This window comes from Genypterus blacodes, unplaced genomic scaffold, assembly GCF_046128005.1.
Source record: "Genypterus blacodes isolate CSIRO-AG114 ecotype Tasmania unplaced genomic scaffold, CSIRO-AGI_Gbla_v1 ptg000021l_1, whole genome shotgun sequence".
Lineage (NCBI taxonomy): Eukaryota > Metazoa > Chordata > Actinopteri > Ophidiiformes > Ophidiidae > Genypterus > Genypterus blacodes.
This window is the reverse complement of record NW_027466834.1, coordinates 5,170,317-5,242,405: the sequence shown is the minus strand read 5'-3', so window position 1 is coordinate 5,242,405 and position 72,089 is coordinate 5,170,317. Positions and strand designations below refer to the sequence as shown.

Here is a 72,089-nt window from a genome sequence, read left to right as displayed (position 1 = left end):
TCTAACTTGTTGCAGGTGCAGTTTGAATGGAATCCAAATACAATTCACTGATTCTGACATGTTCTTTCTAATACTTACAGTATTTCATTTTGAATGTGAGGTTAATGGGATATAAATACATGATGCCTGACTGGCCATCAGGTCATATCTGTATCTTGATGGATTCATTGCACAACAGAATGATGACACGTATTTCTAATGCAGACCCTCCCACCCCAGCCCCCCAGGCCTTAGTTGTCTGACTGCGTACCCGTCAGATGTTGAAAGTGATCTAAGCTTTAAATTCATGATGGTATAACAGTGGCCCATGATATCAATACCTTTTAGATGTTTGATCTCATTTCTGAAAGATATTAGCTGTATAGCATGTGATGACCTGTGACAGGAAATAGTGCAAATCTTTCCCTGCTACACTGGTACAAAGGAGATACCACTTAATATAGCATTTTGATCCCAAAAATATTGATTATGATCTAAAGGGATACTTCTCTATCCCTTCATATCCCTTCATATATGTTCAATATTTTTCCAGAATTCATCCAACAACAGTTACTCTTAAATGGCAGCTATGTGACAAGGTGGACACAAAAAGAGCCTTCCCACTCAGAGAAAGGGAGCACTGCATGATATCGAAAGCATGCCAAAATAATATGTCATCCTTCATTCAATGCTTGCAGTGATCATTTGACACAGCGGTTTGGTATGGATAGAGTGAAACAGAGTCTACACTTTGCTTTCACCTATCCAGTCAGGACAGATCAGATATCTTCCTGCTTTGAACAGGGGGATGGTTGTGACTCTTTAATGCATATTAGAAACTGTATTTTTCACTTGTTGGCCGGATAAATCTCTGCCTCAATTAATCCTTTCCAAGGTTAAAGCAGAGGTTTATCAAGCTATCAAGGAACATGTGTGTTTATGTGTACAACTTTCTAACCATTACCTCCTTTTGCATAGCCTATCACCTGAGGAGGGAGGACACAGACTGGTTCGATAAGCCGAGGGAAGGGCATCCTCAGAGTGGCAGCATGTCAGACAGGAGACAGGTGAGGTCCAAATTAAATCATTCAAATTCACATCATATGCTGAAAAAAAGGAGTTGCATGCTTTATTTTTCTACATGCTGCTTTAAATCTTTATCTTTTTTAAGCTGGTGCCTTATGCCTTCCCTCACATCCGGATCAAACTTCAGAGAGACCAGAAGGACACCAGTGTGTCAGGTACAAATAGTAAAAACAGGGACAACAATAATTATACATTGGAGTGATGAACAAAGTGGCTTCTTACTTTGCTTCTCTTTAAAAGAATTTCTGTGTCACATGTGCGCTTTAGGAAACGGTCTTGGGATTCGCGTTGTAGGCGGGAAAGAGATTCCCGGGAGCCGAGGTGAGATCGGAGCGTACATCGCGAAGGTTATCCCTGGTGGCGTTGCAGAACAAACAGGAAAAGTTTTAGAGGGTAAGACCAGGATGAGGAAACGCTGCAGTACATCTGTCTTCATCTTCCCTGTGGGCTTGTAAACGTTTATCGGGGAAATCAAACTGCAACTGAAGAAAAGACTCCACATATCCTTGCTGTTCCCTCTGAAAACACTTCCTCAATTCACTGCTTAATGCACGTTATGTGAGGTGGGCTTTGCTTTTGAGACACAAAATTCTCAATGGGATTAATGGTGTTAGCACAAACCTTCAGACTGTAATTAATTTCATGGTATGTAAGCCTCATTTCAGGCAATGTAAGTCAGGCTTTAGTGAAAATCCCTGTCTGAATCACTGTATTCCAGATGGAGATGCGAGAGGCCCTGTAGCCTTCTGTCACTTCTCATTCCCATACATCCCGACCAAACAGAAAAGAATCCCGTCAGCTCACCCCAGCCCTTCACAGACTGAGCTGCATTAGTCATTTAGCTATATTTAGTATCATTGCAGACACACTCGCACCAAGAATAAGGCATGCACACACACACACACAGTTCTAAACCTTAACAATTCCGCAGCTATCTTTCCTTTTTGGTGTAATGTACCTGTATTTCCTTCACATTTTTTCTTCTCAAATGCTAATACAATGCACTAACAGAGATATGGGAAGGGCAGTCAGGTCGGCATTGTTTGATTTCTGAAGTATGTTGAATTATTACTGTAGAAATGTGAGGTGTTTATCTCAGCGAAAAGGAAAAGAAAAAGACAGCGAGCTGAGTGAATAATCTAAATGAATACTGGCTCTTGTAGGAGAAAATGTAGATATTAATTCATGCTTTGACTATCACAGCAGCTGCAGAGTTGCCTCATCAGCAAAAATCTAATCTGAAGACTACAAGCTGTAACATTATGTCTGCTGTGAGGGTATGAATACGACGCGCTATCCAACTGTAATAGTGTTTGATATGCGGAGGCGTTCGTTTGCCCACAAGTGACAACAGATTGTCTGGGAATTAATAAATCTCTTTTTGTCTGCTTGTCCTTATGTCGCCACCAGGAATGCAGGTGTTGGAATGGAATGGAATCCCTTTGACAGGAAAGACTTACGAAGAAGTGCAGTGTGTCATGAGCCAGCCATGTGGCGAGGCGGAGATCTGTGTGAGACTGTGAGTTCCAGCTGTCACCCACGTTTATCCCATATCACTGCACCTCCTACATGCAAAACCTGACTAATAGGTTTTCAGTCTATGGTAATGATGGTTGATATGTCATCTAATGTCACTTGAATGTTCTCTGTGGCTCTTCAGTGACCTTAACATGCTGTCTGACCCTGAGCATCCACAAGCCCTGGAGCACCATGCCCAGTTTAAGACTGGTACGTATGAAGATTTGTAAATATATATACATGTGTGTACATCCATGCAAGTATCTTAACACAGATTTGACATAAGTGTGATATAATATTGCGTGTTTCAGTTGGTGGGCAGCGATCCCCTGGTGTGGATCCTAAGCAATTGGCTGCAGAGCTGCAGAAGGTGTCCCAGCAGCAGGGTCCCGGTATGGCCGGGGTCGGCTCTGGGGGATTGGGGGTCCTATCTGCACTGGAGCGTTCCGCCCTCCTCCATTCAGGCACTGGATCTGCTGCCTCCAGCGGCGTGCCAAGCCCTGGCCAGCCTGCATCCCCGGCCATTAACAAAAAACAGCGACACGGCGTCAAGGTTGATCAACTTGTCAGCGTGCCATGTGCCAGTTCTCCATTTGTTAGTCACGTAAATATACTCTTTGCAATCTTAGTAGTGCATGGCTAGTTTGCAAAATAAAAACTAAGCCTTGATTTTTGATTTTTGATTGCATCTCATATTTATTTTATAGTCAGCAGAGATGTTGAAGACACAACCTCATCTCATCACCGGAGAAATTCAGGTATAAAACACAAACACACGCTTTGCAACTCACAAAAATCAGGGTGCAATCATTTTCTATCAGATCCAGCCTAGTATGTCTGTCTTCCTCACTCAGCCTCTTCTTCCCTATGCTTCCCTCAGCTCCAGATAAACTATGATCGGAACCTGGGGAACCTGATCGTCCACGTGCTGCAGGCTAGAAACTTGGCCCCGAGGGACAACGACAGCTACTCTGACCCTTTTGTCAAGGTCTACCTTTTACCTGGGAGAGGGTGAGTTCTGACTGTCTCTGATTGTCACCGGTCTGTCTGGCCTCTGTCTACCTTACTGCTTATGTGTCTGTCTCGTCAACCCACCCACTCCCTCCCTCCCTTTACTGTGCAGTGCGGTGAAAAGAGAACCGATATTTCGTGACAAGAGTCCATCAGAGTTTTGAGTCATGGGTGCCCTGAGTGTGCAAACATGCTATGCATGCCAAATTCCCAATCCTCTTTGTCGTAGTGCTAAACTGGAGCTCTGCACAGTTTTGAGTGACTGATTATTTTAGTGTCATCTCTTAATGTCATTGATGAGGCGTCTTTCTTTAATCCATATTTGCGCTGCTTCTCTCTAGAGCCTGTGAATGGCAAGAGACAGAATCGATTTAGCTGTTATCTCCCACGTAACCGTATCTGCTCCCAGATAATGAGCACATAAGGCCTGTTTATGAGGTCATAAGAGCTCTCCGCCTACATGCTCCAGAGGTTTCAGTAAGGAACCTCCAGCTCAGAGCACTTCAGTTCCTCTGCTGTACCATTTGAAGGCTTTGAAATGTATTTGTCTGACATAAGTACAGGGTGCAGAGTCGCAGTGTATCAACAACAGTTTATAATTGTGAATTATTCATTCAGCAATGAGCCCCTTGTGTTCAGATCTTTTGTCCTCTTTGCTCTTTGGATACAGTACTTGCCCACAGACACCAGTGGCACACCCTGCAGAGAATATTGATAACCCCATCTCTCTATCCTTTATTGCCTTTCTTTTGAGCTCTCTGGGCTTCTCTGACTGTTTTTGTGTTTTTGCTTTCTTGTTTGTGGTATCTGCCCTCCTCTCCCTCTTCTGGACTGCCTCAGCCAAGTCATGGTTGTCCAGAATGCAAGGTAGCGTGGTGCTGATCTTCGCTTTGTGCTTTGTGTGTTGATTTTAATTTCAATGAATTATATCTCCAATGTGGTTTTTCATCCTGTTATTGTGGCCTTTGTTGTCTGTCCAAATATCTGCTCCATTCCACGGTAATAAGAACACTCCTCACTCATTGGTTTTTATCGCCATGCCTCTCACTTTTGCCTCTTCAGTGCTTCGCTCTCTGAAATAATTTGTGATTCCACAAAAGCAATCGCATTCAAAGCAGACAATTAAAAACACACTTTAATTGGTTTGATTGGTTTGAGTTTCTTTTCCCTGTTCTCCAAAACAAGGGATTTATCACTTTTAAGGCATCGATTCATTCCACATTTACCACATATACCACATATATCACAGATTGCTGACTGTTTGCCATGAATTCAGGCAGGGGAGAGATGGGGATTTATTACTGATAAGCAACCATTCTTACTATCGTAACTGCAGCGCTGATAACAAGAGGAGGACCAAGTATGCGCAGAAGACCACAAACCCCGAGTGGAACCAGACTGTCATCTACAAGAACATTCACCTGGAGCAGGTACAGTGTGGAATGTTTGTGCATCCATTCTAATAAAGGGTTTCCTCAGGGCTTTAAGTGTGTGTGTATGCAGCACTCCCTGGTCTCTAGAGACACACATAATACACGCATCACAGACGTCTTTCTTGTCATTTGACCAAATTGTGTTTCCTTCTCTTTGCATATGTGTCTATAATGCATTGAAAACACAAGGTAATCTCAGTGAGTGTGTATTCTTTGGTGTATCCGCTCATGTGTGCTGTGTGTGACAGAGGCAGTAATTACACCTATGAGGGATGAGTGTCGATTTAGTAGCTTTAGCGGTCAAGGCACAGAGACAGCAAATTGATCCCGTCTGCTGGGAGGGCTTACGGTGGATCAGGTCTCTCTAATGGCCAGCTCGCCTTTAAAATGCTGCATACAGGCACAAACTGTCAAACACACACTCACCACAGACATATACGCACATTTGTGTCAATCAAAAATAACATGATTGAATGAGGTGTTTAGGTTTGTATCCATTTACCAATTGCATTGTCTCCTCTCCTTAACCTTTTCCTTGCAGCTGAAGAAAAAGACATTGGAGGTGACAGTGTGGGACTACGACAGATCCTCGTCCAACGACTTCCTTGGAGAAGTGAGTGCTTTGTCTGTCTCAATCAGACATCTCCAATTTAGTGTTTAGCTCGCACAAAAGCTTCCTGCGTTAAAAGTTTTCTGCGTTAGTATTTTCCATTCGACCACCTTCTCCTAAACCCTTCTAAGCCTGAAAATCGCAAAATGCTTAACACATCAATATGTTTTTGGTAATTTATTATGTGCACACTAATTTCAATTATCCATTTTCTGTTTCTTTTCAATTCTGCCTCTTGTACTTAGGCAGTTCGGTGTGTTTATTTTGATAGGTGTGTCTATTTTTGCCAAAAGCTTGTATCTCTTGTTTCCCCTTTTCACTCTGTGTGTGTTTTTGCGACAGGTGTTGATTGACTTGTCAAACACCGGCCAGCTGGACAACATGCCTCGCTGGCTGCCTCTGAGGGAGCAAAGCGAGTGCATTGAGCACAACAGAGGCCAAAATGTTGCTCAAGGCCCCTCAGGGTCTGGCCCGGGTCAGGGACAAGTACATGTCCAAGGTCAGGGTCACATGGGACCAGGGCTCGGCTTTGTACAACACCAAGGGCAAATGCAGGGACAGGGAGATGGGTGTCTCGATTCACCCAAAAACTCTGTTATCAAGAGCAGAAGCCACGGAATCTTTCCTGATCCAGCCAAAGGTGAGGGAATTCCTCACTTTTGATCAAATCTGTTTAAATGTGAATCATTTAAATCGATATGACTCTCATTTTAAATCACGATGATTCTTGCAGGCTTTGCTTTAGTCAGGAAGTCACAGTATAATTTAAACTATGATCACTTAGTTGTCATAGAGACAGAGCCTGCTGTCATGGAAACAAAACACGCTGGCGATGTCTAGACAACTTTTATTGCTTTCCAGATGCTTACCTGGCATGATTTTTAACCCTATGCTGGATCACTTTCCTCACCCCCCACCCCTTTACCACTCACATCCCTCCTCTTTCTCTTGCTCTGTAGATATGCAGATGACACCTTTGGAAAAGTCACACAGCAGCCCAGGCAGCTCCAAGTCTTCCTCTGACGGCCAACTGCGCTCGCACGGCCCCTCCCGAAGCCAAAGCAAGAGCAGCGTCACTCAGACACACCTGGAGGACGCTGGGATAGCCATTGCTGCCGCCGAGGCTGCCGTGCAACAGTCCCGCCTGCAACCAAGTAAACCCTGCCCCTACCCATGATCTACTTCCTGTGACATGCTTCCTCTCTCCTGTGCATGCAAGCTTTGTTGGAAACATTAAAGGAAACCTTGGGACTTTGCTCTCCTTGTTAGTGTTAAATAGATGTACCTCAATCAATAATTATAGCTTAATTTTTGCTTTTAGTAGGTAAGATTAATCTTCCTGAACGGTAACTAAACAAATCCGAGATAGGTCATGAAGCATAGCACAAAACTGGAAAAAATCGGAAATTAAATGTTAACCCTAGTGCCCCAAAGAGTTTTAACATGAATTATTTAATTTGGTTTGTAAGGATTTGCTGTATATTTGTATATCTTAAGTAGGATTTAAACTTATGAGACTAATTTATGGTCACAGCAGAAGAATGCACAAGTTGTTTCTCCACAGCAAAGTTATGAGAAGGATAAAACAAAATGAACTCCAAAACAGTATATCAGAGCTGTGGCTATGAGGACTATGCATGTGCCAATCCTACGCATATGGTTTCTACAAAACCCCAGTGTTGTCCTTTCCAACCCCAGTATAGAAACCAAGCAGGGATGGCAAGCCCTCACACACAGTCATGGATCTTACTAACATGATTTAAGCAACTATTTGTAGTGAGTGTTTTGTCTGAAGAATGAAAAAGTTTGTTGTTGCCCCTTCTCGAGATCAGTAAGCCTCACTGCCAGAACTACAGTATGTCAGCATGCAGTTTCACCTCCCCGAGCTAACACTCCCTGGCCACTGATGTTGTAGTCTGTGTGTGTGTGTGTGTATGTGCATGTGTGCACTATGGGCATTTAGAAAATTCACGAAACACACACACACACACAGGCTTCCCTCCCCCACCCAAACCTATACCAATCCCATACCCTAAAACAAAGGCGACACAAACGTGAGACTCCACAGTCAAACCCAGAGGTTCAAGGGGCGACACCGGCCAATGAGAGTAAAGCGGGCAGCTATCCTTGGGGAGAACAAACGTATCAAGGGAAGGTGAGACAACATAGGAGAAATGTATTGGCAAATAAAAGTAAGGCTATATTATTAAATAAAAAGCAAAAAGTAGAAATAAAAAGTAAAAAAAAAAGACCATAATACATAAATATATTGTGTTACAAACACAATTTCAAAATGTGTATCATATATCATTATTTCATAGCAAGTATAACCAGTTGACTCTGTGGCCACGAAGGCAAAGAATGTATCCGCCCTCAGTCTGCACAGAAACACTTTACTTGCCTGAACTAATCACAAAGTTATGGGTGTGAAGCGTTTCAGAAGACGTGTACGTGTGTATTGTCGAGGCCATGCCAATAAAAGCAATCTAGATGTGATGCTGTGGCCAAATGACATCCATTATAGCAGGCTGTGTTAACTGTTGATTAATATCCCAGAGTGAGATACACAGCTTCATAGTAATCAAGCAACCCACAAACCTTTGATCTTCCTCCTCGTCTGTTGTGGACTCACAGGACCAGGACATAGACTGGGTGACGTCTCAGGATCCGTGGTGTTATCTGCTCCGAGCCTGGTGGGAGACACGTATGGGGCTCTGGATGGAGAAGAGGGGGCTGACACTGGAGTGGACAGTGCCATTTTTCAAGTGCCACGCATGTAAGTGCACCTCGTGATTTTGTATAATGCACAGAATACACAGTGACATGTTAAAGTGATTCATTACGTCTTGTCTCTTCTGTGTGTTTTCATGTGAGTAAAGCAGTGTTCATTTGTTTGTGTTTTCACAGTGGTGGGACAATTTCTAACGGTACCGACAAGAACCTATTGGGACCCCCAGAAAATGAAGGCAAGTTTTCTGTATGACTGGTGTGTGAAAATCATAAATCCAAGGTAAAACTTCCCTTATTTGAGTGTAGGCCACCCCCTGCTGGGTGCTGTGCAATATGGCAACTGTTGTTTTTCCTTTTTTTTTGACATGTTATTTAACCAGATGTTAACACAGTATTTATCTATTCAGTTGAAGAGTCCAGTGTTCAGTTAAGTGTTTATTGTCAATGTGCAATACTTAAACTGCATGATAATTCAAAGCAGGGTCGCATAGTGGGAGACATAAGTGGATGTAACACGATCCCCCCATCTGTCATAACCGCCTCTGCGCTTCATGTATCTCAGGTGTCTTGATGCCTCTGTCTTATCTCCAATTTCAATTTGTAACGAAGAGACCTTGGTAATCTTCTTGTAGCCTGGCAGCTGTTGTGCTTTTGATCAGTCAGAGGATTGTTCCTGTGGTGTCCATCCACTAATTTAATGCATTTCCCTTAGCTAGTCACAGTAAAACAACTAAATATCATCTGTGTAAAACTGCAGCGAGATGGTCCCTGACCTGGTTTCATTTTCACGTAAGCGCGGGTTAACTGATACATAATTGTTAATATTTAATAAAGCTCTGGGAGCACGGTGTCTGTGGTTAAGTCATGATACCGTAATCAATCAATCAATCAATCAATCAATCAATGATCAAATACAACTATCTTTTCATTTCCTCTTGTTTTTAGGGGGCAAGACACAAGTAATGGGGGAGATCAAGGTGGCCCTAAAGAAGGAGGTGAAGACAGAAGGAGACCAGCTCGTCCTGGAGGTCCTCCAGTGCAGAAACATCACCTACAAATTCAAAAGCCCAGATCACCTACCAGGTCTGGGAATGTGAATTTGTGCACATGCACAAGTGCAAGAAGATGTGTATATATATTTGTTCAAATGTGTTATTTATCACATCTGTCTCCAGACCTGTATGTGAAGCTGTATGTGGTGAATGTGGCCACTCAGAAGAGGATCATCAAGAAGAAAACTAGAGTGTGCCGACATGACAGAGAGCCGTCATTTAACGAGACCTTCAGATTCCCCCTGAACCCTACAGGACACTCCATCCAGGTAGAAGAAGCTGTAGTTGTTGCAGTGATCACACAAATAGCTGTAGTTTAATCAATACTTCAATACTTTAATCAAGACAAAACAGATGCTGTTCTCTTTATGTTGGATATTGTGTTAAAGTGTGCGTTATGTGTAATTTCAATAATGGAACGTGCCCATGGACTGACAATTGGACTGTTCTTCTGTGTGTGTGTTTCAAGCTTTTCCTGGTGTCTAACGGAGGGAAGTTCATGAAGAAGACCTTAATCGGGGAAGCTTACATCTGGCTGGACAAGGTGGACATGAGGAAGAGAGTGGTCAGCTGGCACAAGCTGCTGGTCAGCTCCACTCAGACCAACCCGTGAGCACTACGCAGATTGGGGGGGGTGGGGGGGTCACAACGGGGTCAACAAAAGGTGAAGACCGAGTGTACTTGTTCAGAGATCCAGTTTGACTAAAAACATGAAAATGAGGAAAAAATACCTGAGAGGTTAACAAAAATGAGAAGTTTGTGATTGAATTCCTTAGTTTCCAAATGAAAAGGGGTGTAAATGTGTGTGTGGATATCACATACTGCTTGGCTGATCAGTCTGACACTGCCAGCGCAGCTCGTCCCGTTGTTTTGGCCTTGGCTTGTATTGTGCGTAACACGTCACACCACGTTTAACAGCGACAAAATGGCGACGTCTGACCGTAACTTCACAATTCACGCAAGATAGTCGACTGTGTCACTGGGCAAACACGTTTGTCCCTTTGAGGATAAAATGAAGGAAAAATACATATTTGACCAGTATCCCAGAATCATCGATCTCTGAAATTAGCGTTGTGTCTCATTCACATGAGAGTCGTTGTTGTATCGTCTAAATGATGATTGTGACATAATGTGTGTGGTCATCAGTGGTCTTGAAACATTTGATGAAGATGGGATGCCTTGTGTTTTTGCAGCTTTATGGATGAAAGGTTGTTGAAGACATAATGTACAGAAGTGAAGGCTGTAGATATCCTACATACAGATTATAGATCATATCAGATGTACAGTGTGAGATTTATATAAGATACCAGATGCAGAGTATATCTAAAACCAATGTCCGCCTAAATGGTCACTGTCACTAGACTATATAGAATCAAATATATACATATGATCTCTGTTAGGGTGAGGCTGTGGGTGGCGCACTGACAATCCAGTAGGCTACTTTCATCTAGGGTGTTATGCAGTCTTTTTAGGTAGTTACGTGAATGTGGACCTGTGGGAGCCAGAGGACGTTAATGAGAAATGGCTCCTTCCTTTCGGTCCTCCAATAACACACCTGCACCACTAGATGTTCTACAGGGCTTTGATAGGTTTCGATTTTAAAGGTCAGCTTCTTTCTGTCACACTGCAAATCTCACTCATACGCATTTTGTGCTCTGAAGCCGTTTCTGTGCTGAATGTTGCACCCCCCCACCCGCCCTTACCTTTGCCCCCTGCTGAGTTTATCACCTTTTACGTTTCCGGCTGTTGTAGCTGTTTGTTACTCACACCAGTTGTGTCAAAAACCTGAGCGTAGTGTATAGTTCTTCAGCTGTTATCTGTACATGAATAAAGCACGTCTGAGTTTGGGCTCAAAAATAACAATAAATAAGAAAAAAATGTTCTTTTCTGTCAAATAGTCCACAGATTCTGGTGTGTGAGTGGATTTGGTGTTAAGCTCACTGTGTTCTGCTGTTTAGTGTCAGTCAAACCAGCCTTTCTCACTGCCTGCCACCATAACAGTAAAGCCCACAGAGGTTCAGGGCCAAGATTTAGTGCAGATGTGAGGCGGGCGACTACCAACAACTAATGAACCACAACACGACAGTACAGTCAGTGTATCCAGGCATACCACAGGGCTGATGCAATTTTTTAAAAAGTCAAACATAAATAAAGGAAACAAAAAAAAACAAAGAGTTATGATGTCATGGAGACTTAAAGCGACAAAAAACAAAGGAGAGAATGTAAGAAAAAGGCAACGTGGTTGGTTTGACAGAATTTTGTTGTGCCAACCTTTATTTATTTTTTATTCTAGATTCTAGATTGGTTCTTTTGAGGTAATTCTATGCAACATACAGTAGATGTGTCCGAATGCATCTTTATGTTTGTTTGTTTGTTTTTGAATAAAATGTTGTATCTGTGAGCATAAGGTCTAAAATATAGAAAAATATATTAATTTGCATATCATTTAAAGAAAATAGTAAATATATTGATTTTTTTACTAATTTTAAATGAATTACATAGAGCTTGCGCACTTTATTATGACATTGTTTATGTTCTTGCCTGTGTCCCGATGTTCGAGTTTATGTGTTTCGTGTTTCGACACTGAAATGAACTGAGTCATGGTGTATGTGGTGACTGAAAATATTGTGGTGTGCATTTTGTATCTATGTGGCAAAAAAAAACAACATCCAAACACTTTGGGGTTTCTGAACACAAATGCACAATTGGAGGAGAATTCACCACATGACATTGTGTGTGTGTGTAGGCTGTACTTTGGATAAGACAGATTCCTTGACGTTCACATCATGACCGTCTAACCCCGTGTGTTTCATTAAACTTCTCTATATCTCCCATTTGTTCCGACCAGCTGTTGCCTGTAATCGTGAATCCATCCATTTGTTGTTGTTCTGAGCGGCGTGAATGAGTCATATGACCTGTGTACATAAAGTGTTAATTTTCTACAAAGATTGAATGTTTATATTGTCCAAAGTTTGAGCATGTGAGTGTCAAAAAAAATTACAAAAGACCTAAACACTATAATTGTACAGTAATGCGTGTCTATAGTTGTATAAGGGGAGTTGAAATATGTGCTGTCAACCAACGACTATATGTGCAACCATGTCCTGTAAACGGCTGAAACATCTCAAAAGGGGAAAAAAATCTACACAACTTCAAACTGTTGTCTGAGAATTTATGTTTTGGATGTTGCATGTTCTGTTGATGGTTTGTCAGTATATTTTGCCTACAGATTATGTTCAAAAAGAGACAGAAATATGTATAGATTTATCTGTATGCTGACTGTAAAGAAATATGCTTGTAAAATTGTCTTGTTTTTCCACTCAGTGCAAAAACAAAGAATCTAATGTTATGGTTTTGTGGTTGTACACAGAATGTGTTGAGATATTATGCAAATTGTGCTGTAAAAAATCAGCTGTTCCCCTGAATCTAAAGAATAAATATTAAGAAGAGATTATATTCCACATGCTGATCTGAGCTTGGCTTTATTTTTAATTCTCTAATATATTTGTAACCAAAAGAATATAATATATAATGACATTTTTGCATACAATCATACAATCACAGGGGCGTGGTCTTATATCACAACAGCTTTAAAGGAATTGAAACAGAAGAGAAGACAACATGTAATCCTAATGTGAAAATGAATGGAGAAAAATATTAATGCACTTTAATGCAGCTTTATAATACTGCCGCTAACTACAGGTTTTAATCTCTGAAGCAGTTGTATCAACAACTATAGCAGCCTCACAAAGGAGTAATACAGCTATAATGTCAAGACATGACCACTGAGAGGAAGAATAGCTCAAGAATTCAACCGAAGGCCGAAAGAACAGACAACAAAAACATTTGAGGGATTTGCAGTCTTTTGAGTATTTTGAACCAAGAGCATCCCTGATTTAGTAGGTGTGGTTTCTGCCATGAAGGGGTTTACAACAAGAATGGTGTGAGGGTGGGGGAGGGTCTTGTAAACATATACAGTGTGTCAGGTGGGGATTGGATAGCACATAGATCACAGCCCGTCTGGAGATTTGTAGTGTTGTTATAGGTTTGATCCCCCTCAAGGGCATATGAACAAATATGGTGGAACAATTCAAAAGTTGTTCAAGCAGCGGTACTTTTTCACCATTTACTACTAAAAGAACAGGTTCCCAGATGTGTTTATGGTTCCTTTACTTTCTAAAATAATGTATTCTGTTCACATACTGACATGAGATTTGGTACAGATGGCCAAACATGAATAGATACTAACTTACATCTCGACAGTGTAAGCATATAGATCATAGTACATCTGGTTAAAATCCATTACAGTGACGTTGTGATTTCAGTGCTGTACCTCTAGGTGGCACTGTCCTCTCTGGAATAAACTCAGTCTTCACTATACAGCAAAGTTGATTTTAGTGCAACAGACCTTGACTGCATTATTACTTTCCTTGTACTTAGAAAAGATGCATGTGTCTGAACGGTTTCTTATTCTAATTTGTTATTTTTTAATAGATAGATGAAGATGTGATTCAGGGCTTGTGATTGTTTTGCCTGGTTATGTTTAATTCATAGAGCACATTAGCATACAATTACTATAATTATTATTATGAAATTCAAAGTTTTTTAGATTTTCCATTCACTTTTGTGGTTGTCTTCTATTAGTATTCATTTTCTAGACAGGTGACAGCTGTCTCATTCTATTCTATTCTGGTCACACAGTGAGATGATCCCAAAGTAATGAAAATATCTGCAGGTCAAGCTTCCACCTCATCCTCTTCTCAACATTCCCTCTTTGCTCTAACGTTTCTCCACTTCTTGCTGTAGTCCTCCCCTTATAGTTGCATTTCTATATCCCTGTCACCTTAGTGCTTCTGTTCCTTTTCTGGTCTGGTGATATGATATGATATAGGGATCAGTGAGTGAGTGAGAGAGAGAGAGAGAGAGAGAGAGAGAGAGAGAGAGAGAGAGAGAGAGAGAGAGAGCAAGGAGAGGAGATAATGTGATAGAAGGAGAAGGGAGGGGAATGAAGGAGAAGCAGGTGAGGAAAGAGCAACAGTAAAGTGTGAGAACAGGGCAAGAGGTGGGGATGGGAAAAACAAAGAAAGAGGGGGAAAGGGATGAGTGGTGAATAGGAGAGATGTGTGTGGTTGCCAAGCAACGATTGATAACCAAATCCCCAAGCATCCTGCTTGAGCTGCCCTGCCCTTCCTCCAAGGCTCTCTCTCTCTTCCTCTCTGTCTCTCCACAAACACAAAGACACTCACGCACTCACTCACTTACACACACACACACACACACACACACACACACACACACACACACAGGCTTATGTGCTATGCTTGTTATTCTTCTATCTAATCAAACTGTTGATGTTCGTTCATAATGAAATAACGAGTGAACCTGCTGCAGTTCTGCTGCATCCTCTTGTGGTGCAGGGCCCCTCTTGATATTTATATATTTAACCTGCACAGGTGGCCCCAAATCCAATCTCAAGAAGCTGGTATGATTGATAACACCAAGAGATTGATTAGATTTTTTTTATTTTTATTTATTTTTTTTTTACTGTAGACCTATTACTTTGCTCGATCTCACAAGACTGTACAAAAGCAGAAATCAATAACTCCATCACTATGGCACCAATTCCCATGTGGGACAGCTTCCTCTCCTTGCCTGTCACTCACACAGCTTATAGTGACTGACACAAGGGCGGTGTTACCAAAGCCTGTGAATTCTTCCACCCCTCCAGGTTTGTGCCTTGGAAGGATGCGAGGAGGAGCCCAACCTGCATCTGTATTCAGTGGAGGCTGTGTGTGTGTGTGTGTGTGTGTGTGTGTGTGTTGCCTGATATATAGTCATATTCTCCCTTTAGCAGGTGTTTCTCTGTAACAGGGAGGAGGGGAAACATGTGGTTACTCCCAATATGTGACACCTTCATGGGAATTGAGATGAATATCAGTAATACAGATGTGTTGCTGTTAGATTAATGCACAAGGTAAAAATCAAAACAACTAAAGGCAGAGTGGAATTGCACATTTAGGTCAGAAATAATTGAAAGTTTCTCTAGGAATATAGCACCATCTGTGATTTTTGCGATGGGAATAGGAGAGGGGAGGCAAAAGGGGTGTGGGGAGAGAGAGAGAGAGAGAGAGAGAGAGAGAGAGAGAGAGAGACTCCAGCTCCAGTGGCTGTTAGAGCTGGATGGTCGGTTGATCAGATTAGAGGTGTCAGGATTGGTTAATCTCTCACAGAGCGACAGTCTGCCCCTCACGCTGTTCACCGAGAGGCGAGGGGGAGCGGAGACACATTTTGGTGGTTGACGCGCGTCGGGGAATCTCTCTCTCTCCCCCCCCACCCCTCCACCCCTCTCGCTCTCTCTCTCTCTCTCCCTATTACAATGGATACCTGCAGGGTGCGAGCCTGGGTGTTCCTGCTACTCTTGTGCCAGGACGGAGCTTTGGCGTCCCAGTTCCCCACACAGCTCATGTAAGTAGCCCTAATCCAATATCCAACAGAATCGTGCCCAGACCACGTTGTGTAAACCTGTATACTATGTGTAATGCATCACGGAAGGTGTGTGCGTGCGTGTGTGTGCGTGCGGAGTACATGCGCGCCTGTGAGAGTGGGGAGGGTGCTGATGTTTTCATTCAGTCTCCGGTGGACAGCCAGGGTGGAGAACAGGTGTTTGTAATGTAGTTGATTAATGGTGGTTCCTAAACGCAGCGCGTGTCGCGGTAAACGGGTGGTAGTGGCCGTGACAGGCTCCTGCTTGAAGTTGTTCAGGAGTTACACAGTGATATGTGCACTGCTACCAAAAAGTTCATGCCTGGGAGCAAAGATGTAGCCCTCAGTTTGTATCTTAAATTCCCATAACATCTTAACATTTCAACCCACACTTCAATCCCAGAACTAATAATGTTTCAAATTACAAACGGAATTCAATATCTCAAATCCCACCAATAAAATAGTGTATTTCTGTACAGTTGAGTCAGGTCACTCTCCTGTGAAGAGATCGTCCCCTTGTGTCCAAGATGACCACAATCAGTCTATACGGCCTGCTCAGATACTAAACTATGTTGTGATGTTTTTATAGCCCTCTAGCTTGTTCAAGGGTTGCTCTGGATTGGATCAGTGCGCTTCATCTCTCCGTCTCCTCAGTGATCATTGCTTTGCTCCTTCACCTATTGTTGACATAACTTTTGATCCATGTTGGTCTTATGAAGTTTAATTCTCTGGGCTGGGAAGTGAAGACCTCTAAAGCTGGGTTGGAGCAGAAGTAAACCCTGCAGGCTCTGAAGACATTTTCATTACACATTGCATTGCCATGGGTGATGCCAGCTATTAAATATAAGATCTTTAGATTTCTATGGCCTCATAGCCTCGTCAGAATTATTGCAGTTTCCATCAGATGTAGAAGACAATGTGTTAAACGCTTCATTTGATCATTTGAAGAGCAAAAGGAACAACCTGGATCGTCAACATATTGTACATACTGTGTCTGTTGCAATCCAGAATGAAAGATAGTTTGCTTGTTACACAAATTTAGAAGCATTCAATATAAATAAAGTCAATCACTCCAAATATCTTGGTCAAAGTGTCCCAACATTCACATAGTATTTGACGATGAAGACCTGCTGTAATGAAGCATCTTATGGGAACGAGTGATCCCAGTGTGTGTATGACCTCACTCTTTCGCTCACAGCTTTGCATTGTGTTTGTCCAAGCATCTGATCCCAGCTTGAATATGGATATACACACCACCTTATCACCAAATATGTACACAAAATACTCACTTAAGTTTAGCAACATCAATATCCGGAGTAAAAAGCGTAAATGTGTCAATTTGGACCACAACAAAACATATCACTCAACACAATAACAGGTTTATACAGAAAAGAAGTCATGAACACGCCGATTGTGGATTATACTTTATAGTTGCATTGATTTTGGGCATTAGGAAACCAAAAACTACAAATCAAAGAAACAGACACACTGTTTACAGCTTAATTCAAATATATGCAGCTTCTCTAGATGAGGCAAACATATTAACAGGCAACAGAATCTTCTCATTGTGGACATTCTGAATTGTCAGAGCAGGAAAAGCACAGGCGTCATCACAGAACGGTCCACTGGTGGCACATTTCTGTCCACCTGACGAATGTAAATCCAATATTCAATCTCCTTTTCTCTCTGTTTTGGCCTGCACCACAAAAATATGGGTTTTTAGTTTCTTAGATGGATTGAAGAGCTTCCCCAGCCACTTGTTACTTTGTCTGTTTGTGTGTGTGTGTGTGTGTTGTGCTGGGCAGGGTTTAATCGCAGGGTTATCAGAGGCAGAATTGGCATCCTAAGTTATATGGGGGTTTAGTGAAAGTAATCAGACTGATACAATATGCGGGCAAAGCTTAAAACCCAAACAGTTAATATAAAAAAATACTGTAAATCTGTGGTTATAAGCCTGATTAAATGTCTGATTAGATGAACTGGGACCTGATTGAAAGCGGAATGTCATTTTTGAATCGCCAGTAATTGTGCTGTCATAATTGAAAAGCAAAATTAGCACAGACTAGTATTTGTTGGCGTATACATTGTATGATTCAAGAGTTATGATGAGCGTAACGCTGCAGTATTTATTGGAAATGAAAGGTTACATTATCAAATTCATCTAGTAAATTATACTGGATTGCACTGATTAAATGCACGCAGGAAAAACGATTTCTGCTCCACTGATTATGTGACGGTAATTTTGGAAACAGTAAACGCCTGCTTCAGTCTGTCTTTATGATATTAAAAAGCTGTTATAGTCTGCTGCCAGAACATTCTGCATTGCCACAGATGCCTTAAGTAACATTTCATTGTGAAAGAAATGAATAATCACACAGTTTTCTGAGAGTAAGCCCCATTATCATATACATGCATGTATTTCAGATCTTTTGAGCTTATAAGCATGGGCTTATATTGGCACAAGATGAGGACTTAACCTGGACATGAATCCATTCTCCTCATGTCAATATTAGCAGTTGAGTCGGACTGAGAAAGGCTTTTGTCACCGGAATATGCCTGTAAAGATTATAGAGTATGAGATCAAAGCTATGGGTCAACTCATTACTGTCGAGGGCTGGAACATCGATTCTAATGTCCCGTTTTGATTCGATTTTGATAGTCATTCATAAAGTCCCCATTGTCAATGAAAACGGTGAGGTAGATGGCAGCCTTCCTCAGGATGCATCGTCTACTTTCATTTGCCTTGGATCTTGGAAAATGGTCCGGCAATCAAATAGTCCCTGAAGTTCGTTGTTTTGCCAGTATTGTTTTGTCTGTATTTTACTTCTGAGTAACATTTTGTTTGTGTCCTTCTGTTATCGAAAGCCAAATTGAGTCCAGACATCTTGGGTAGGTGCCATGTCAGTTAAACATGCTTACGCCACACACGCCACATCTGCTGTACAGGAGGGCCGCCGTACAAAATCTTCTAAAAGGTCTTAAATGTAGATGTTTCCTCTTCAGAAAAGACACTCATTTGTGTGTATATATATATAGATATATAAAATCTATAATTAAATTATGATATCTTGAATAATATCTGGAATCATCGAATTGAGAATCAGGATCTATTGAAAAATCTTTTTGTTTACCCACCCCTATTCCCCTATTCCTGTGTCTCAGTTATAGTACCAACATCCCCCCCTCTCTCTCTGCTTTTTTCTTCCTCTCATTTTCTGCCTCCTTTCTCTTTTGTAGTCTTTGGCTCTTCCTGTTTTTGAAAAACAATGTAGGCCAGTGTCTGACCCAGTTGCCATTTGTATATATGTGTGTGTGTTTGTGTGCGTGTGCTTGCGTGTGTGTACTATACGTGTGTGTGTCTATTTAATTATCGAGCGTGGTACCAGAGGCTACAGTAATCAAAGCCCAAACAACCAGAGCAGAAAATTTCTGCTCCATCAGCTCCACTGCTACGGCTTTATTACAGTGTGCATGCAGCCCTGCTGTTGTTTTTGGGTTTGAGTTACCTCCTCTGACTTTACAGTTTACTTGTGGTCACAGTAATGAGCTCTCACTTAATTTCTCTTTGTGTGGAAAGAGATAAAAGAGAGATAATGTGGTCTCTCTCTGCAGCGGCAGTGTGACTTACAGAAAGCAGCCGCGGCTTAACGCTGTGGCATTTATGAGATGTCTCTCCAAGCTTATGCATAATCTTACATCTGATGGTTTGAAACTTATTTAACAAGATTACTTGATTTAGCGTTGTTCTTTATGCCAGCAGAGTAACGGCGGTGCGTAGTGTCAGCCTATCTTTCTCTTGGTCTTTCATCTATATAACAAGCAAGCTTTTCTTGTCGACTTTTATTGTACTTCTCTGTGTTTGGCTTCAGATCCCTATTACTGCCTTTTTTTTCATTTTAATCTATCGCAGAATTTCTTCCTCCCCACTTCTTTCATTAGGTACAAACAAAATGATACAGAGACACTATTAGTTGCATACTTTGCATGCTGAAATCACAGGAAAATAACACCCGTAGACAACATGGGAGGTATCTTCCTGTGATTTCCAGTGATTGCAGGATTGATTCATGCAATCAATCACAATTACAGTTACACAGGGATGTTGGAACGTATTTACAGATGCCGGCTTCTACCAAGGTTTTTCCCATATGATGTAAACTGGCAACCTTTTGGGCACGAGTCCACATGTCTAATAGATTACCACTGTCAGCCAGTGTGGGCAGAGCTGAGCTAAGTACCCCCATAACCTCCCCCTCCCTCTCTCTCTCTCTCCCTCACTCCCGCTCTGTGTGTGTATGTGTGTGTTTGTTTGTCTCTTTCCCAGCCACTCCCAATCAATCCATCAAATACAGACACACATACACAAACACAGATGGGAGTCAGTTTTGTGTAATCATGCAAGATTTGGTCTGCTCATCTGAAACTGTTATTAAGCCTTTGATGCAATGTTCCAGGCAGATTTGGGGGGGGGGGGGGCGCACACACACACACACACTAACACAACACCCTGGGTTGTTTTTCCTGTTGGTTTGTCACCACCAGAGAGTTTACGTTGCAGAGATTTACAGTTGTAGCAGTAAATTGCACGGAATTGCACCGAACCTCTGCTTCTCTGAATGTCAAATCCCTAGAAGAAGAAGCACACAGGCAAACACACACACACACACACACACACACACCGCGGTTGACTTGTCAGTGCCTTGGGGCTTTCAAGCTTAGGGGTCCAAGGTCCACTAAAGTACATGCAGTCTGCTGTTTGTCTAGTGGGGATGAGAGAGGAGAGGAGAGGAGAGGAGAGGAGAGGAGAGGAGAGGAGAGGAGTCTGTTTATTTTCGTCTCATAGCTGTTATGTTTGTCATTTTATAGGGACACTATTCACCGTTGTATACGGCATAAACTATAATAAACATGGTGTTTGGAATCAGTTTCTTTGTTATTGCTTAACGTGAAGAGAATCTGAAAAGTGTATAAATTTCAGCACAGCTAATGTATAATTTACCAGCTATGAAAACAGCGGCGCAAATAAAAACGTTGACTAAATTCAAACACACTGGAACACAGGCAACTCATCCGCCACTCAAACATCAATTTCCGCCATAATTGCTAAGTGGAGTGGAGAAAATATCAAATCAAATATCAAATCAGCGAAAGAAAATGTTGCTTATTTCTTATAATTTCAATTTTTCTTTGTTATGTGTGACTTCTTCTTGAAGATCATAACATGCCATGCAGTTGATTGGTGCTATCAGTATATTTAAGTATTTCATCAGAAGGGATGTGTATTGAAGCAACAGGTCCTCTTTTCTTTCTGCGTTTGTAATTCTTTGCTGCTTCTTGTACAGCGGTTGACAAAGAGCCTGTAGTCATCAAAATGGTCAAATCCTAAACAGTAACCAGGGCTCAGATTTCACCTTGTTGACGCTCATCAAGCACCTCTCACCCAATTATGGCCGTTGACAGGTAAACAGGACAGGCGCTCAGGTGTTTTTTGTTGGCTTGCGATTCACGAGGCGCCACAAGAGAAGAAGCGATGTTGTTTGTCTCCGACGCGCCAATAAGGCTTCTGCTCTCGCCTGTCCAGGACACCGAAGCCATTAAGTGGCCCGGGGGGAATCAGGGGAAAGCAGCAGAATTATGGCTGACCCCGCTCTAATATCTCCATCTACCATTTCTTCCCCGTAAACAGCTTCACTCTGCATGTCTCTCTCATGTCAAGACTCTTGTTCCCTCTACAGGAGCAGACTCTCTCTGAACCCCCTCCCTCCTCCCCTGTCTACTGTGGATTTTCTGGCCTTGGTGCCTATTTCCCATTCCTTTGCCATCTCCTTCATCTCTCTCTCTCTTTGTTTGCATCTTGCCACATCCCTCAGCTTTTCAGAGCCAGGATGGATTTTCTTTTCTTTTTTTTCTCGCACAAATAACTTGGATAACACTCTGTATGCTCGGAGCTTATGTGCATAGCTGCTATAAATGACACCTTTTTTTAGAATAGTTGTAGGTGTGAATATCTGTTGGTGTGTGTGTGTGTGTGTGTGTGTGTGTGTGAGCAGAATATATCACTCTGCCATTAGGGAGTATCACAACTGGGTCTGTGTGAGTGTGAATGCATGGCAATGAGCCTCTGTATACCGTGTCAGCCCCCTCATACAATATTAATGGCACTGTGTCCTCTGTGTGCGTGTGCGTGTGCGTGTGTGTGTTTGCATGCCTGAACCTTGTTTCAATGTATGCATCTACACGCACACAAGTCTTGTGCTCCTGTAAGGACTCTCATACCTGCTGCGCCTTTACATAAGTTCAATTATTCTAATAAGCCTTCATGTCACTTAAAGAAGAATGTCACATCTTCCTAATTCTCCTCTCACCCGCCTTCATTCATGGCGGGTGCGGTGTATTATCTTGAATGCAGGGAGCTCATTGTACGCTGACAAGATGATTGGAGGAGGATAAGAGAAATGTGTAATCCAGTGGAGTGTCAGGAGTCGTACCAGGAGGCAGGATGTAATGTCCCTGGAGCTCTTTGATATGGAGAGAAGCCCCGCGTCGCCGTCCACCTCCCACCCGCTCCATCCACGGCCCGTCCACCCGCATCACTGTCACCAGCCACGTTTGGTGACACTTACCTGATTGGATGACTTTACGTTTGAACCTTTACAAAGCAATCTCATTGGTTGACATGCAGTGACACGCGTTTGATTGACATTGCATTTGCTCGACACTTTGTTTGACGTAGCAGAGGGATTTTTTTATTGGATTTGTTTGTTTTGTGGCGCCGTGGCGTGGCAGGCGGTGTGAGTTAACGTGTCTGATGTTGGGTGTCAGATGACTTGATTGACAGTTTAATTGCGCAGTGCAATGCGCGCGTTATGTGTTCTCCTCTAATCTGGTTAGATCTGAAATATGCGAATCAATGTCTGCATTCTTTTGTCTCCCTCAGGATTAAAGAGTGGGTTGATCAGATGCAGAAAGAGCTCGTCACCCTGGCAGACACAGCCACCGCTGGGAAGAGCCTCACTCAGGTATAATAAGCAAACTGCTTTATTTATGTAATGTATTTACATCAGTAATCAATCAGAAAAGGCAGCACAACATTAACACTGTAATGGTCCCAGTACGTTTCAATCAGTTTCTCAATGACTGTAATAAATAACAAAAATAAATGTCTAAATTCTGGACGTATTCAGTCACGACTCTGTGCTTCTGTCTCTAGATTTTTCTGAGAAACCAAAACCTTTACACTGTGGAGCAAAACGATGCAGAGGAGCTGGTGGCCAGAGCAGCAATGAACATCGAACAGCTGCTGAGGAAGAGGTCTGCTGCCTTGGAGGTAAGACCCCCCGCCCCCCACCAGTGGACTGATCTTTACACACAATTGATTTGTCATCTCAATCTAGGTTCAAACCGATGCACGGAAAGAGGAGCGTGTGTGTATTGTTGGTGACCTGACATTGCACTGCCTCTCTGTTTGTGTTGTGGAGAGCATGACATCTGTTTGGCATTAGGAACCTGTTGATCACATAAGCACAGCTACTTATAGCTACCAGTGCCAAGAACCACATGCACACCTTCACAAGTCTGAGCTGTAAAATCTAAAGCTAAAATCATTTAGTGAACCGTAACAACCTGTGAAAGTTGGTAGGAAATAAATGTATCACAGTTACAGCTTTCATACTAAACAAAGGAAGTTGAGCTTGGTTTCAATTTCTCAGCAAAATAGTGGTTATTTATAGGAAAAATAGCTGAGTAATATTTAAGTGGATGAAGCAGTCGGCGAATAAGATTAAATGCCCTGTTTTTTTGCAGAGGTTTGTATAAAGGTGGGAACTTGGACTCGATAGGACACAGAGCTGTGAGTGAGACATGAGGTCCCCTGGGGACATTAACATTCTGCCTCTGTCTTTGTCTCTTTAGCTCTCTTTAACTGGCCTCACCCCCCCCTCCTATAAAAAGTAACAGGGTCAGAGATGCTCATCTGTATCAGGAGTTTAAACGCGCTTTAGTACACTCAGAGAGCGTTCCCAGCAACCCTCGTTGTGCCTTTATAAGGCAGTGCCATTGTTGTCTTATTAGTAATGGAGAAGAGTATTTATGGATGTTCATAAACACATCTCCCTCCAAGTGTCTGTGCTGTGCATGTTAAGTAAACACGCTGCTGTCCTTATCAACTTTCCATGCACTGGTGCAGTGAGCAGCGATGAGGAAATTGTCTCTAAAACAGAATCTGAGTAATGGTGGAGAAAGAGGAGGTTTAAAGGTGGGGTGTGTTCATCGAAAGTGGGGGGAAAGGTCGCGTTTGCCTGATGTTGAAACTCTGTCTGACCCCTCGACATCCATCACTTTTTGCTCGTCATTGCCTCTTTGTGTCTCATCCTCCCCTGTTCCCAGCGAGTCACCTCCAGGCACACACACACATATTGGATGGTAGATGCACAGATGGGAGGATAAATGGATGAATGCCGGGAAAAAGGAGCGAATGAGAGAGTTGCAAATACATGAACGTGACACGTGCAGGGATTAATGGGGCAGTTACGGTGAGTGGAGGCAAGGAGTGGATGGAAGAAGAAGATTCTTATTTAGTGTTTCTCTATAAATCTGGGATGAATCACAAGTTTCCACCTTGAACTAAAATGTCAGCCGGTCCAGACCAGGTGTCAACGTGTCTGACCTGATCTGACTCAAACTCATATATATGCTTTGCTTCCGAATGAATTTGGTGATTTAGTTTGTCGGGACAGAGGAAATGACTCCAATGACTCATCGTTGCATTAGGGAGCCCCTTTCTTCTTCTGGATTCTTTGATATAAAGTTGGGTATGACTCAAACTGTCGATATAATTGGGGATAGCCTGAGGTGCCTGAGCTGCTCTCACTTAGTGCCAACTACTTTCAAACTTTCGCTCTCACTCTCTCTCTCTCTCTCCCTCTCTCTCTCTCTCTCTCTCTCTCTCTCTCTCTCTCTCTCACTCAACACAACTTTTGTTCAACCATTGTTTCAACAGTCTACTGTACATGAGGCGGTGTGTGTGTGTGTGTGTGTCTATCGCACTCTGTTCTGTAACTCAGCATGATAGATGACCTTGGAATTGTCGCGCTTTACCTGGGACACGTGTGTGAAACGCTTCTTTGTCTATCTGTTTGCATTTTGCTTGCATAAGTAACGTGTGTGAAAGAGTGTAATGTTCAAAATAATTGAGCATTCTACTCAACACTGCCAGCAAGGATCTATTTGTCAAAGTTTTAACAATGTGTACCAGGGCTTGATCCCAACAGGAATCATACATACACTTTCAGTATGGAACCAGGCAAGGATGAAAAATGTAATGATTATGTTGCCTACTTAGAGAAGAGCCGAGAGAGAGAGAGAGAGAGAGAGAGAGAGAGAAAGAGAGAGGGAGAGGGAGAGAGATAGACAGAGAGAGAGAGAGAGAGAGAGAGAACTTAAAAGTTCAAGTTGTCAGAAATAGTTGCCGCCACATTGAAAGTGTTTGCAGTGCCCGGGGCGAGAACCAGTCACTTTAATGCATCGCTCACCAGCCCCGCTCTCTCTGTCTTGCTGTTCGGGAACACTGTAATTAAAAACTTAATTATTGATGCAGACCTGTTAAGGCAAAAGGAAGACTGATAAAACACTGAGGACAGATAAACACACTCACACATCAACGACTGGTCACATACGCCATCATTTGTTGTTCTAACTCTCTCTCTCTCTCTCTCTCTCTCTCTCTCTCTCTCTCTCTCTCTCTCTCTCGCTCTCTCTCTAATCAACAACCTGAGCTACCAGGCGGTTGCCGGGGAACAGCAATCTGCATGAGGCGTGTGTGCGTGCACGTGCTTTCACGTGTGTGTGTGTGTGTGAGAGAGAGAGAAGAGAGAGAGAGAGAGTGTGAAATAGTATGCGTGTGCTTGCACAACTTTCTCTGCTCCTGAGGTGAAGGGCTCTAGCCAGTGACTAATGGGCCAGTCTAAGACATTACTTGGAGTAATACCTCACCCAGCAGCACTAAAACTCTACAGGACACAGGTGGCCTCAGTGCCGCTTTGCAGAAAGTCTGTGTGTGTGTGTGTGTGTGTGTGTGTGTGTGTGTGTGTGAAGACATATATCCATATTTATATATTTATATACAATATTTTCACCTGCTATACAGTGATACAAATGTATAGAGATTGTCGTACGGATTCATTTTTGTATATATACATTTAGCAATATATGCAAGTAACCAAGCTCCGCTCTCTCTGTATCTTTTTATATTTGTAGTCTTTCATCAGATATACACTTTGACTTTATGTCCGTCGTAGAAGTTTACTTTCCGTACGCTTCATCCTTCATTGAGTTCCTTCTTGTCATAAACAAAATAAAAAAATAAAAAGACGTTCTGTCTCCTCGCCCTTAGTCATGCTTACATTTACACCTGATCTTGGAATTAAAATGGACCACTTGACAATTTTTTTTGCATTTATGTAATAAAACCTTTCATTGTATTTTATTGTTTTGCCAATAATGCAATATAATATTCTATGTGTGTGTGTGTGTATGTGTCATATCCTGAAATAGTTTTATTCATAATATTATTTTTAAGAGTCACACGTTTTTTTAAAGAAACAGCGCCCACGTGAGGGGGAGGTGTTAAATGTTTCAGTCATCCTTTTCTTTTTTTTATCACCATGTGTATGTGTTGTTTGTGTTGTGTCTTGTGTTCATGCGTAACAGAGTGTATGTGGCCCAGGTGTTATTTTTGTATGATTTTTATTTTTTTTATTGGTTCTCATCTGTTTCATGCTGTCACAGTGTTATAATAATGAGCAGGAGATGATGTGATGTGATGTGATGTTTGCATGTGTGTGTGCATGTCTGTGTGTGTGTGTTTGTGTGTGTGTGTGTGTGTGTGCGTGCTCGTGTGCGTGTGTGTGTGTGTGTGTGTGTGTGTGTGTGTGTGTGTGTGTGTGTGTGTGCATGTGCATGTGCATGTGGCAGTAATGAGCAGAGGCTTGATACGATCAGAGATATTCCAGTCTCCAGAGCAGATGTTACTCAACCTCCCATCTCCGCTCTGCACTGATCATATTAAGCAGACGTGAGGTGTCTGTGTGTGTGTGTGCTTCGTATGCATGTGTGGGTGTATGTGTGTTTGTGTGTGAGAGAGAGAGAGGTAAAGAGACAGGGAGAGAGAGGGGATGGTGCAGATGGGGAATTCTAACGAGACGTATGAAAGGACATGGACAAACGTTTGATGTATTCATTAAGAAGAACAGCAAACATATATACTTATATATTATATTTGAACATTTACTTTTACTGTCCAGTAAGATGTAACATTATGGCACAATGTGCATTTGCAATATATCATGAATTTTCAAGCTTGGGATTGTAATTATGATCACTTTATTATTATTCTTATACAGCATGGTAATCATGTCATTGGTCAGAAAAATACTAAACTGGCCATTGGTGGACATCTAGGAGGACGGAGATCAAAGACTTCATCTCCTCTTAAAGATTGTGTCTTTCATCCTTGAAAGCCCAAACGCGTGTAGGACATTTGAGCCTGTGAGTAGCCTGGTATCTTTGTATGAGTCTTGGACTTTCTATCTACCTTTTCTTTGTATTGCTGTGTTTGGCACGCTGGTAGGTGTCCAGGTTATCTGACCAGGTAGCACACAATGTGAAATTTCATCGAAGAGGCCATAAGAGACACACACACACACACACACACCTCACCATAAGAGAGAAAGCACACACCAGAGTGAAAGATCGAGGGAGGGAGGATGCAATGTGGAGCAGTAGCTGTAGATTTGCAGTTCCCTGGAGGCTTTGGCCTCTGAGAGACGCCATGTTGAAGCAGCACATTTCTCCCTCAGGCTCTCAAAGCCACAGACACCTCTGCTCTTTTTCTTCCCCTCAAACACTTGCTCCCTCGCTTTACATCTCACCTTCTCTCCCCCCTCCCCTTATCCTTGCATCTCCAGCTCACACTTTGGTTGTCCTGGCTGTATCCCCCTGCGTTTTTTTCCGCATCTCTCTGTCAAAATCTGTCTTCGTTGGCGCCATGTTATTCTCCGTTAGGTAACATCTGTTTTTTTATTCTTTTAGGGATGTGTAGCCTCTGTTTCTTGCTTTCACACCTCTCATGCCTTTGTTGTCACTACAGTATCTCTCTCTCTGCCTCTCTCTCCCTCCATCTCTCTCCTGCTCCCCTGTGTCCCTGACTTACCCTCGTCTCCTTGCCTCATTTCTTGTCTGCCCTTACTTCTCACTCACCTCTTCTGTCTTTTTGTTTGTTGGTATACCTCGAATGAGCACACACGCGTGCGCACACGCACACACACACACACACACACACACACACACACACACACACACACACACACACACACACACACACACAAAATCCGCACACTTTATTTCTTTGACACACACGCGGGAGGCCGCCTTTGCTCGGCCTTTTCTCAGCCTTTCCTCAGCAAACTAACAAATGTGTTTCAGGACGAACTCTCCAACTTTCTCCTCCCAAACCAACCCCCCACTTGCCCTGATCGCTTTGTCTTCGTCCATCCCACCGCTCATCCTCACAAGCTTAGTTTCAATGAGCGCTTGGAACACTGTGATCATGCTGAGTGCGAACATTATTTTTCCTCCCCATAAATCCATCCGCTCCTCATGTACGCCATTCCTCTCTTCGCTTCTGCATCTGTACGCCTTTACGCCTTCCCTTATTGTACTTTCCGGCCACGCCTTAATGTTGGAACTCATCATGATGACTAGATAACAAACATTTCAAAATGTAGACACGCTTTCAGAGCCGGAGGAAGGCAGGGATGAGGTGGGTGTTAATGGTCTTTTAGGCCGGTGGGCCTACTCTGGTGGGTGTTGCTTTGTTGTCAGGGGGAGAAGGTGCTGGTGCTTTGAATGGCCCATTGATTTTAGGCTGCAGACACACACACACATGCATGCACGCGCACACGCACAGAATCTGAGAAGCTCTGTGAGGTTTAGCAGAGCCTGTCTCATCTTCCCGATCCATCCTTTAAGCTGTGCGCCGCTCTCTTGCTAAATGCACGGTGGGTCTGCCAGGCTTCTCTGGCAGAATAACAACGAAGGGTGCTGAGAGCAGGCAGGGGCGAGCAGGTGGGATCAGAATGCCGTTCGACACTCAGGCCGGCCTCAGACGCTCCTGCTGCAGCGTAATGATCTCATACATCAGTTGTGTTTGGACTGCGGAGGGCGCGTTTTAATGTGAAATACAATATTATGTCGCCTAATTGGAATATTGATACGCACGGCTGAGGCTGAAGTCGTCATTAGCCCGTGAGATATATAGCAAGTGTATCGGTAATATTGGCAGCAGGGTGTGTTGCCTGCTTTTATTGATTTCCTGCTTTTATAGAAGTTGTTGTGTTTACTTAATTCCTCCATCTCTTCTGTCCCTCTCCTTCCTCCTCCAAGGCTCCTCCTCCATGCTCCTGCATCTCTCTTCTTCTACCATTAAGGCAGTGGGGGAGCGATGGCTCTCCTCAGGTCTCCGGTGGTCATCCAGTGACAGAGTGGACTCATTAATGTTTGTGTGGCTGGTGGTATCTGTACTGCAGTAAGTGAGGGGGAAAGTAATGACTGGTTAGATCAACCACGCTGCGGGGGGCTGTGTTATACACCCCCATTAACTAAACTGTATAGTGTTAAATTTGTGCGCTTCAGCGGTGAGTGTCGACGATTCCAATCTAAGCCACTGGCCGCCACGGCAACCTGCAGTATAGCAGTAATGAACTGTTAAGCCAGTTTAGAGTGGTTAGCTGTCACTCAAAGAGTACTCTAATCAAATCCGGGCTCTGTACCACTGAGCGCATCTGATTACTGCTTTGACTTCTTTGGACAGCCTAATAACTTGTGCGTGTGTGTGTGTGTGTGTGTGTGTGTGTGTGTGTGTGTGTGTGTGTGTGATTGAGAGAGCTAGATAACGAGCAGTGAAGAGTAAAAAAAACAGACAAAAGAAAAAGAGAAGTAATTAGGCAGCTTTCCTCGCACACACACACGCACGCGCACACAGACACACACACACACACACACACACACACACACACACACACACACACACACACACACACACACCTCCTCAGCCCACCACACATCTCCCTGAGGAGAGTGGAGCCTCGTCAAAGCTCTGCCATAAATTTTTAACAACCCTGTCGGTCTGCTGTCTCAGTTAGTGTGTATGTGCATATGTGTAAGTGTGTGTTTAAACACAACGGTCTTTAATGCAGCGTACACCAATGATGCACAGTATCTCATGCATGATGAACCACATATCCAAGAGATGTTATTTACGGTCACATATCACATTGCTCTCAGCGTAGCTTTGAAGCAAGAGTAAATGGACCAAAGAGGATCGACGATCAATATGCGCAAGGTGGTTTCATGTGACGTCGCCGTTCACATGTATTAGCAGGCGGGAGAGACTGAGACTGCTTTAGAACAGTGATTCAGACAACAGAACCGTCTTCAACCCGGACCAAGTTTGGCTCCTTATTATTGCTGCGTCTGAAATCACACATTTCAAATTTAAGGGGGGATTGTATTTTACAGACAGAAGCAAGGCTGTGCGCTGAAGTCTCCAGTTTCTCTCACTGTAGGGAATCTATATATGGAGGGTAGGTGGATAGGAGAGTGCCAGCCACCGATTCTCCGGCGTAGGCACTGTATGCGGATGACACACCGCTTAACATTAGGGCTGGCAAAAGTGGACCCTTCACAATGCAAAACACATAAAGTCAAAGGACCATCAAATTCGCCAAGGAGAGATGTAAGGGGACGCAAACAGGCTTTTCCTGTGACAGAGGGGCAGCAAATACAGGAAACCCACCTACACAGATCAGTACACCATGCACTCGAGCACATATTTGGAGCACTCTTTTCTCTGACTCCAGGGCCAGAGTTAGACAACACACAGAGAAAGATCAGGCAAATTAGCAGACAAAAACAAGAAACAGTTGTGTAGATCTAAATACTGATTCCAACCAAACAGAAGATTTTTAAATAATTGACATTTGGTTTATGTGCGATTTCATACATTATTCTGAGAAAACCTGAGTAAACACATTGAAGCGTGAACAGAACGAGCTCCTACGAATATGTGCACTGTAGCCTTAAATCTGGTTCCAGCTAAGGTGCTTGCAAGAAGAATGGAGCTCCGTCCTTGATGAACAAAATGGAGAGACTCGGTATAATTAAGCCAAACCTTTGTCACATAATGTGGCACTACAACAGGTGTGCTCTCACATGAATCAGAACATGTTAATTCTTTGATAACAGGTATGGATTAAGATGTGAATCATGGGACTTGAGTCATTTGAAGACACTAAATGCCAGCAGTGCCTGATGAGAGCGTGGGTTGATCAACAGATGTTGGTGATGCAGACTGCTTAAAATGGAAAGATATGACTTTTGTGTTTGATGCGGTGTGTGACGTTTTGAAGGTGTGATGCATACAGGTTGGCCTTTCAGGTATAACAAAGCAGAATGGTTCTGATAGTTTGTGATTGGGTGTGTGTGTGCGTGTGTAGTCCCATTTTGAATAGAGGGTATATTTAGAGGCGGACAGCCAGTGAAGAGGAGGTGGAGAGATGGGTTTGGCTTTGAGCCCGGGACTGGAGGCCAAAAGGATGGAACTGTTGACTGTTGGCCAAAAGTATGGAAGTATCACAGACAGGCGTGTGCACAAGCGCGTGTGCACAGAGTGTGTAAAGATGCCCAGACAACCTGTAACGTTCAAAACATGTCTAGTGTTACTCTGTACTCTGTACTCTCCTGCATGAACTAGGCTCACACATCTACCTCAGTCACTCACACACTCACACACACACACACACACACACACACACACACACGGCTGTCAGAGCCTCAGGAGTCTTAGCCACTGCAGTCTGAGCAGTGCAGGACCAGGCCGAGGTTTGATTAGTGTGGACTAATGGACTTGCCTGGCTGAACACACACACACACACACACACACACACACACACAGCACAGTGCAGCAGCTAGATCTACTATGTGAAACCTGTATTGCTTCGAAACACATCATAGTCTCCTAATAATCCCTAATCCAAATAGAACAACACATGGATAATGAAATGATTGTCTGTTTATTGTTTGTCGCTTGTACCCCTTGTAGTATTTCTTTCATTGAATAGAAATTTCCTAAACTGGTATTGCAGTTTGGTTTCTTTGTGATTTCTTTCTCAACGTGTGTGTCTGTATCTGCATCTCTCTATGTCTGTGTGTGTGTGTGTGTGTGTGTGTGTGTGTGTGTGTGTGTGTGTGTGTGTGTGTGTAATTTACAGCAAAGATTTGGGTGATTACATTTAAATCCTCCTTATTCAGTTGCCACCAGTGTGATTGATAGCCTCTCAACTGGTAATCTACCCTCTCTTGACTTTATTCAGTAATGTGCCATCTACCTCCTTCATCCCCCTTATCTCATCATCATCTTCGTCACGTCTCTCTCTCTTCCCCTCCCTCTCACCACTCTCTTAAAGGACAACCTTACACTTTTGACATTCTTTCAATGGACAGAGCTATAAGACTGTAATAAGCCTGTGTTTTGAGGTCTGCCACCGTGTGTGCGCGTCTGTGTGTGTCTGTGTGTGACCCTCTCTCTGTTGTGCTTTCTGATGCACTGTTGTTCATGTGTGCACTATAATTAGACTCAGTGAAGGGAGCAACTCCGGTCTAAATCCCTGCCATGTTTCCCTCCGCAGAAACTGGCCACAGCTGCTGAGAACTTCCAGATGGAGCATTTGTGGAAAGATGAGTTTGAGGTAACACACACACACACACACACACACACACACACACACACACACACACACACAAACACACACACATGCCTAGACATTCAGGCCATTAATTAAATCCATTGTCTGACTATATTCAGTCATTTTGCGGCTCCGTGTTGTTAGTAGTGATTAAAGCTCCATTAGTAAATTCGGTTTATCGCACATTAAACCGCGTCATGATGCATTACGGCTCTCATTTGTTATAAATGGCCCCTGCTTTCTAGGAACCACAGTGGCAGTCAATTATAGCGCGGCGTAAAGCTGTGGTCAGGAAAATGTTTGTTACATAGCGTCTTTCCTGTGTGTGAGCGTATTGCTTTTCTCAATGGCAGCAAAATGCTTCCCTGGAGCATAAAATGGCTGCAGGCACATAGGTGGAGACTTAAAGAGGAACACTCTGCACACTCAGCGTGCACCATAACTCATACAGTATTCATCTGAGAGGGTGCAAGTCCCGCTGTCTTCATTTACATATTATAGGAAATGAACTGAATTGAGTTGCCCGCCGACAGAATTAGGAGTTCTTGGGGGTAATTTGTTTAAAATGTTGTGTAAACGACGCACTCGCTTGCTCGCCCGCTTGCTCATTTGTACTCAACCCCCAAGAGTGCAGAGTGTGATGTTTGTGTTTGTGTGTGACAGGATGATGAAATCTCCTACTACAACGCAAAGGATAATGTGAGTGTGTTTTTCTTCTTTTCTCCTACTTCCATTCCCACTCCCCCCACTTTACACACACTCACACACACGCACATACACTCACTCAGGTCGCACTCAGACAAGGGCTCCTAATCTGGCCGAGCGGCACCGCGTCCTTGCTTCCTCCCCCCCCTCTCCATCTTTTCTCTATTCATGTCTTCTATCCCCCCCTGTGTTTTCAGTCTTGCCTGAGCCTTTTACTGCAATCCCTCCTCTTTTGCCTTTTCTTCCTGTGCAGCTTCCCCCCATAACCCCCCCTCCCTCCCCTCCTCCCCTCTCTCAGGTGAAGAGGTTTCTGCCGTGCTCCTCCTCTAATTGACAGATGAGATGTATGAGCTGGCTGCACTGTTGCTTTATTAGGAAGCAACTGTTCACACTTTCTCTCTCCCCCCCTCTCCCTTGCTCTCACTCTCACTCTCTCTCTCTCCCCCCCCCCCCCGAGCCCCTGCATTTCTCGCCATGCCTCTATTCATATATCTCCCTCTCTCCACTTCTCTCTCATTGATGTAAATTGGCGAACGCACCAGTGCCAGTTATAAATCTCCGTAAAGGGGGCTGGGGGGGGGGGAGACAATTTGACTGTCCTCTCTTATTCCTCCCGAGTGAGGATGATAAGCAGAAAATGCAACATAACATCAAGCGCACACAATGATGCCATTAAATTTTCCCAGCGCAAGCCGGGAGAGCTGGAAAAGTGCTGCGATGAAGGTATAATGTCAGACAGTAACAGACGAGATACATCTGTGTCTTTGAATAAATCCACACACTGCACCATCACATTTGCGATGATTCCTCAGCAAACAGAATAAAAGACGCCCCGATTTTTTTTGCCTTATGGTCAGCAATCCTGTCCGCGTCTTGATTTTCTACTTCCAGCTGGACGCAAATGAGACGGCGGGAAAGAAATATAGGCTCCGACCAGACTTCACAGACGACTTGGCATTTCGACGTCTGACCGATCACAACCACACGGCCGTCCACATCCCCACTGACATCTACGACGGCTGTGAGTACAGACACACACACACATGCACACACTCACACTCATACAGACCCTACCCAAGGTAACCATGGATACAACTGAAACACCAAACCATTATGAAATGTTGTTTACAGAATGTACCCGAGCATATTTGCCTGTGGTTAAATGGTGGTAAAAAATAAAATAAAAATAAGAAGCGTTAAGATATAATGATAAGTTGTGCGCTGCTGTCCCTCAGCCTGGCAATGTGCCCTTAGAATGTAAATGGACAGTGGCTCCTCTAAGTAAAATATATTGATGTGGGCGTTCGGCCTTTCCCTAAGACGACCTCATAAACAGGAGCTTGGGAATGTGGCTGTATCCGCTCTTTTACATTTCTTGAAGGGTTTCTGATACATTTGCACAATCAAATCCAGCAACAGTACTTGATTATCCATGATTATACTTTCTCATGTTAGATGGAGCTCAGTGTTTTTACATCCTATAATTTCTTACCATAAATACGTTTCACTGTTGACCCAAGGTGGTATTTCTAACTTGTGATAATCTGAAGTGTTAATCATGTTACCTACTCAACAAATCTCCTGTGTGCCTCGTTAGCAACAAGTTAAGTGCAACCGCACAACCAACAGGTTAATTTCACCGTTGCGTTGTGACAAACACTCCAAGCTATTGTCTGTTTAATGAATATCCTGTCTATATAAGCACATATCTTGCATAAAGCAAAGATTATACCATAAAGATGTGCATTCTGTTCCAGAGTGCATCTCCACAGTTAGTTTGAAAGTACATTTTTGATTGTTTCATCATCTGCTGACATTTACCTTGAGTGCCTCCGAATCATTTGGAGTCCTTCTGACAGTCGGCCAGCTCATGCTGAATGTCAACGGCTGAAGGACTGTCGGCTGAATGTCTTAACTTTATTGTTCATTCTACATTGTATTTATCTCTTTTTTTTGTCCTACAATACTCTTAAGTTGTGCTCTCAAAGGTAAAATGTTGATTGCCTTGCTCAATGGTCCCTCATCAGAGCAGTAACCATCAGGCTGCAGTTTTGCTGCTTTGCTTGTATCTGCTATTTTTTTTAATTTTCTTTGTATTTTGTCTTTTGTGTGTGTTTGTGTGCATTTAAATACACACTGCTTAGCATGCAGAAGGTTGCAGTGCGTCAGCGATGACATAGAGACACAGCAGAATGGCGTGACTCCCTCAGCATGGCCCTCTGCCTGCTGGGGCACCGTCTGGCCCCAAGGTCACACTGATCACCTCTCCACTGACCCCAGACAAGGGGGACAAGATTTTGTCAGGGTCTGATATCCGTTAAATAGCTGGCCTCTTTTTAAATCATGCACATGGACACACTGTAACATCGTGAAATCGTTCCTCCAGACAGCTGAGTGGCTCTAATCTGGGCTGTGTGCCACGGCATTTTGTGCGCTCTGTCGTTTAGGGATGCCTGTTTATGTGCACCTTGTAATGCCCATGCATATACAGTATACACAACAAGCACCTGGGATCTACTGTATCTCAAGCCCATGAAAGCCGCAATGGCTGTGCGTCTGCGGCCGCGCGCTCTCCACACACACCGCAGTTTGTATTTTCTATGCCTGGAAAAAAGGTAAGCGATAGAAGATTCATACCTTATTCAGGTTTTCGACTCTACAATTTGATCTCCACCCTATAAATGATCTAGGAATAGCCTGAGCTCAGCTGGAGAAAATTGGATTTTCTGGTTAAAGTGGGAGGCAAGTATATGAAATCATCTTCCATAGGCAGCCGCACGTCGTGTGTGAGGCCAGGCTGAAAGACAGGAAACAGATATTCAGATGACAGATAGATCACGTATGTCATGTGTTTGTTTAGTAAGAGGGAAGAAAGAGGGAAACATTTAGTATGAGACGGTCAAATGCAAATGTGTCACAGTTTTGGGCATTAAGTGCAGTTAAAAATTTATATATGCAATATGTGCCACATCCCAGGGCTAGAGGGTTGTTAAGAAATTTCATTTTGAGTATATATTATATTCCTCGCCTTCAGGATATCATAGCGTGTGCTCACTTATTCTCAGCTCTTCAACTGTAAGCCTGCACGATATTGGAAAAAGAATTGATGTATTTTAAATGTTTTGCTATAATATTATAGTCACATTGGACGTGATGTTACTAATGCATCACGGCACTTTCACTCAAGTTCTTTCTGGCTGAGGGTCTTACCTTTGCTTTCTAAACAGTGTTGTGGCAGTCTGTTGGTATAAAGCCGTACAGGTCCTGCGCCCATTCATTGGTAAAATGTCCGTGAGCCTCCGGAGATTTATGGCATTTGAACGCCTCAGCAGTGTCTGCACTTAAACCAAACACAGGGTAATTTACGACGTCAATGTAGGTGATTGCTGGCGGCAAACCTGGAGCTGCACTCCCAACTTTCTGCGGGCAGGTACTCTGTGTTGCCCGCTAGCTGTTAAAGGTGCCTAACTTGGCCTTATACTTTTCTTTGGGGTCTGCCTACTCTATTTTGTGCCGTTTTCATTCTTTGCAAACTGTCATTAACTCTGATTGACCCGTCGTTCTGAAAGGCCTGTGCCAAACCGCCAACTTCTTCAGCAGCAGAATGACTGCGATTGGCACCACGGTGTGCAAAACCAGCGCTGGAACAGGGACCTGGACCACCGCAGACCTTTGGGATATGAATATTGCATGTTCAGAAAGAGTAAAGTGTGTTAGCCAAGCAGTTAAAATTACCTTTGGTGTGCCTCAAGGGCCAATTCGGGGTCCTGCTTTATTTCCCTTGTGCATGCGCTTTTGCCCTGCTCATATCTATCATCAATCATCCTTTTTAAATGCTTTCCTTTCACCATTGCCCTGTTTTTCGCATGTATTTTACATGTCCTTTTTCCTTCCTGTGAAGATTAAGTCATCACTGGTTCTAGATTCATCGTGGCATCAAAGCCACGCGACTGCAGCCAGTGAATGCATTAGTGTCAGTGGCAATATGGGTGAGATTTTCTGTCTGCCACGTCAAACGGCAGACGAGCTTAGTTTATTAAATATGATCAGTGTGTCGGGGGCATTCAAGACCATTTAGAAACTCTGCAAAGCAGGATATTACTTTTTTTGGAAGGTTCTTTTTTGATCTGTTTCACTGTTGTTTGGCCTATCAGTCATTGTGTCTGCTAACCTTCTAGTTATCTATGGGTCTGTCTGTGTGTCTGCATCTGTGTTTGTCACCTCATCACTCAGTAATAACACACAGAGTCATTTTCTCATTATCTAACACAGGCTACGGTGTCATTATTTTGCATTTCAAATCCTCCTAATAAGGGAAACGGGAAACATACACCGGCCTGCCATCTCTCTCTCTCTCTCTCTCTCTCTCTCTCTCTCTCTCTCTCTCTCTCTCTCTCTCTCTCTCTCTCTCTCTCAATAATAAAAAAACCTGCACTGCTTGCAGCCGGGCTTCATTAACTCTACCCTCTGGAGGCACGCATGCAAATGAACAGTGTTTGTTTTGCACATCAATGAGCCACGTCACACTCAATACCGGATACCAATCCATCTCACTCACACAAATGCGCGCATGCATACTCGCACACTTTCACGCAAGGACGTCCACATGTGCACAGCCACGATGACCAATACTAGGGCCCAGTAAAGATAAAGTTAGGGAAGCTTGTGCTGCTTTTGTCTCCATCCATCACGGTGTGTGTTATGTGATGATGATTTGATCTCTGCGCTGTCTCTGTGCTGTGTCATTACATCACTAATGCCTGTTGCCACTCGCAGCACACGCTATCAATCACACACCTACACACACACACACAGGTTAAACAGAGGCGTTTAAGGTCAAATAAAAATGCTCAAAAATTGGTTTTCGGGTGCATCGCATTAATTGGCAGAATGCTACTCTGCAGGATTTGGCCCTGCTGATTGTGCTTGCCTAATATTTCCTCATGCTTCCCACAGGGAGACGATGAATCTTAATGAACTTGTGAATCTAGAGTGTCCACATAATATCTCTTTGATGCTCCTTTCCACTGCCATGGCCTCTAATCACTCATATTCTCTTTTATCTTAACACATTAAAACACCATAGAACATATTTCTGAATGACCATGTCGGTGTGGTTCAACAGTGATATGTAACATGCCACTCTCTGACCTGTGCTGTGTGTGTTTGATCTGTTTGTGTGTGAATAAATAGCCACCATCGTGCTGAACGAGCTGAACTGGACAGAGGCGTTGAGGGATGTGTTTAAGAAGAACAGGGAGGACGACCCCACCCTCCTCTGGCAGGTGTTTGGCAGTGCCACAGGCCTGGCTCGATACTACCCCGGTAAACCTCTGACATTTAAACACAAAGCAGTAAAGCCACAGAGGATTATTTGGCATTCTGGACCGTGTGCGTATTTGTTCATATCGCAGCGATGCAGACTGGAATCTTTCTTCTGCTTCTTCTTCTTCTTCCTAACAGAGCAGGTGGCGTTTAATCCACGTGCAATTAGTCAATATAGGCACGAGTTTCCTTTATTCACACATCACTTGGCAAATAAGCTCCATAAATAATTTCCATTGCTGAAGTTGCGCCGGCTTGGTGGTGTCACGTCATTTAAAGAAAGAAATGCATTAGTGCTCCTCTCTATCGCCCGTGTTTTCTCTGCGAGGCTATTTCTATTCATGAGATTCCCTGTCATCATTGACTCTATATTGCTTTATAGGAAAAGTTTATGTCTAATATTCATGAGTTTTCATTGGGTCTCATTTTTATTCTCTCTGTTCTGATATATTTCTCCCTCTCAGCCTGCATGATAGGCTCTTGATTTTTTTACGGCGCACAGATAGAAAATGAACCTGGTTATTGTTCCAGCTTGCAAATTTAGTGCTACACTTACAAACTCAGATGAATATTTTACTTACCTCGTCTATAATTACACCTTAATTTGTAATTCTAGCAAGGATTAAGCGTGTTATTATGTCTGTATAGAGCAAATGAGAATTCATCTAACAAAGCTTTGACCTGCTGTCCAGTCCAATTGTCAGAAAACCCAAAACAGACATCAGTGTTTTATGACGTGAAAGTCATATTTAATGTATTTATGTAATCTTCTCCACAAGCTTCTCCCTGGATGGACGCGCGCAAGACACCCAGTAAAATTGACCTGTACGACGTCCGCAGGAGGCCATGGTGAGACTCCAACACACACATAAAGATTAAACAAAGTTGGACATTAAGTGGAAATAAGTGTAGCAGGTGATTCAGATATTCTAGATAGGTTCCAGACAGTCTTGGTGTTCAAAGTGTGTGTTTCTCAGTCTACCTTGTGTGTGTCGATGATTAACCGCCATCTAGGTACGTCCAAGGAGCCGCCTCGCCCAAAGATATGCTCATCCTCGTGGACGCGTGAGTGACTCCATATCCTCATCTGAAATTGACCAATACCTTTCTTATAATAAGCAATGATTATCGTGTCTACCTTTTCAGTTTTGTCACATAATACATTTCCCATGGCAGTGCATCTCTAATTACAGCGGGTAAAACCTCCGTGGCTGAGCGCCGAGCAGACAGATTGCAGCGAGATGATGTCAGGTATTTCATTTCTTGCAGGAGCGGCAGTGTGTCGGGCTTGACTCTCAAACTAATCAGGACGGCTGTCAGCGAGATGCTGGAGACGCTGTCCGACGACGACTACGTCAATGTGGTTTACGTAAGTGTTAACGCTGCGGCTTTACTAAGAGGCAGACGGCGCGCAAACGTGACAAAATGGTGAATGGGACAGAAGGGAGGCCGCAGACCAATCACGGCGCTTGCGTGCACAGTGTGTTAATATGACATGTAAGAGAACACCTTAACCCCCACACAGGCTCTCATGAATGCACACACACTACAGAGAGAGAGAATGGGAGAGAGAGAGAGAGAGATGCCAAGTAATGAAATATGGATTTCTCTAAAGTCTAGCCACCCTGAAACACGCCTTTAATGAAATACCCACTGCTCTATTTTGTGGACAGGATTAAAACTCTGCACTACATGCCCCCATCCCACGCCCTTACCTCTATGTGTGTGTGTGTGTGTGTGTTCTCCCGCTGCATCTAAAAAGAATTAATGCCCCACCTCTGACTTGAGTGCCTCCTGAAGCAGCAGCAACACTCATCCATCACCCTCCCAATCTCTCCATCACCGTTTTCCTTTAATCATCGAGTCGTGCAATTTTTCCCCTCACGTCTCACCAAACCGCTCGCCGGCATTCATCTCTGAGTGTCAATGAACGTCTTTCTCTTTTTTTTACGGGCAATATCACAACTTGATTGTTCTCGTTTTGTCGCCTCCCCCCCTCACACTTTGTTACCGTTGCCGTTTTCTTTTTTCCACTCGCCCGCTCACTTCCATCGCTCTCTACGCGTCCCGCCGTTCATTCATCGCCGGCCAATCAATGTGAGGCCTTCCTCGCTTGCGAATTTACTCAGGAGGAGCCAATCGGGGGAGTGTTTGCTGTGGATACGTGTGCCTGTGGAGGTGTTTATTGAGATGGGTCTTAACAGAGATTGGAACCATCCACCTTCCCCTTTTCACAACGATAGCCCATTCACAGCCTCTCCTTCCTCTCCCGAGAGACTCTTTTGTCTCAGACACAATGTATTCTGTTTCACGGTGGACTTGTGATTCTGCAGAGATGTGCAATTATTGGAATCGTCAGGGAGCTCAGTGTGAGGAAACGGAAACAGAGGGAAGGAGATGAGTTCAAAAACTTATTTTCCTGTTACAACTTGAAAATCATTGTTGTCCGTGTCCTTTGAAACGATGACTTGCAGTGTGTGTGTGTGTGTGTGTGTGTGAGCTCAGCAGATGTGATGCCTTAGTGGTTTGAGGAAGACAGAAGGCACCTTGAATTGCTTAATGCTTAATTACCTCTGCCAAGGACGCGGCCGTTTGGTTTGTCTGTCAGTCCGTCTGTTTGCAGGATATCTCAAAAAGATTTAACGGATTTGAAACTTGTAGGGCAGGTCGGACGTATTCCAGGGAAGAAGCCATTAAATTTTGCTACCAGTCGGCCTGCAACGCTTTCGCCTCATTTAATTCTTTTACTCCTGGCTTCCTTGGGTCTATCTGCACCTATGTATCTGCATTTCTCACCGTTTTGCTATACTTGACACCCAAAGGTGAGTGGGCGAAAGTGCTGAATCTCATGAATTGAATTAAGTCTAAACTGGACATGTGCGCTCACTCCTAATGCGAAAAATGAAACATCAGGCGACCTAATGGTGGCGCTGTAACAACTACAACAACAGAGTCACCGTTGGAGCACTACTCTGCCTTGATGGAGGCATTTGGTCCCTTGGTGCATTCGAGTTCATCTCTCCACTCACCCAATCAATAGAAACTCTAAATCAATGCCTTCTCTACTCCACCAAAACTCATTATTACTTCCCTCTATTGCTCTCTTTCTCTGTTTCTTTCTGTCACTGACTCACTTACACACCCACACACACACACACACACACTGCCCTGTCTCGCCCTGAGGGAGTTATAACCTGGCACTAAATCATTAATCTCTGATATTACTCATAAATCCTTCCTCATTAACAGTAGCCCAGGGTCCAAATTGCCATTTGGTCATGGAAGATGCTCACACACTTCCTCCAAAAGCTGATGTAGGTCAGAGGAACGCTGATGTTTGTTTCTTCATCGTCTTCATAAAAGTGTGTGTTTCTTTCTTTTTCTTTCCAAACCATGTCCTGATTCCTGATTTTCTCACTCTGTCTCCTTCTCTCTCTAACTCTTCCTTCCTCACTCCTTCCTCGCTGCGCCTTGCATCACTTCTGTCCAGTCAGTTGAGCAGCGCTGGTCGGTGCCGCCGCTGTTATCCGGCTTCAGTCCAGCGGGCACAAAGGGAAAACAACAGAACCAAACAGGGTAGTCCATGGGGGATTAGGGTTTGAAGGCTATCCTAAGATTAGTCATCAATAATCCATTCCCAAAGCCTGGAGCATCACACACACACACACACACACACACACACTACAAGAGGGGCTGTAATGGGATCACGAGGGAACAGTGGAATTTGTAACAGATGGTAAATTTGTTTCTTCTCTATCTTACATGGGCACCAAAGAGTGAGTGTCTCCGTAATTACAAGATTTTCCCCCTTTATTTTTTGGCATAGAAAACTCAACAATCAATCCATTAGCATATGTTTGATGCGGCGCATATGGAAGTTCATTATTTTCTCACGTTCCTGAATCCAAATCACCGTATTCACACCCTGTCTGATGTCTTTTTCTGTCATCGCTGCCTTTCACTTTCGCTACCTCACCCCCCGTTTCCCGACACACACTCTCCTCCTTTTAATAGATGATGTGATAAAAGATTCCTGTCTGCTATATGGAGGCAGTAATGCGCACGTCCTCGTCGCGAGCACGTGTGTAATACGTGTGTTTTTCCGTGCTGGATGCAGCCCCTTTTTCCTTTCTTTTTACAGTCCAGGGTTGCCATGATATTGCCTCTCAGTGCGATAGAGATGCGTACGTCTGTTATTGTCCGTCTGAAAGGAACTTCAGGGCTGAACATTTAAAGTGCACACACAAACACACACACTCAGATACTGTTCATGTGGTGAGGGCTCTTTTTTTGCTTCCTTTTTGGTTCTTTGCAGACGCTTGCATTTAGAGAGACACTGGTAAACACAGATCGATGAGGTGCAGCACTGTTGTAGAGGAGTTCTGCAACACAATATAAACTATATATACAGAATCTGTTCTAATCAGCTGTCCCGTCTCCTTCACATGCCATTATTACATGTTATTTTCTATCATTTCTATGACCGGGGGGAGTGAAAGTTTGTGTCTCTGTCTGTGGAAAGCATTTAGTAAGACGGTGCCGCTAATTAAACTTGTTCTTATACAGCAGAATGTTGTTTCCGTGGGTACCAAATCATTAAGATCCTTGGATGAGAAGCAATTACTGATGTTTGATGAATGTGTCTGTTTACCGCAGCCTGATAATAGCCAAGGCCAGGTGTGAGCGTATGCGTCTGCCTGTGTGTGACTTGTGTCCTGCCATCGCGGCGTTGCATGTAACCATATGGAACAAACAGTGTATTCCAGTTGTGCAAAGACGTGTAATCTACAACAACCCTCTGTTTTCCCTAGTTCAACACCAGGGTGAAGAAAACGGCGTGTTTCGAACATCTGGTTCAAGCCAACGTGAGGAACAAGAAGCTTCTTAAGGACGCCGTGCAGAACATCTCAGCAAAGGGAATCACTAATTACACAAAAGGCTTCGAGTTTGCCTTTGAGCAGCTCTCCGTGGTAAGATTTCCCAACGCCAAAGCTCCTATTTGGCTCATTTGAAATCATCTTATCTTGCACACATCACTAATAAGGTTCGAATGAACACCATCACAGCAGATTGTTGTCTTTCACTGCCATCTGCTGGTTGAAAATAGTAGCTCTGGTCTGCGCTGTAACTGTCTGGATCTGCTCTTTATTATACTACAATGAATATCAGAACTGAGATTTCAATCATTTTGAAATCTCAGTTCTGTGACGCTGTATTGAAATACTGCAAGAACCTTTAAATATGTTTGATAAACTTTTAAGTATGATATTTTACAGATTGGTTTTCTCTTAGATGTTGTTTGTGCTGACAGTTTTGTTGTAATTTTAACAACACATCCTAACGCGCTGCTAGTGTCCCTTAGAGGCTGCACTTTTTAATTACACTCGGCGACACAAAAGAGTTGAACAGAGCTTTTTTTGTATTTTTGCTGAGCTTAACCGGTAGTGGGGCTAAAAATGTAAAGTCTGCCCTGAGGATTGTCTCATTAAAACACAAATCATCTTGTCCCTGTGGAAGTGTGAACCTGCTTAACACTTTTCATGGAAATCTGCTCGTTAAATTGTCTTGTAAGGGATTAAAAAATTATATGTAGTGGACATCATGGGCTAACGGTGGTCCGAGAGGAAAGGTCAGGATAATTAATACTAATATTGAATAAGTAATGAAATAATTAATAATGAACAGAACTCCCCACAGCAAGTTTCATTCGAAGCCTGCCCTTATGTTTCTTGATACCTTATATGGACCAGAGTATGGGTGAGGTCCAAATTTAGTCCTGATAATGGCAGTACATGAAAGGTCAGAGGGTCACCAGAACTATCAGGAATCATAATGAGGCAATCATGAATATCTATACCAAATTTACTGTCACCTTGGCAACAAGGATACTGTCTCTTCCCCTGGACCAAAGTGTTGAACATACACAATGTTGCTGTGTCTGTATTCATTGGCTTTATAAACACTAAGTAAACAATCAAAGTGATGGAAGCCAAATGTGTTTGCTCTGATCAGACAAATGTGAGCCGAGCAAACTGCAACAAGATAATCATGCTGTTTACTGATGGAGGAGAGGAGCGAGCTCAGGCCATACTGGAGAAGCATAACGCCGACAAAAAGGTATGTCCATACACACATACACACACACACACACACACACACACTCACACAGACACATTGACATATATGATACAGTTGGTTTTTATCTTTGTGGACATGCTCCTGTTTATTAGACTCTCTCTGCCTTTAAACGCTCACGTGTGTATTGTCCCTTCTGCAAAGTTTACACAGATGGAAGGCAGATGAGTTTTTCCACCTGCTGGTTATGTGAAACGGTGGCTTGGCCTTACACACACACACTTAAGCAAGGTTTGGGTGCTGTCTTGATAAACGTTGTTGGATATGATTTGATGTTCCAGGTGAGAATCTTCACCTTCTCTGTCGGGCAGCACAACTATGACAAAGGGCCCATTCAGTGGATGGCCTGCTCCAACAAAGGTACACTCATGGCCATCTTATGTCTTACATGTCATTTGATGGAATATCCTGAATGTTAGAAGTCTATCCATACTTACACATACCTCATGTATGTATTGCTGTGCTGCAGGCGTGTGGTAAATGTGTCTCCTTATTTATACAGGTTACTTTTATGAGATTCCTTCCATCGGAGCCATCAGAATAAACACACAGGTAGGAACATATTTATATTCACATGTATTAACATTTGAGTTTCTCTTCATTTAATATACATATCCTTGTTTCAATGCATTGTTTAGGCAAGCGTCTTGATGTTGTGTGTGTTATTTAGGAGTATCTAGATGTCCTAGGAAGGCCCATGGTCCTGGCAGACAAGCAGGCCAAACAAGTACAGTGGACAAACGTGTACCTGGACGCCCTGGTATGACATCACTTTGTCCTGTATTCCAGTAACGCTTAAGTTTTTTATTCAACACATAAATAATTCTCATGTTTACTCTGTGCTATTTCGAGTATGAAGAGTGTTGTGTTTGCTGGCGTCTCCTTCAGGAGCTGGGTCTGGTCATCACCGGAACACTTCCCGTTTTCAACAAAACCAAGACCAAAGATGACAGGAATGTGGAGGTGCGGTGAGCGCGCACATGCACACATTTTGAGTGGATGCAGCGGCAGGTACTGATGAATATGTGCTCTTCTTCTCTTCTTCTTCCCACGCAGCACCAGAATCAGCTGATCCTAGGAGTCATGGGGATAGACGTGTCGCTGGATGACATCAAAAAACTCACACCACGCTTCACGGTGAGTGCAATGTCTACATGTTCTCATTAGCGTGCAATATTACAAACACATACACACACACACACACACACATACACAGATGATGGGATTGGATGTTTCTCTCTAAATGCTCTGGTTGTTGCCTGCGATCCTCTCCTTGTCTGGGACGTTTGGCCGTTAACTGTTTTCTCTCCCTTTCACACCTCTGCATCAGATTGGTCCCAATGGATACTATTTTGCGATTGATCCTAATGGATACGTCCTTCTCCACCCCAATCTCCAGCCAAAGGTATTTCATGGGGCTCTATCCGTCGCTCTATGTGACTCAGCATCTCTGTGACTTTGAACATTCGATCATTTTTACACGATATCTACCTTCTACGTTCAATTATAAAGTCCAGGCCAGCAGATGGTGCCGGCTCTTTTCAAAGTTTAATATTTGCTGACCACTTGAAAAAGCGAATTCGTTCCCCAGTAGGAGCCTGACTTGATATCATCAGTTATTAAAATGTCAGACAGACGGTCGCTCTATACTTTGTGGGGTAAAATGGTTACGTTGACCTGGCAGTGAACTGGCATACATGTTTTAGAATGAAGTCAAATGGGATTTGCCAGCATATGGCAGAGATGTGTTTTTAGTTAATTACTAACATATACTGAGTTTACAGCAGCTATTTATTATACTTCTAATGTATGAAATTCAACCATTTTGTCTTGATGTCATGGTAACTTATATTTTGTTTAGGTTATGAAACTTTGTGAGTACCTTGCCCCAATTAAGCCATTTATAGTGCAATACACACAAACACACACCAATCTTCACAAACTAATGTCTAATACAAAGACGTAATCATGGATCTAATCAGTTATATTTTGTAGTTCATTAGGTGTTATTGGAGAGAGATTTCATGCTTATGTTAAGGAATTTAAGGAATAAGCGACATCTGTTCATCTCTCTATAATCTTCCTGGTAGAAAAGGATCGATAACAGAAAGCTCAGGATCAATAATAAGTATGCGGCCACCTTCCACGAGGTGAGAAACATAGAGGTAGATGGCAGTACTAGTTTCAAATACTCATGTAGTAGTGTTACAGTGTCTATTGTAGTCCTATAGATTCAATAGATTAGATAAGTTTGTCAATTAGCTGCCCCTAGACCAATTTTAGTAGATATTTATGAGAAAGATTTGAAATATTTGTCCTTTATCCATTTTACCTCCTGCTGTGACAAACTGTATGCATACAATTTAATGTGTGTACATAAATGTTATATTATCCTCTTGCATTCCCTTGTAATATTGGGGATTTTACATGTGTGTATGCACATTTATCACCAGGTTTGTGCAGTGGGGTGGAACTGAGAGTGAGCTGACCCCTCTCGACCAGATCAATGGATTATGGTCTATACAATCGCATTACACGATGCTAACTGCATTTTTAAAGGATTATGTATGTTTGTTGTTAGTTTCACAGAGTGCACCCTTATAGATTTCCAGCCTTTGGCAAACGTCTTACACTGCAATGTAAAAGCGGATTGCACATTTAATTTAATACAGAGCTGGAAGGTCATTTTGGCGCATCCTTAGCTGCGCTGCCATAGTATACACACACACACACATGCACGTGCGCACACACGCTGAGTCCTTGTCAGAACTATCTGAGTATAATGTAGCATTCAAGTGAGACAGGATTATTTTCCTTTCCATCAGTCGTGCCGGCTCTTTATGTGCCAGGCTGGGAGGACTGGCCGTCACTCAGTGTCTGATTGGATCAGCCCAAAGAGGGACTGTGTGAATACTGATGATGACCTTGGACTCTTTGAACGTGTCCCTTCTCCCTCCCCGTCTCTACTCTTTCTCTACTTCATTATTCTTTGCCTTGTGTTTTATTTGGATGGCTCACAGACATTCTGAATTCTCTCTCTCTCTTTCTTTCTCTTCCTGTTGCTTTCTTTTCTTCCTCACCCCTCATCTCTCATGTGACGTCCTTTGACTTTCCTGTTCTCACCGTCCTTTATTTGCCGTTTCTATTCTCCTTGTCTTTGTTGTGCGTTTGATGTTTTATTCTGTCTTGCCAGTGTTGTTCCGCTTGATCTTTCATTCTTTCTTTTCTCATTTTCATGTTGAGATGCTTCATCTTCATCATCTTCCTTCACTGGTTTCCATTATTTCACTCGGCATCATATGTGAGGAACTCAATCTGTGCCAGTTTAATTGATAGATTATACCATTTATCGCTTTGTTGCTTTATCCGTGTACTCTTTCGTAATCCATCAAGCCTCAGTTTGGTCGCCACTGTAAATTGAAATTACAACATGCAAGATCCCGCTGGGGTACAAAGTTGTTTCTTCTTTATATTCATCAAGACACTTTGCGATCAAAGGAACAAATTAAAATAAGTAAATACAAAATCTATGATGCAGAGACACTTTATCAACGCCAGTGTGTTCTCACTGTACAACCTCAAGGTTTGTACTTCAGAGCCACAGAGTGATCAAACCCTGTGGAGGACAGACGAGTATCAGATTCCATGTACTGCTGTTTTATATGGAAGCACTATATTACTGCTACCACTTTATACGCCTGTAAACCCACTCAGACATATAGGGTTTTTAAGAGAGGACGTTAATAGGGTCCAGTGTCATTTTCCATCAAATCTGATTCGGCTGTTGCTGGTGTCACAGATTTGTTATTAAGAAACAACCATATGTTACCCTCTTTTTTTCCCCCATTCTGACACCGAGAATGAAAATGAATGAAAGCCTTATAGGAAATGATTTGCACTCATCGTCAAATTTGGATCAAATATATAAGTAGTAACTCCACTCTATGGTCATTTAATGGAACTTAGTCATGAAGATTCAGAGTGGTATTCCCTTCAACGCTATTATAAGAGCCCATCTCTGAATAATATGTCAGTGTAAAATGCTCCACTAGCTTTTATAACACTTTACTGTAACAACCCAGCCTGCTTCAGAAAGAACAATTTGATTGCTGGTTATTACCGTACATAACATTTGCTTTCAGTTCAATGGCTGGAATAAAGTGCTCTAAACTGGGATGAGCCTACAGTAAAAGGCTCTCCTCTAATTTGTTTGTTATCATGAGGCTGAGTCACAGTTTAAGTCAAAGTTGTAATTCTTTTCCCCAGAATCCTAAATTCCAGGAACCCGTCACCCTAGACTTCCTCGATGCCGAGCTGGAGAATGACATCAAAGTTGAGGTACGGAAAATGGAAAACCCCTACACACACACACATGCACACACACACACACACACACACACACAAACACACACACACACACACACACACACACACACACACACACACACACACACACACACACACACAAACACACACACTTAACATGTGCAATTAGTAGATTCCGATCAATGAATACAGTCATCAATTGGTCTCTCTCTCTCTGTGTAGATCAGGAATATGATGATCGACGGTGAGATAGGAGAACAGACCATTGATACTCTTGTGAAGACTCTGGATGAGGTACGACCTGCATGCTTAACCAGCTGCAGGGACTTTGCTTTGTTATGATCCATTCCCAGACGTCTCAATCACACATGTCTTCTGCTGTATTGCAAAAGACATGTCCTCAAGTGTTTCAAAAACATGTATACAATCCATCATACAACAATTGTTGAATGTGAGTATCTGTGTGTATCCCTGGCAGAGGTACATAGACAGAGGGGTCAGGACCTACACGTGGGCACCAGTCAATGGAACAGATTACAGGTGAGCAACACAACAGGGTGAAGGATCCTCTATGAACCAACAGGGGTCACTCTCTCGTTTCTAACACACAGCATGATGTCGTGGAATAGGTGCAGGCTCACTTTGGCTGATGGGAACTAGATTGATGAGATCACAACGTTCCTTTTTGCATCAATGTGGGAATCTTGAGTCGAGAAATTGCTTCTTAATTTGTGTATTTTAAGATACAATTTAGATATCACATTTTAGAAAAGACATTTTCTTTGGTAATGCTCTTGTCTCTCCCACAGCCTGGCCCTCGTGCTGCCTAAGTACAGCGAACACTTTATTCAAGCCAAACTGGGGGATGACATGACTGAAGTGATGTGTGAGTACCGCACACGCCCTCGCGCCGACACACAGACAGCGGCATGCAGATTGTAGCCGTAAAACAAACTCCCGTGCATACCTCCTTTGCTGGTATCTCGGGGCTACTCGGCTCGCTCCCGGCCGGAGCCGCTCCTTTGTGTTCGCTGCTCACATCAGCGGCTCCCCAGGGCGCTCTTCTTTTGTAGTGTAACCCACTGGTCAGTTGCCCTGCACTCCCACACACCCTTGCACATGCTTTTCCTCTCCCAGATCCCTCCCCAGGCACTGAGCGTTTTTGATCTTCTCCACAGTACATCTCTCTTGCTCAACTCCTCTCCTTAGGCCCTCCCTTTGGCTTAAGAGAAGACAAAACCTCCTCTACCTCCCATATTCATTATCAATTTCTTCTTTCTTTTTTCGTGCTCCCCACCCTGTCTGCTATGTTTCAGTGGCTGGATTCCTTCTCTCTATCTAATCCATCCATTTCCTGTAATCCATGCAAAAGGTATTCACAGTGTTAAATGCAGCAGACAGACTCCCCCTCCTTTAATCTGTCTCTCGCTGTTTCCATCTTTTTCTCTTTATTCATCCCAATATCTCTCTTTTTTGGCTACTTTCTCATTTCATCATTTCATTTTTGTCTCTGTTTCTAATTTGTGATTCCCAGGCAGTCTGGCTTCACAATGCACTCTGCACTGCTTGGCCAAATCAGTTTAAGACATAGCTCACACACACACACACGCACACACACACACACACACACACACACACACACACACACACACACACACACACACACAAACTTTTGCATCTTGATTTTGATTCAAGCTGTTCTGACTTTGTGTATCCACCTGTCCTGCTTTTACACTTGGAACTCCACAGCTTCGTCTTGGGGTAAGTAGTCACCATTCTGTTGCTTAGTCACACAGCTGCAGTAATTCTAATCTGTGTCCATGTCTTTGCACGATTATGTTCCATACAGGAGGTGTGTACATGTATGTGGATGGATGCTTGAATATCTCGCCTGCAAGATTGAAAGGAATAACCGTGGAGAATGAATCTGTAATGCCAATTTGGAAAGATTCCTAGGTGTTTTAGAGCTTTGATCAAGTAATGTACTCAGGAGAAAAGCACACAACCATCTGGCGTTAATCGATTTTTCATAACTTTGATGTGACGCCATAAAGCAGCAATGGCTAATGGAGTTGTAATTCCGACAGATGATATTTTGGGTGAATTTTTAGGCCCCGTGTCACTCTCTCTGGGCTATAACGAGTCTGTCAGTGTGCCATAAAGGCTGTCAAAACGTTTACAGGCCTGTTAAAGAAAGTAGCACACCATGCCTGGCTGCCACAGAGCGCTCCGAAAGGGAGTTTGGGACTCTAAAGTTCTTTGCACAGCCATCTAGAATTTCACCCTGGTGCCAGACCACCAATACCTCGATCTATCTTGCTGCGTTTTGTGCAGTAGGTGTTTTTCTTCCAGCCACTTGTGCTCCTGATACGTTAGGGATGGTCCACTAGCCAAGGCAGTAATGGATGTAACTTTAATTCTTCATCCATTTAGCATGTATGATGTGTTCTTGGGAGAGGTACCGGGATTAGATTAGCCTGGTCTATGTGTTCAAGAAGAGGAAAGAACAAAGAAAAGAAGAAACAAGAAGCATGGTGTCGAATGCAATGCAACTAGAAAGAAAGTGGCCCAGCTCAGTCTATAGAGACGGAGGAACAATGAATCTGTCTGTTACATTTTATATGAAGGACGTTGTTTCATCATGCACCAGATTTCCATGACCCCATTGAAACCCAGGGATTCGTAATTGTTTTCGCAGATTGCGAAGCGCGACAAAATATATTTTAATGGCAGTGGGCAAGATGTCTTCATTTAAAGAGAGCGCTGAATGATGGTCATTGATGCCTGCGCTGTCATTTATGAGATAACAAAGACCAGAAAGTGTTTGAATCACATCCAGAGCCGCCAGCGATGAAAAACGCACAGAACAGCGAGCCAAATGCAGTGTGAAGATGTTTTTAGACGTGTTGTTGCCTGACAGGCCCAGTCTGTCATCCCTCTTTGCTCATTATGTGTTGTGCCTTTTCCATAAGCGTGTTCATACAATCCCTCTATTCATGTTGTCTGTTCCATCTGTTGATAGTGCTTTCATTACTATTCAGCTTTGTAATGCACAATTCTAATTGGTTAAATGTTTTATGATCAATCATGTTCTTCATGATGAATGCTGAACTCAATACTTTAATCCCTATTCCACATTATGTCATTAACCCAGGAATGTATTTAAAATTTTCCACATAGGTAATATATAATGTGTTCTTCATCTTTCCTGCTATATAATCTCTTTACCCTCATCTTCTTTTGTCTATGGGGTCGCAACAGGGCAAGAAGGCAAGTATTTATCATTTTCACATCATTTTCCCCCCTATGCTGCTCACATGTACCTCCATCCTCACTGTCTACCTTTACCCAGCACCTCATAGATATGTCTAGCAAGCATGCGTGCGTGCGTGCGTGCGTGCGTGCGTGCGTGCGTGCGTGCGTGCGTGCGTGCGTGCGTGCGTGCGTGCGTGCGTGCGTGCGTGCGTGCGTGCGGGTGTGTAAGCCTGTTGATGTTATCTACTTGTGCATTGCTGTACCGACCAAAACCTCATTGTGATTCATTACGTTGAGTGAATTCATTGTTGGTTTGCAGCACAATGCACTGTGTCGTCTGTGGTTTTATAATCTCTGGGCCTAAAGCACATGTTTTGTTTTTTCCTAAAGCCTTGGAAACCATACAAGTGGAGAAGTTTGATGAGTTTGGTTACACCTTCATTGCTCCCAGGTGAGTTATCGACATGAACCGTTTTGGCTACACGGGAACAAACGAGCTTGAGATTGACACTGACTGATGCTGTTTCCTCAGGGAATACTGCAAAGAGCTGAAGCTGCCACTCAAAAACAACACGCAGTTTCTCCTCGACTTTACCCTGTACATTGATAGGAACACTCCAGATGCATGTGAGTCATTGTTTCACTTCACTCTCACACGCTTATGCACTGATGTCAGGCGGCTGTGTATCAGTTTTCTACTACCACAGATCCATCAAGGTGACCTCAATCGATATCATTTGCAATTTCCATGATTGGGGTAATGAGTGTAAAAGTGTAGGCATTAGTCACACGACGGGCGGCCTTTGAAGGTCAGAGCGCGACTTTGGTCATCAGATTGTTATGGTCTCAGCAGGGTGATATCAGCGCGATCGACTGAGATTCCTAGAAGCCTGATGTTGTCATGCTGCAGTGACTCACAATGGTTGAGTTGTCATCATCTAATGGATCTCACCGCTCGTATGAATTACCACCATCTCACTAATGGATCCTGTTTCTTTCATCAATGTTGGCCAAGGTCAAGTTGCTTGCCTACACGTTAATGTTGTTTGATGCGTTTGTATCGCCGTGTGGTTAGCAGAGCAACACCAAGGGGGCGCCATATTGAAATACAGTTGAAGTAAATGTACTCTTTCATATATGTGTTTGACTGAACTCACTGTCATGGTATGATCGCTCTCACAGCAGCCAGTCCTTTACAAAGCGCTTCCTGCTGTCTGATGGTCACTCAGAGGGACCTTAGAGAAACATGTTTCACTGCTGGACGGTTTCCCAACAAGCGCCACGAGATCAACTCTATTTTCTTTCCCTGATCTATCCGGGGAAAACATTTGGCTGTAGGCGTCTGCTCATTCTCAGACCCTGACTTCATGTTCATGCAGTTAAACAGCGTTCACCACGAAGAGTCTGGCTGACCAGTGCAGCTACCTTAGCCAGTAACAGAGAGCCAATGGGGCAATTCTTGATTAAGTGACTTGCTCAGAGGCACCGCAGGGTTCATCCTTTTGTGATCCAAAGGCATTACTCATTCAATTTCCCTGCCATTAGACCAATGTAAGCGATCATAACTCATGTCGCCATCAAAGACTGTGGAAATTGTAACGTCCACTGTATGTTGTCTTGTTGTTTATAGGTAACGTGTCCCTAGTGAGCCATCTAATCCTGGACGCTGGGCTGACGGCTGAACTGGTTAAACTTTGGGCCGAACAAACTGTGTAAGTTTGAAGCCAGAAACCGTGGACCTGGTCTGAGCCACGCTGAAAAGGATTCATCTTGTTTTTATTGTAAAATCAAAAGTGTGTTTCTTGGACACTGTTACAACTGTGCATGTTACACAATAGGCATACTGTGCTGCTGGGTGGTGCCATAGTGTGTGTGCTTATTTCACGTTCCATTTACAGACTCTTTTTTCAGTCAGTATAATTTGAGCATGAAAGCAAATCGCACCGGACCAAACGGAGCTTTGTCAAGACAAAACAAAACGGAAATAATTACATCAGTGTGTTTCCTTTTATGTTACGCACCACTTTTTCTGAAATAATTTGCGCTTAGATATTTATTTTTCCAACCGGAAATCTCCACAAACATGCAGGCAAACACAGACTGCACACACTACACTACACTACACTCACACTGCGGGGTTTGTATTCAACATCAGCATATCTTTAGATTCAAGACTCGGGACAAAATGAATTGTGTCGTGTGCAGCTCGATGTCACAATAAGGCAACGTCCAGTTCACACACACTTCCCACCATTCGTCTGCGTGATTGACTTTGATGTTTGATTGGCTGGTGCATTTTTGTGTTTTTGCTTTGGTGTTCTCAGCGACGGGATAGCGGCCAGGTTCGTAGCCACAGATGGAGGAATCACACGAGTCTATCCAAGAAGGTACTCTCCCCTCGCACCCCGTCTCCATTTCACTTTCAGTCATAGCTCGTCAGTGTTCGTTCTGGCGTTGCAAAGCGTCGCGGCAAGTGTTGCCCAGATATCTGCCAGCGTGAACGCGATGAGATGAAAATGGATACGGACTGTAATCCACTCGAGTTGAGCTATTTTGGCCGCTTTTCACACCTGCTCCACTGAGTTATTACCCAGAACATGGAGGATTAGACACTTTCAAATGAACCCCCAGAGCTTGCCAGACCAGCGTAGAACACAGGGGTCAAAACCACACATCAAGCAGCCAATGGAAGCTCATTTTCCTCATTTTCCTCAATTTCCTCCTTGCTGCTTTTGCCTCGACTACTCTTGGGGCTTCCTCCTGGTCGGAACACAGCATTCCAACTGAAGATGAATGCCTGTTCCTTCTGGCTATAAAACATGAAATATAGTCAGTTGTTGCGGTTACTCATGTCCTTATCGTATATCAGTTGGGTGTGGACTCATTTGGCCGTAGATTTCAACCTTAATTGTTTGCATAGATCTGCTTCAAACCCATTCTCTCTGTGTTTCGAGTCTATTGTGGCCCATACATCACATTTTGTGAGCTTGTTCACATGTTCCTGTTTTCAGTGCCGGGGAAGAATGGACGGAGAACCTGGAGACGTACGAGTCCAGCTTCTATAAGAGGACCCTTGACAATGAGATTTACATTTTCACCGCTCCGCCTTTCAACGGTGAGTTTCCGGGAAGGTTTGCTTACGTTTGATTTTTTTGCACTCACGAGCATCTTCAGTGTGGTCTGGCACCGAGCTAATCCTATAAGCTGTCTTTGGACGTCATCCCAACCCCGAGGCCTCTGATATCGCTCCCTTTACCCTGCTCCTTTTCCCACCGTGCTCATCCCATCCCTCCCTCCCTCCCTCCCTCCTTCCCTCCCTCTCTCCTGCCCTGATACTTCCTGTTATCTGCACTGATCTTTCTAACAGACCAGATCTTGAGCGCGCCGTATCTGTATTTATAGTTACACTTGACTGGATTAACACATGTACTGGCTTTATGAACTCCCCTCCGTTGACATAAGCAGCGAAAAATGTATGGAATCCCCCTCTAAGGGCTGCGCCTATTCCAATATACTGCACTTAAGAATGATTTCATCATCTTAGTGAAATTGCTGTGGTTGTTGTCCCCCCACCCCCCCCCCCCCCCTCTGCCATTACAGCAGAAAGCAGGGAGCCCAGTGCTGAGTCAGGCATTCTGGTGAGCAAATCAGTGGATGTTACCGTGGATGAAGTCAAGCTCAAACCAGCAGGTCAGGTCTCTCGCTCACGGTCAGACAGCATCCGGCGTCTCAGGACGTCCATAAACACTCGCTAGATGTTAACTGAAGCTGCATGTGTTCCTGTACTTCGCTTTGTTTTACAGTGGTTGGAGTGAAGCTCAACGTTACGTTCTGGATGAACAGTTTTATGAATGCAACACTGAAAGTTAATGTGAGTAATGTAGGAGTTTGCCGCTGGACGCACTCGACACACTAACACACTTGATGATTAGCTGCCAGGGAAACATTTAGTCTTATTTGATTTTTGCTCCTTTCAGTGCAAAGATGAGATCTGTGGCTGTCTGAGGAATGACAAGGTGAAGCACACATTTTGGAATTATAATGATTAAACTGAAATGTATATGTATGTTTGTGTAATTGTGTATTGGTTATATTTACAGGTTACTTAAGTTATAGGCTTGGTACTTTTCTAACACCACATACGTATAATGTCTTTTTAGCCCTTGAATAGCTGCACCAGCTGCAACAAATTAAACCTTATGCCAGTGTTGTGATCGAATACTTTGTTTATTTTGAAATACTGGATTTGCTGCATTTTGGAACTGTTTCTCCTGTTTATGCTGCAGCATGTAGACTGTGTGATCCTGGATGACGGAGGTTTTCTTCTGATGTCCAACCAGGACGAGTACATTAACCTGGTGAGTTACCATCAAAAATCCTCTTCAACTTGTCACGATTCAATCTATCACATGTGCAGTATCTTACAAAGTATCCTTTGTAACGTGTTCGTCGCCTGCATTCATGTTTCCTTCTTGCTCTACCTCACTCCATACCTGGGTTAGAGCCTTTGTCACATCAATCCATCATGGCCACAGAGGTCAGATAAAGGGCCCGTGACTCAGCTGAGTTATGAGCGCGGCCCGTTGGCTCCATAGCGGTACTTTTGGGTTTCCAGTAAACCGCCGGCCGCTGGAAGAGGACGATCAAAGGGGAGATTTTGTTGGGTTTCAGTTGGTCGTGTTAGCAAAAGAGAAGCGATTCCCCAGTGTGCGCGAGAAGTCATCTCCACTGTGATAACTTCACTGTTACAGGCGCTGCGTGTCAGAGGGAGGATATACAGCGGGTGTGGAAACACCACGTCCATCAGGACATCTGTGATTTGAACTTTGACCCATTCTGCTTTTGTGATGTCTGGAATACAGTTTATGAACTTCAAGCCTTTGTATAAGCACCCTAATATCTCTTTTTCACATCGCATCATACTTTTGGTGCCTCGCGGGAGTTTGACCTATTTTCTACAGCTGGAAAACAATTACGTTACGTTATTGCTACTCTATAGTCTTCTGTGAGTCTTCAGTGGTCACAGTAGTCTAAAAGCCCAATGCCCCATTCAAATTTGATTACTTTTCAAGACCTACTTATGTCTGTAAAAAAGAGCAAATTCATGGAAAAGATTTGGGTGTGTGAATAACTTTTGCATACCCAAAGAAGAGAGTTGTATTTGTAGAATTGGTTTGCAAATACCTGGACAAGATTTTCGTTAAGCACTCAAACTTCCTACACTGAGTGAGACATCGAAGTTACAAACTCAAATCCAAGTGAGGAGTTTTGGCAGAAGCTTTACGGCTGACTGCAGTGGGCCAGTGAGAAGGCTTTCTATCTAAGTAGCTAATCAGAAAGTGAAGCCTTAATGTCCAATCAATGTCCCTGTCCATCTTGTGGCTGTTTGAAAATAATTTCCATCACAATTTTCATCCCAAATTTGATTTACTGTTTAATAGCTTTTTCACAGATGCTCCTTCCAAGATTTCGATACTCTCCAACTGTCTCCAATCTGTGTGTGTGTGTGTGTGTGTGTGTGTGTGCGTGTGCATGTGTGTGTGTGTGTGTGTGTCTAGATAGGTCAGTTCTTTGGCGAGGTGGACCCTGTGCTGATGATCAACTTGGTCAACACGTCCCTGTACTCCTTCAACAAGACGTATGACTACCAGTCTGTGTGCGACCCAGAGAAGGACAGCAAGTCAGCCTCAGGCCTTCGCTCAGTCTATGTGGTCAGACACTCAGCGTTACATGCTGCTTTTCATGCGTCATTATACCTCACAGCATAACATGTGTTGCACTGGATGTCTTCTGTATTACAGGGTTTGTTATGTAATACTGATCAAGCAACAGACTGCATCTTTTTTAACTCTACTGGTTGTGCGATGTCATCATCCCTTTGGTCAGCAGCTGTGAGAATATTGTGAAATCAAAAAATAGCTCCTGACTGAAGCTGAAGGGAAACATAAGGAAATTAATTTGTGTTTCTGCTTTGATTGTTCTCGCCATTATACTTGCTCTGAACAGAGTAACAAACAATAATTACGACCATCAGACAAACATATTGATTCTGGCGCAGTTATTGACTCCTCAAAATCACCAGATGTGTCAAACAAAGTACAAATCAAAGCCTTTTAACTCCTCCCTACATACTAAATATGACTGTTTCTGCTCTCTCTCTCCAGCCTACCATAGCAGATCTGCTCAGTATTGGCTGGTGGGCCTCCAGTGCTGCCTGGTGAGTGTGTGTGTTTGTTCTACTGTATGAGGATGGCGTATGTCAGATAAGAGCAGTTATACAACATGAAAGCATCACTTAGTGAAGCACCGTGCAGCTGCAGTCTAAGCAACACAACTAATAGATCCCATAGTGTTCACATCAGCAATGACTCGCTCCTCGCGCAGATGTGTGTGTCTGTTATGAAGCAACGTTTGGTAGCTGAATGTAAAGGAGTGAAAGCAGTTAGGTCTGTTGACTCATCCTCAGTGACTCATTCTGCCCGTCTCGTCTCGTCTCCTCTCTGGCCAGGTCGATACTTCAGCAGCTCTTGTTTGGTCTCATGTTCCCCAACCTTCTCCAAGCAGGTGAGCAACACAAGCTGTGATGGGAATACAGTGTTTGGATACATATCACCTGACTTAGGCGTTTGCAAAACATCAAACACTTGGCTTTTTTCCAGTGGAATCAGCAGAAGAAGACATATCGGTGAACATGTTTAAGGAGAGCTGCATCACTGAGCAGACTCAGTATTTCTTCGACAATGACGAGAGATCCTACGCAGGTGTTCTGGACTGTGGGAACTGCTCCAGGTACCTGCACTCTTCCCCCTGTTGTACATTTCTGTGCATGTTCACACTGTACACGTGTAGCGCCCTGAAAAACAAAAGTTTCCACCTCTCATCCCCCTGGACGAGCGCGCATCCTTGTGTTTATTGGTCTCCCGGGATTGGTGGTTGATCTTGTTAGTTTCCTGGCTCGTCTCGCTTCTCCAGCCTGATCTGGGGCAGCTGTTTTGCGACGAGCTCCTCTGATCAGACGCGGATTACCTTGATGTGTCAGAAAGCAGCGTTACAGCAGGAAGCGGCGGAGCGCCTGCGTCTGTTTTTCCTCCCTCAGCTCCTGGCTCCGATTCAGACCCATTGATACAAACATTCACGCGCCGTTGATTTACTTCACTCGAGACTCCTTTTGTGTCAACTCGAGCTGTTTAGACTGTGAAATACAGAGAGACTGGGCTGAGCCTTATGAGCCCCACGTGCCTGCTGCTTTACTCCCCCACGTTAACGACTGTGGACACAGAAACTTTAATGACGGCCATAAAAAAGTACTTGTGTACATGTGATTAACTTCACCCACGTGTATGCACTGTATATAACATGTACTTATGTAAAAGTGCTCTGGTGTGGGATTTATCGCTGCTCTCATTGCAGCTGCTCGCCGCACATCCCAGGCGTGTTATGATACAGGAATATTTACTGATTTTCTTATATGTGTGTCTATTTTTTCAGGATGTATCGTGCCGAGAAGCTGCCGAACACCAATCTAGTGTTTCTAATCACTGATGCCAAAGCGACGTGTTTGTCGTGCGACCCCAGACCGCTGCGGCAGGCCGAACAACCCTGTATCCTTTTCCTCAGCTCTTAAAAAGAGCAAAACACAGAGAAACACTTCCTTCGTCTTCCTTCAAGTCTTCTCTGAAATGAGGCCGGAGCTTTAAAGTCTGAACACAAGGACGCGGGCCTGAGGAGTCTGCAGCAGGTCCTCCAGAGTGTTCATAGGTGATCAGTAAACCAGATGCACAGCATATGAAACCCGCTCTCGTGTTACTCCCCAGATTAGTCCTCTTTCCCTCTAAATTCATCGAGGCTGCATTACGGCCCAGATGCGTGTGTTTTGTGTGTGTGTGTGCTTGAGTGCGTGTGTGTTATACATATGTGCACAAAGACAATCTGTTTGGCAGATGTGTCTCGAATTGAGCTTCCTGCTGGTGTAACAGTTAAGGTGTCATCATGGGCGGTCACAAGGGGGTCACAAAAGAGGCCTTCAGTTTGCTAATGAGAACATCCTCCCACACACACACACACACACAACACGCAGGCAACTGTACACACACGCTGTGCACCCACGTGCTACTGTAATGTAATGAAGATAAATATAACTGTCTTGCTAAGAATACTGTGTTTACATTAGCAGGGCTTTTTTTTTGCTAAGGCCAAGACCAAATGACTGCAATTAATCATGTTTTTTTGATATATGACGCTTTTCAATTGACCTCATAAACTATCACCTAAACTTACTGCCTTCTTTTTTTAATTTAATCTCTCTTGGTTACTAATTGAATATCAGTAAAATTGATTAATGTGCCGTCATCACGCACACACGCACACACACACACACACACACACACACTTATTTGGAGATGGAAAATTACAGAATTTAGGCCAAGGCTGGTGATTGAAATTAAGTCACCTTATCATTTAATTACGTCTATTAAAAGCTTTAAATGTGCGCCGGGGAGTGTAAAACACGTTTTCCTGAGTGTGTCCCTGCAGCTGAAGGCCCCGATCCATGTGAGCTGGCTCAGAACCCCAGATACCGGAAAGGACCAGACGTGTGTTTTGACAACAATGAAGACGTAAGTCTCGGCCCCACATGTGTGTGTGCGGCTTCACAATTGGCATCTATCTGTCCTGTCTGGTCTTCATCAGAGCCAAAGCTTCCAGCGCAAATCCTCAGCATCGCCAACTTCCTCCTCTCCTCTTCTTTATTCATCTGATTTTATTTACCCACATTTGTTTTTTTATGAATTTTGCATGTTTTTTATTGACTTGCTTTCCTCTCTTTATTTCTGTCTTTATTTCTTCTTTTCCCACTCATTCTGTGTGGTTGCTGGCTGCTGCACTTGTCCGTCACGGTAGGATGAGCCCCTGTGTCCGACCAGCAAAGGTTCTGGGTTGAGGCCCGCATCTCTTCTGTTGATGCTGGTGCTGAACTCAGGGTTAGTGTCACCACATCACACCATTAATCACCCATCTGAGCCTGCAGACCACCAACTGGACTGTTCCCTTTCCAAGTACACAACACTGCAAATGAGCCCAATAACACCTACAGCTCTTTTCAGAAATGGTTTGGTCATTAAAATTAAAGTTTAAGATAAGTTTAAAGTTTAGGTCAAAGTTAAATTTAAGAGTTTCACAGATAGTTCTACCCTAAAATAACTAAATATAATGATGTGATTGCTCACTCTAGCTGGTCCAAAGTATTCATTAACTAATTGACAGTATTCCACTGTAAAAATCAAACAAACTGATGTGAAGTTAGAATACATGATGTAGTGATTTACCTTTATACCTGTTTTAAGCCCAACAGAAGCAGAGCAGAACAAGGTGTTTGATCGATTCAACATCATAGCCAAACACAATACACACAATAGTAAAACCACAAAACGACATGAAAACGCACTGGCAGCCACAGTATTTTCTGTAGCATTGCGTTTCGATTTGGTTCAGAAGTCATGCAAAGCATATGTGGGTTTCTTTCTTGCCTTCTTTCTTTCTTTCCCAAATCATTCCCATGTCATTTTGTGAATGCGGTGCACTATTCTGCTTTACTGAGAAAAAAAAGTGAAAAATTCCACAGAAGTTCATGCATAGTACGTTAGAGCAAAACCGATAAAACAATGGAGCGTGGTAGAGGGATGAGGCGTGAGAGGACGGCGTCACTACTCGGCTTTGAACACTTTAATAAGATGTCAAAATATTTTGGGCAGAAGAAATTCCATATCTTGGTGAACTCAGCCTTTCATTGTGTTGTTAAGGCATAGATCACACACACACAACAGGCCACTAATGGAAGAGAGAGTGGACTGGGAAGTGAAGAGACGGGCTGGAATGGCCGAGGAAGTCGATGAACGGAGTAAAAGTAAAGCCTCAGCCCTTTTCCTCTTCCCATCTGGTCCATCGCTCTTGGCTCGGCTCCTCATAGGAAGACCGGTTTGTGTCTGAGCCGGTCCATTTTGTCACGGGGGTAAACAGAGGAAGCTCCGCATGGGTTTCCTGCCCTTTGAGCGTAGACAACTCCCCCGCTCTCTCGCCAAAGGCTTCAGAGCGGGCGCGGATTTCCTGAATACTCCCATCAAACACAGATCAGCTCGTGTCTATCCAGTACAAAGCAATACGATGCAATAAGATGGGTAGTTTGTAGTTAGTTGATGCATGGTGAATCTTAATAATCATAGCTAAAATTGGAAGTGGAGAAAGAATTGACTGGCCTTCGCTTGTACCTAACTGAGTGACCACTGGTGTGTCCAACAGGAGGATGATTCTGATTGCGGAGGTGGGACCAGCCTGAGCCCACACGTCTGGCCAATGCTCGGGCTCCAAGTTCTGCTGCTGTGGCTCATCACATCCTTACAACTCTCATGACCCCTACACACACATTCACATTCACACACACACACGTCACCATCTCATTTCAGAAGAAGAGCCCAGAAGACACACGTCATCCCCGTTCAGGACACACACCGAATATTTGCCAACCTGACTTTTTGTTTTCTTCTTTAATTTTTGCTGTGTCAGCACGTTTTGTCACCAACATCCCCAATTTGTGAATTTACTGCCAGTATTTATGAGGTTCTCATTCTCCGATGCCAAAGGGTGCTCATTCATTGCCGCCTCGTCACTTTTCCAGAAACACAAACACATTCCTCTGCGCTCCACTTCAGTTCTCTGACGTACGTCTTAATACTATCCTATGGTGCAAGAGTAAGAGCTAACCAAACCCTTTAATTCTGCCTCATCGTCCTCTCTGATTGGTTTATCTGAAGTCGTCTCACTATGCCAACGAAATATTATTCAAAGACTGTACGTTCACTGACAGCACTGATTTGTGTAGTTGTTCATTTAAATTGTTGCTTATGATATATATATTGTGTATGAATCATGATGCTGTATTCATTGTTCATATAAGCAACCAGTGTCAATATGGAAAAATCACTTTTGGAGTGTTGTTTGTTTTTTTTGTACTCAGAATCAACTGACATTTAGTGACTAGCTAGGTGTTGTATTGTAGCCGCATGAGCTCAGTAAAGAGCTAAAGACAACACCGATACTCTGACACCAAAGCTCCATACAGGACCAGATAGACACAGTAAGTACCTTTCAAAATCGACAGGTGAGTTTGAGAAAAGTCTTCAGTTTCAGGGGAAAATCACTACTTCAGGCGCAGGGTGCAATTTAGCGATACCTTGATGACAGGGAGCCTGCGACTGAGGGTCAGCACCGAGATCAAAGAGCCGTTTAAATGGAAGCCAATTAGAAAATTCAAAACCTTGACATGTTTGCAGCTTTGGTTGTCTCTGATTTGATGCACATAATTCCCAGTGCCTACATAGTAGCTCGATCAGTCTGACATTTGAATGAAGCATCAGAGTTGTGCTCTTATGGTGTGTGTGCTTCTATGCTTATATGCCCACGTGGTCATATTGTATGTTGTGAGCCGGGCCACCTCTGCTGCAGTTAATTCCAGTTTTACGTGGCTCAGGCGACGGTAGAAAAACAAAATGTTGATTTCGATTTGGGAGCCGGAGTTTCCCCGTTTGTGAATCCGACCCGAACAACTTTCTTCTTTCTAGTCCTGTTTCTGTTCCCTTTCCGGATCACCAGACTCAGGAGCCAAGGCGACTTGTGAATGAGATCAGCATATCAAAATGACTGTTTGTTTGTTTGTTGTTTATTTCCTCTTGCTTATGCTTGTTTCCTCCTTGTGTTGCTCTGTAAGTGCTGTGAAGCCAACACTGAGGGCTCAGTGCTGAAACGCTGCAGTGTCATTGGATGAGCTTGTTCCGTGTTTGAATGCTGTCTGTGCCCCTGGTCGTCATGGAGGCCTGCCGGGGGGGAGGGGGAGGGGGGGCTTTGATGCCGCCGTCCACCAATCATAATTTTTCCGTCGCCTTAGTTTAATAATCATAAGAATCACAGCACAGTGCATGACTCCTGTTTGTTTGAGCGTTACGTTTCATCAATGTTTACGATTACAGACGAGTTCTCCCCGGCATGTCTCCATGGCGACCTGCCGGTGTTGAGTGTCCAGGTTATGCCAGTCTATCAGAGTCACGTGCTGACTTGTGTTTTACCCCGGGGGTCGCGTGTCGATGTGCAGGCATGTGCGTGTCCCTCCAATATCTGATTGTGCTTTAATACTGTACATGAATTACTCTTTTGTGGAACTTGACTAGCTTGAAAAAAAAAACATTTTGTATACATTTGTACACTAATATTTACTGTATAAAAGAGAAAAAGAGAAAAGAAAAAATGTTTATAACATGGTGTTGATTATTGTGCAAATATAATATATTCACAATAAAAGTGTTGTATTGTTATGAGCTCAGGTGCTTCTCTTTATTCAGCTTCATCCTGCGTCTGCTCTGCTCTGTGGGTGTGTGTGGGTGTGTGTGGGTGAACATATATCTCCTCCACCTTGCATGATGAAAATAATTGAGGCCGTGGGGTTCAAATTGCAATCGCATCATCCATGAGCAAATCATTCTTTTAAAATATCCATGAACTATTTCCTGTTTGCTCAGGTCTTTCTCTTCCTTCCTCCTGGCCTATAAACACTCTTACCAAACATACACATACCACACATCTCTGGGTACTGACAGGGAGTCTGAAGGAGCTCAGGATGAAAGGCTGGGCCATAATGACAAAGCACGGCAAAGTGTGTCCCCTTTAGTTCAGACTGTGGTCTCATCCCAGTGTTTCTAATTTAGTGGTGCCTCTAGCAACATAATCGACACAGGCATTCCTGCACCCTGCCGCCCTAATGGTGCCAGGCGTGTGTGTGTGTGTGTTACATAATATTATATGTATGTACGCATGTGTGCTTTTACTAGATGGTGTTTTGTTTATCTGATGGTAATCTAAGAATCAATAAGGCGGCAGGTTTAAGTGTGGAGTGGAAAGACGTTTGTTGTTCTTGGAGATGTGTCAGACTGGGAGGTCTTGGTAAGTGTCTTATAGGGCCATAAGCAGGGTGGGGGGGTGTAACAGGATAGCCCTGTAAACTTGGATGAGGTCGTAGCCTTTAACATGCCGAGCTTAAGGAGTTACAGACGCAGAGAGAGAAACGATTTCTCCATCTCCTTTCAATTTGTACGAACGATTGTTGTCTGATATTCGTCTGGAGTAACAAAGAACTGCAATAAGAGCACAACTGAGCTGAATTTCAAGTTTTGGACATTTTGATGTCTTCGCCTTCATTTTTCCTTTCCAAAAAAGGGGTTTAGAGAATTGGATAAAACTCAAAGTTAGTTTAAAATCCGCCCTTTAAACTGTTTGGTGTTCATTGAAAAGGTTGTTGCCATATTGCACTGTTATTGTTGTAATGTCAAACAGAACAATGACTCATGCACAGAGGTATTTTCATAGGAGTAACAAGTAAATTCTATTTTATGATTGCTTTTTAACCTCCTCAGTAGAAAACTTTCCAAAAACAGCTTGAACTTTTTTTTTTTTTTTTCTGCTTCAGCAGCACATAACTCCACTCCCCCGACCCCCTCCTCCACCTCCTCCTCTTCCTCCTCCTCGTGCTCCCCGCCCCTCCAGCGATTCAATACACAAATTTCTAAAACTAAACAATCTTGACCTCCTTCAGTGTGAAGTCCACCAGGGAGGAATAGTTTTTCCAGTCTTGCTCCCTCAGAACAGGAGCAGAATGACGCACTGGTGAAGTCAAAGCCTCTGAGCAACCGGATCCACAACAGTAATTGAGGGCCGTGACACCGGCCAGATTGATATGATATCAGCAACATGACCCGTAACTTTGAACAAAATTAGAGCCTCCGTTGACTTCGGGGAACTTTGGTAAACCCCCCACCCTCAAAAAGTTCATGAACATTGGGTTGATAGAACATCCTGTTGTGTGTATTTATACCAACACGTGCTATTTTTGGATCATCGATTCCGACTCTGATGTGTTGATTTACACAGTGACGCAAAATCCAGTCCAAACCCACGTCAACAGCCTCTGGGTCACGCTGCTCTGGGGCAATCAACCCCGAGTCTGAGTAAACTTCCCCCTGAATCTGGTTACCATAATGTGGCTGACATGAACTGCAGGGTTTTCTTTAATTGGCTCAAGAAGCGTCAGTGTAGAGATCAGCGTAAAACACATCAGGACGAAGCCACGAGGGTCTCAAAGGCTCTGAAGTGACGTAAAAACCTCAACCGCTCGTATGAATTGTGCGTTGCTGCTACCTGACTTATAGCAATGTATGTTTTTCAGTATAACACACTTTTTTCACTCACTTTTTTCACGGTTTCCGCTTAAAATAGCACTTGCTGATAAATCTCCTAGATCTTATTTATGTGTTTAAACCACAATTTGCCTCCATATTGGTTTGGTATGTGGCGACATAGTTAGTGTCCAATAAGTTGTTAATTACAGGAAAGGATAACAAATCGGCTTCTGATATTTTCCTGTTATTGTTCGCACACATTCTGGCACATGATCTGACGGACAAAGCCCCCCCCCCCGTCTCCGCCCATCTGGCAAGGGAACGTGCCAAAACAAACCTGAACGACAAAACGTATCTGCTGCACAATGTTATTTATACACAGGCCCGGTAAGAGAGAAAGAGAGAGAGAGAGAGAGAGAGAGAGAGAGAGAGAGAGAGAGAGCGAGAGAGAGAGAGAAGACAAAGAACACTAAACACACATTTGGCAAAGCTTATCAGGAAATGCCAGTGGCTTTTCCAAACCTATAAACATGACCACACACTTATCTGTTCTCACTACCTTTGTTTTTTTTCTCTCTCTCTCTCTCTCTCTCTCTCTCTCTCTCTTTCACCCTCTTTCTCCCTCTTTCTCCCTCTCTGTGTGCAGGAGGAATGCTGGGGTACTGTGCGTGTGTGTGTGTGTTTGTGTGTGTGTGTGTATACATGCTCTTTCTGATTGGCAGGTGTAACTCAGCAAAACTCCGTCCAGGTGAAGAGTCTCAACAGGACACATTCCATTCCAACCCCAGATTGGGCTTGATTTGTGGATCCCCCCCTGTATTTAGAATGGGGCCTAACATACATTAACTGGTAACATGAGGTGTAAGATTGGCAGGAGGGTTGGAGGGGTGCCAGGGTTAAGGAGTGTGTCATACCCCTACAAGGGATCGGGCTTTGTTAAGGCTTGTTAAGGCTGAGAAATCACATGAAACACAAGAGCTGTAAATTCTTCCTGATCGCTTACGCATTAGGCTCATGTAACCCAAATGACAGAGCGAGAGAGAGAGCGAGAGAAAGAGAGAGAGGGAGAGTCTTGTGTGTGTGTGTGTGTGAGTCACCTGCTTATAGCTGCAGACTTTGCAGTGAGTAAGGTCCCTGCTGCTAACTTTGCTGTGAAGGTGGTCTGCGAAGGAGTGTGTGGCGTGAGAGAAGCAACAGAGTTAACTAACTGGTCTCTGCATGTGTGTGTGTCTTTAAGTTACCTGTGTGTGTGTGCCTGGTGAATCACTCAGGTGGGCTCTGGAGACCCACAGGCCACATGTTTTGGCTCCCTCCTGTCTCGACGCTGTGTTCACCATCCACACACTCATTATACTGTATGTACCTGCAGCTCATTTGCCCTCTTTTCTTTGCCCTCCTCCGTCTTCTCCTGTGCGTCTCCGCCGTGCTGCGTAAGTCACACACGGGTCGGGGGAGGGGGGTAAATTAGCAGCGAGCGGCAGACAACACAAGCTGACTGTTAACAGATGTGTATGAAATGAGGAAACACAGGTTCAGGCACCAGGCACTATCTTAAGACCTCCTCCTCTTCATCGGCAGGGTTTGTGTTTCCTACCTTGGCTGGATGCGGAGGTCATGTGATCGCTCCTCAATAGCAATGACTGATGTGTGAAATTTGCTGGAGAAACATTAGGTTTTGCCCAATCACCCGTTGGAGCGATTTCGCAACACTTACTTTGAATCTTGTCCAACACACACACACACACACACACACACACACACACACACCCACACACGCACACACACACACACACACACACATACACCAGACCAGTGTTACAGCTTCACCTAAAGTCGGGCGTTGATTCAAATTCACATTTAAGATCCCAAAGGATCAGCACAAGTATAAACCGCAGCCCTCAGGAAAGTTGTTTCACAAATAAACATCTTTATCTGAAAGCCAGACAATAGTGCGAAATAGCGTTCGCTTTGCAACACAGGTTGTGTATGTAAACATGACCTATTTGTGTGTGTGTGTGTGTGTGTGTGTGTATTTCTGCGTGCCCATGTTGCGCGCTTGTGAGTGACAGAAGATTGCTGTCGAAACCCCCTTGTGCGATCTTGATGTGTTTGTATGAAGCATTCATGCGTTCCGCTCTGAAGGATGTGCCGTTTAAACAGTTATGGTTTGTGTGGATATACAAACTGGCCGGAGACATTCTGTCCCACGTCTGTCTCAAATGTTCACATCGACTACCCATAAACACAGGAGAGGGGACGGACAGAAGGCCGAGCGAGGGGAGTTGCTCTGGTGAAATCAAACTCCAGAAAACTCCAACGCCAAACTTTCTCCCTTTCTCTAATAAATCCTATTTTCTATCACATTACGGCCCAACCAAATCAATGCTCTCACTCTCCGGGATCAATATGGTGATGCAGCTGCAGTCGATCGCGGATGAAGAGCAAATCAATGACATTTCAAGAATGTAACTGTGTATCTGATATGGCCCTCAGAAGCTATTTTTGGGAGGATGTTAGTGACTCAAATCAGAAAGTCTATTTAACACCATACAGTTTGTTGTTTTTAGTCTGGTTTTGGGGGGACAGAGTGTGTATGTGTGTGTGTGTGTGCGTGTGTGTGTGTGTTTATTTGTATTCCATGTAACTCAGCACATCTCAATTACGAGCAGTGACTACAATCGCACTGACAACAGGAAGTGCGTGTTTGTTTTAAAGGAAGGATCTTTTGACCTAGGATCTGTGTTTACAAGGACTGGGCCCACCACTGTCATCATTAAGACACACACGCCCACACACTCACACACACACACACACACACAAAGAACCCTTTAATCATTAGAGTGAAATACCTGAGCTTACGCACCCAGCAATTTAACTCCTTCTCCCTTATCACTTCAGAGGTCAGACTGAAGCCACCGTTCCCACCGCCCCTATCATCTCACGTCTTCTTCTTCTTCTGCTCTTTTTCCATTCCGCTCCATCATTTCTGCGTCAGGTCATGAGGCTGGACTCTAGGGTGGAAGAGAGGGTGAGATGATTAAAAGGTCGCAAAGAGCAAAGAGTCCCAACTAATTTGCTGCAGATGAGAACTGAATCCTCGCCTCGTGTGGACAAAGAAGGAAACGACACACGGCTCACCAAACACACCAAACACACACACACGCGCGCACACACACACACACACACACACACACACACACACACACACCTGCCTGTACCACAACACTCACAATATTGTTCAACGTCCTGCTTTCTCACATTGCTCTTCTTCTAACTCCTATCAGCTCCATCCATTACCAGCTGCATGAAGATATAAGTTTCTACCAATAACCAGCCACAGATGTGAGGAGTCTTGAATGGTGACGGCACTGCTGCGAGCAAAACAGCGCAGCTACTGGCTCTCTCTGATTTCCATCTTTTCCTAAGACGCTCTGGCTCTCAGACGCAGTGAAAAACACCCACTGGATTCTTGCTGGGGCGAGTCACTAATGAGACGGAGGTGATGAGGGGCTTTCTGGTCGCGAGCTCACAAAACCTGGTGAAGGTCAAGCTCGGGTCTGCTGCTGGTTGCGTACATGCAGCGGCAGCAGCAGCAGCATTGCGCATGTTTGCGTGTGTGTGTGTTTGTGAGATGTGAGCATATGCTAGCCTGACACGCACGCTGCTTTGTCAGATGTGGATGTGTTTGTATGTGAAAGGAGAGAGAGAGAGAGACGGAGACTTGCCGCCACAGTGAAAGTATCTGACTCACGGGTGATTGTTTATTATTGCGAATGACTCTGTGGTTCTCTCAGGAAGCCACAAGAGGATTAGTCATTGGATCAGAGAGGAGATGTAGCTGAGGTCTGCCGTCTCCTACGTGTTTATGCGTCTACTCTGTGTTGTTCGGCGCACATGTTGTGCATTTAAGGAAAATAACAGGGAGCAGCAACGCTCGGGGGCCGCACTGCACGCCACCTAATGGGGTTTGTGTTTACTCTTTGCCCCACAGGGAGCCATATGGAGAGGAAATGCTGAGGCCAGCTCTGACTAACAAGTGTCACTTCTCCTATCTTGTGCTGTCATCGCTGATAATAGAGATGACACCCGGGAGACGGATGGGGGATGTCTTGTCCGTCAGCCCCCGGACTCACCCCCGCTTCCACAACCATAGCCTACATCACATCTTATCTCATGCCAGGGGGAAGAAGGTAAGTAGTGTAAACAACCCCCCACAGACCCATATCCCTATAGTGGACATGAGCTCGCCAATATCAACAAGATACACAAAGGGACAACAGTGTGAGACATGATGGAGACAAAAGACGGTATAATGTATAATAACTTTCCTATTGCGCCTTATAGCTTGTTTGATAGTGTGCAATGTTTCTTTATAGGGGTTGAAGATAAGATATATTAAAAAGAAAGTGGAGTAGAGCGACTTGGTCCTGGAATATTTACTTGCATAATCTTAAGAGTTGTTGTTGTTATGAGAAACACATTATTGATCGGTAATTGCCTGATGCAGTGCATGACATTCATGCCAATAAGGATAATCAAACTGAGAGAGAAGGAGAGAGAGATAGTCTCACACACGCAGAGGGAGAGGGGGAGGGAGGGAGGGAGGAAAAGAGAGAGAGAGAGAGAGAGGGAGAGAGAGAGGCGAGCAAGTACTTAGAGGAGACGCATCATCTGTGCAGAGGTGGAACATCTCCTATTTGCAGCCTGACAGCAGCTCAAGCAGCGTTTCCACTCTTTCTCCAAACTGTTTTGCCCTGTGACGCGACACTATGTGGATTTACACCCTCATCATCGGGCTCTTCCTCATTTCTTACACCGGTAAGTTGGATGAAAACTACACACAAACTGTCCCTCTCCGCTTCTCTGAACCGGTGCTCGGCGTCCGTCTTTTCATTCTAACGCACCGATCTCCAGTCTGCGCTCCGTCACAAACACGAGTTAACGAGCGACCAGCGTGACTTCCAATTCTGTAGCGTCGTTTGAGTTTTTTCCAAGCATTTACAACGCGTTGTTTGTCATTTAAAGTTAATGAGTCTGTTATATTGCTTCGTCGCTCTTACAGTAACAACACGCTGGCAATGAAGTGCCTCGTGCAGCCTTGAGAACATTAGTTAAGTAGGCCATTACTCAGAGATAATGTTGTTATGAATACAAATGAAAGCTTTTGATAAGTGTCGCGTGCGCTTGTCTGTGTGTGCGTGTGTGTCTTCCTCTCCAACTCTTCCCGTGGATCATTGCAGTGTGTCCGCGTGCCAGCGCGCATTACGCCGCATTGGCACGCGCTCATACCCGATGAGCGGAGGGCCACAGTGGCTAAATCCCGTGATAAATAAAGCGAGCGAGCGAGCGCGTGCGTGCGTGCAGCAGAGTGACCCGTATGAAAGATGAAATTAGCGACTCAGTCATCCTGTGATTCTTAACACAGT

At 43.8% G+C, this 72,089-nt stretch overlaps 2 protein-coding genes across 2 annotated transcripts in view; both read left to right on the top strand.

Moving 5' to 3' along the window:
* Positions 1–15,803: 15,803 nt before the first annotated feature.
* LOC142991724 (voltage-dependent calcium channel subunit alpha-2/delta-1) lies at positions 15,804–64,314 on the top strand. Its single transcript, XM_076141810.1, has 38 exons — positions 15,804–15,884; positions 22,840–22,921; positions 23,113–23,229; positions 32,645–32,704; positions 33,365–33,406; positions 34,298–34,427; positions 38,600–38,731; positions 39,511–39,580; positions 39,746–39,796; positions 40,001–40,100; positions 43,543–43,701; positions 44,744–44,848; positions 45,148–45,226; positions 45,369–45,418; positions 45,537–45,626; positions 45,755–45,829; positions 45,929–46,003; positions 46,197–46,271; positions 49,133–49,204; positions 49,415–49,486; positions 49,671–49,732; positions 50,002–50,078; positions 52,838–52,898; positions 52,980–53,074; positions 54,078–54,159; positions 54,772–54,834; positions 55,459–55,562; positions 56,048–56,137; positions 56,251–56,318; positions 56,425–56,463; positions 56,734–56,805; positions 58,006–58,158; positions 58,612–58,664; positions 58,956–59,011; positions 59,107–59,236; positions 59,936–60,048; positions 60,980–61,062; positions 62,741–64,314. Coding segments are annotated over exons 1-38 (3,150 nt in total). The 5' UTR covers positions 15,804–15,882; the 3' UTR covers positions 62,852–64,314.
* Positions 64,315–71,276: 6,962 nt separating this feature from the next.
* Positions 71,277–72,089, top strand: part of hgfb (hepatocyte growth factor b) — a 16,513-nt gene continuing 15,700 nt past the window's right edge. The window contains exon 1 of the mRNA XM_076141977.1: positions 71,277–71,481. Coding sequence (XP_075998092.1) covers positions 71,433–71,481 — 49 coding nt within the window. The 5' untranslated portion in view covers positions 71,277–71,432. The remainder of the gene's footprint in view (positions 71,482–72,089) is intronic.

Coding starts and splice junctions, on each gene's coding strand:
- LOC142991724 (XM_076141810.1), top strand. Junction 46,272..49,132: donor ACCCCAATCTCCAGCCAAAG/GTATTTCATGGG, acceptor TCTTTTCCCCAG/AATCCTAAATTCCAGGAACC. Junction 53,075..54,077: donor TAGGAACACTCCAGATGCAT/GTGAGTCATTGT, acceptor TGTTGTTTATAG/GTAACGTGTCCCTAGTGAGC.